Source organism: Saccostrea cucullata, unplaced genomic scaffold, assembly GCF_032062105.1.
Source record: "Saccostrea cucullata isolate Sc308-1 unplaced genomic scaffold, CSIRO_AGI_Scuc_v1 ctg83, whole genome shotgun sequence".
NCBI lineage: Eukaryota > Metazoa > Mollusca > Bivalvia > Ostreida > Ostreidae > Saccostrea > Saccostrea cuccullata.
The window spans coordinates 264,567-336,655 of record NW_026929751.1 but is presented as its reverse complement, the minus strand read 5'-3'; the positions used below and the strand labels follow the sequence as shown (position 1 = coordinate 336,655).

General features: G+C 30.3%; 5 protein-coding genes across 7 annotated transcripts in view; 4 read left to right on the top strand and 1 right to left on the bottom strand.

Annotated features, from left to right (window-relative positions):
* LOC134282138 (von Willebrand factor A domain-containing protein 5A-like) overlaps positions 1–3,627 on the top strand; it is a 10,741-nt gene extending 7,114 nt beyond the window's left edge. For all 3 annotated transcript variants that reach the window (XM_062764588.1, XM_062764589.1, XM_062764587.1), the window contains 6 exons: positions 236–403; positions 577–757; positions 1,299–1,529; positions 1,605–1,724; positions 2,118–2,245; positions 3,000–3,627. In XM_062764588.1, coding sequence (XP_062620572.1) covers positions 236–403; positions 577–757; positions 1,299–1,529; positions 1,605–1,724; positions 2,118–2,245; positions 3,000–3,170 — 999 coding nt within the window. In that variant the 3' untranslated portion in view covers positions 3,171–3,627. The remainder of the gene's footprint in view (positions 1–235; positions 404–576; positions 758–1,298; positions 1,530–1,604; positions 1,725–2,117; positions 2,246–2,999) is intronic.
* Positions 3,628–6,402: 2,775 nt separating this feature from the next.
* LOC134282125 (von Willebrand factor A domain-containing protein 5A-like) lies at positions 6,403–20,321 on the top strand. Its single transcript, XM_062764571.1, has 20 exons — positions 6,403–6,642; positions 7,594–7,682; positions 7,768–7,970; positions 8,305–8,530; positions 9,051–9,247; positions 9,435–9,546; positions 10,090–10,194; positions 10,411–10,537; positions 10,693–10,834; positions 11,514–11,590; positions 11,833–11,947; positions 12,234–12,401; positions 13,128–13,302; positions 14,252–14,497; positions 14,590–14,712; positions 15,974–16,060; positions 18,044–18,115; positions 18,434–18,496; positions 18,621–18,751; positions 19,113–20,321. The coding sequence occupies exons 2-20, from the start codon at positions 7,625–7,627 to the stop codon at positions 19,281–19,283; spliced, it is 2,598 nt and encodes an 865-aa protein (XP_062620555.1). The 5' UTR covers positions 6,403–6,642; positions 7,594–7,624; the 3' UTR covers positions 19,284–20,321.
* A 3,152-nt stretch (positions 20,322–23,473) lies between these two features.
* Positions 23,474–25,081, bottom strand: LOC134282122 (cornifelin homolog A-like). The gene is made up of 4 exons (XM_062764569.1): positions 25,008–25,081; positions 24,113–24,257; positions 23,852–23,991; positions 23,474–23,759 (listed from the first exon to the last, which is right to left on the bottom strand). Exons 2-4 carry the CDS (start codon positions 24,243–24,245, stop codon positions 23,658–23,660), a joined length of 375 nt encoding a protein of 124 aa, XP_062620553.1. The 5' UTR covers positions 24,246–24,257; positions 25,008–25,081; the 3' UTR covers positions 23,474–23,657.
* Positions 25,082–42,588: 17,507 nt separating this feature from the next.
* On the top strand, positions 42,589–43,976 carry LOC134282136 (barH-like 1 homeobox protein). Its single transcript, XM_062764586.1, has 3 exons — positions 42,589–42,944; positions 43,176–43,383; positions 43,688–43,976. The coding sequence occupies exons 1-3, from the start codon at positions 42,605–42,607 to the stop codon at positions 43,881–43,883; spliced, it is 744 nt and encodes a 247-aa protein (XP_062620570.1). The 5' UTR covers positions 42,589–42,604; the 3' UTR covers positions 43,884–43,976.
* Positions 43,977–55,230: 11,254 nt separating this feature from the next.
* On the top strand, positions 55,231–56,547 carry LOC134282135 (homeobox protein ceh-30-like). The gene is made up of 3 exons (XM_062764584.1): positions 55,231–55,604; positions 55,798–56,041; positions 56,216–56,547. Exons 1-3 carry the CDS (start codon positions 55,268–55,270, stop codon positions 56,409–56,411), a joined length of 777 nt encoding a protein of 258 aa, XP_062620568.1. The 5' UTR covers positions 55,231–55,267; the 3' UTR covers positions 56,412–56,547.
* The last annotated feature ends 15,542 nt before the right edge of the window (positions 56,548–72,089 follow it).

Here is a 72,089-nt window from a genome sequence, read left to right as displayed (position 1 = left end):
CATTGGTAGTTCAGAATGCGGCTTACTAGTATTAAGTTTGTCATAAATTGAAAATGCAATATTTTTTATCCGTGTTTACTCAAGGACATCGAGCAAACAGACTGTTTCTTGTCTATAATGCAATTGTATTTTTTTTTACTGAAACGTGAAATTCAGTGGTTCAGGTCAAAAGGATTTTTATCTGACACCTTATTTATATTGTTGAATATATACCTGGTATACTTAATATATGTAGATTATGTCTGTGATGAAGAGTAGCGTCCAGTGTGGAATTACGGACGTATCTTTGATGTGGAGCCTACCTGAAGGTTGTTCTGTCATCAATGCTTCAGAAGAAGTACCGCCAATATTTCAAGGAGACAAGCTTATTCTTTTTGGAATCATATCACGAGATATATCAAAGGTACCTCTTATAATTTAGAATCAGTAGTGACTCGCAACAGGAGACAGATAATTTCACTGATGTTGTATTGAAAAAATGTAACATTTTTAATTTATTGTTATGTCAAATACGATACATGTTGATGTAAATTTCAAAATTTTTATTAAAATTTTTTGATTTTGCTGTTTCAATAGCGATTTTCTGGCAAAAGTTCATTGAAACTAGCTGGTAGGGCAGGGGACAGGAATGTGGAATATAACATGGACTTTGTCTTAAAAGCCGCGGACAGGTCAGCCAACACAGACGAATCCTATCCACTTCATAGACTGGCCGCTAAAGCCAGATTATCAGAGATGGAAATGAAGGGCGCCAAAGGTAAGGCTACCTGTTATATTTTATGTAATTTTGAATAATATTAAACTTAAGCAAGAATAACCCCCCAAAAAGATAAATTGATGAACTATTTAAAATAATTTTTGAAACAACATATTTGGTTTAAAATAATCTCATTCTTTATGAAATAAATGGCATGTACTCAATATCATGTCTTTCTTAAACCTAGATTACTCGGAGCCCGCTATAAACACTTACATAACGTGATTTTTGCTTAATATCTACATTTGTATTGTATAGAAAAATGGTCGTATTAAAAATAATTTCGCCTAATGGACCTAGTAACGATTGTGTCCGAAACTTTCCAAAATCACTTTTCAGAGCTTTTTCAGCTTTGACAACCAAATTTTAATTATGTACTTTGTGATGATTTTGGAAATGCGTAACTCATATATCCTTTAATTGCTATATTGTTTTCAAAACATCTGAAGAAAGATATGATTTGTATTAATAAGTAATGACAGTCCTTATTCTGTACACGTACTCTATTATGATTTCCCCTTACTATTATATTTGACTTTAGAGCATGAGATAGTGGTACTAAGCACCGCTGCCAATATCACAAGCATACATACAGCATTTGTTGGTGTTGACAAAACGAGTGGTGACGTCATATCAAAATGTCAAGCTACAGAATATTTGATAGAGGAAACGGATTGCTACAAAATTTCACGGAAACGGAAATGTGGAGGAAGTATAAGAACCGTACCATCAGTCAAAAAGTCAAAAAAAGTCCAAACGTCCATGAAATTAGGTAAAATATTTGAATCTAGAGGCATGAAATTTATCTTAATTTCGTTTTTTATGAAAGTCTTTCCATGTTTTTCAGCTGTACTATCAAAAAGAAAAAACGCAGCATCAAAAGCCAAGCAGGCTTACGGAGCACACAGTGTAGCTACCACAAGTAGCCACAGCTTGCAAAAATCTGAAGAATCAGATTTAGGTTCAGGTAATTTAAGCACAACGTATATTTAATATGGAAAAAATAAACATTTTCTTATAAAGAAATTTAATATTACTTACGGAAAATATAGCATTATGTTGAAAAGGTAAAAAATGCATTTTTAGAAACTGTAATTTATCATATGCACTACTATCATGAAAACGTCGATTTTTTAATATGATGGATATTCGGTAAACTTTTTTTATTATTCCATTAGGTGAAATATTATTTTGCAAAGACTGATAATGTTTGAAAGAATCTAAATTGTCTTCAGAAATTTTTCTTTCATTCATTTGAGTTTATAGTTAAACATTTAATTTGTTAAAAATATTAACTGTCTTGTTTAACAATTGTCATGATCCATGATGTTTTCCTAAAACTATGGACTTTTATATTCAGAAGACTCTTCTAAAATGATAAAATTGATTGGGAACCAGAGATTTGATGGGTCCTGGCAGCTAAACAAATCTTTTTCTGAAATACTTGGCTTGTCTTTGAATAAAATAAAGTCAGCCTCTGTGGTGAAGGTAGGTATGAATTCAATATGTACAGTGTTTAATGATGCCAAACTTGAAGAGCTCTTTTTAATATTTGACCAGAAAACCTTCAATCTTGTCCATCTGGTTGTCTCTCTGAGGAACCATTGCTCCCTTTGAAATGATATAAGACATATTTTGTCCACTGTACCATGCTGAATTGTTCACGTGTTATTTGTCCATTGTACATGTATTATACTGAACTGTGCAAAGGTCTTGTCCACTGTACTATACTGAACTGTTCAAGGGTCTTTTGTCCATTGTATTATACTGAATGAAGGATATCGAGATAATGAAGAGTATTCAATATCAAAGTCCATAAAACAATACCAAATAGGAGCAGAGCAAACACGGACCTCTAAAACATCAGAGGTAGGATCAGGTGCCATGGAGGAGTGAGCATCCCCTGCCGACCGGTCACACCCGCCTTGTGCTCCTTGTCATGATCGAGAAATAATCGTTCACGGATCTTTTATCCACTGTACTATGCTGAATTATTCAAAATTAAGTCTTGTGCATTGTATTTTAATGAATCGTTCATTGGTCTTGTATCCACTGTTCTATGCTGAATTGTTTGAAAGTCCTGTTCATTGTATTACATGTTTAGACTAAATTGTTCACGGGTCTTTTGTCCACTGTACTGCTCTGAATTGTTCACGGGTCTTTTATCCAATGTACTGTACTAAATTGATTGGTCTATTGTCCATTGTACTCATAGATGCTTAATCTATTTTTCTTTTGACAGGATGTTAATGTCTGGGCCACAGCTCTCGCAGTAGCATTCTTAAGGAAAGATTGGAAGGAACAAAAAGAGGAATGGGAAATGATTGAGGAGAAGGCCTTAATATGGCTCAGGTCGAAAGATCTTGAGGGCAGAGATGTTATAAAGGATGCCATGGCATTCTTGACGGCATGAAATCGATCTTACTCTAGTTTTTTTTTCTAAAAAAACAAATTGTACTTAATATTACTTACCTGTATGGAAATCATTTAAAATGTACCAAGACAGAAATGACTGTAAAAAATAAACTGGTCAGATGATCCGTTTCTTAACCCCTTTTCACGATTGAATAAAATCTATATTACATGTATATGCCAAAGTTCTACTGGTACATGTATTTACATGCACTACACCCGGAAACTTTTTAATGCACAAAAATAAAACTTACATGTATTTTACGCACCACGATGATAAACCTATAGATTTTTCAAGGTGTTTAATTTTATAAATAAATTAATTACCTTTTTTACAGAGTAAACTGTCCAAAATTTTCTCATTGTCTAAATATTTTCTTTAATTTATTAAGGCATGCATATTTTTGCCTTTTATTTACTATTATTATTATAATTTGTATATGCATTGTACGGTGTAATTTATGAATAAATACATCGAATTGTTGGTGTTTATTCTTTGTGAACAGTTTATAAACTGTTATTTACTAAGAGCGCAGTATTTGTTTAAAAGTGAAAAATTCTCAGTGCCTTTTTATTAAGGTCGGCCATATAAAAAGTCCTACTACATGTACATGTACAAATGAAAAAAAATATTGAAATAAAGAGCGATGTATATACTTTAAAATAATGACTTATTGTATCCGGAATGTGGTCTGCTGCACTAAATAGAATTATACACTTATTTTTGACATTTTTGTTCAAACATTATAAAATGACGTATTACTTAATGTTCATAATTCAAAAAAAAAAATCTACTAACCTGTAAACAGGTTTCATTCATATTAATTTATAAATTATACATATTATCAATGCCGGTATTTTTTTTATGTAAACATAACAAATCTATGAATGAATATATTTTGCTGTTAATTATTTCCTTAGCTTTCATAATATATGAACATATGTTAACGCCTATATATAAAAATTTTTTTTTTCTTTTTTGTTAAAAATAGTTTAAAACATTTTAAGAACATCTTTTCCTAATTTATTGTATAAATTTATAATGCGCAACAAATTTATGACTTGCTCTTTTCATATTTCATCATAATCAAAAAATATACATTTATATTTATGGGGAAATTTGTTTATTGATTTATGTATTGTATCAGTTTTTATTTTTTTAAAAAAATAATTTTATTCATTGAAATGTTCAATAAAAACATAAATTAAAAGCAGTAAATGCTTTGTTTGCATTAAAAAGAGTTACGAAACTGAGGTCATGTCGTTTTAAGTACACACTTTTAGCAAAATATTTCTTTGAAATTACATGCAAAATCGATAAATAAATATTTTTTATGTCAATATATTCTTATTACCACAATTTTTTTATCTAATTTATAATGTTATTTTTGCTTAGTCAGATTCTTTTATATTTGATATTCAAGCCGTAATCTGCGAAGGAAGTATTAAAAAAAACAATATTTTTTTCAAAGTGTTTACTATTTAGATAAACAAATTAAATGTTAAAATTTTCAGAACCAGGTTTGTGAAAGTTTTTAAACATAATGGTACACTCACCTTTTTTTGCATATCATAACTGGTTTAAAGATTTCTTTTAATAACTTTTAAATACTGAAATTGCAATATCTTAAGTTTTTGTGTCATTTTAAATTTTTTGTGAACATGTTTGGCTTAGTATTCAATTGAATTTGTTCGAAATTCCTTTAAAACTTATGGCGTTACACCAATTGTATTTATTTACACTTAATCTTAATTGTTTCCAAAAGTTACAAAGTAGTATTAAATTGTTTGTTTTAAAACAAAAATAATTGTTCATTGCTAACGTCAGAGTTCTTAAAAACAACAAAATGGAAGTGTTTTTTTTCCATGGAAAAAGGCAGCAGTCTAAATAGGCCGATAATTGTTTGTGAACATTCAATGTCTCGCTATACACAGTTTTTAACTCTGATTTGTCAAAATAATGAAATTTAACTTGGTAATGTGACTCTGTACTTACTGATACTCGAATATTAAAAAATTGTTTCATTTACATTGACGTTATTTATCATATTGATCATTGTAATTGAAATTCATTTTTATAATAAATACAGAAATTTTTGGAAGTTTTCAAAAATTACTTAACTCCTTTTAGCAGATTTTGTTAATTTTCGAATATTCATATTTTTACAGTAACAATGTTTAAATACTGTATTAATTTATTTCCATTTTATGCATAAATGATATACAAAGATTATTTGATTACATATTATTCCATGGCGGAAAAATAATTTTTTCTTTGATTTTTTAAAACACTACTCCTTCAAAGGCATTGACATTTTTGCTATATTAATAAATCACTGAAGACTGTGAGTTAAAATTATAAACGATTTAATCCTTAAAAATAATAAAGGGTATACATACCTGTACAGTTATGATATTTTAGCTATTTCAATAATCCAAATTAACTTGGCATGGCCATTTTATGTACGTTATTTTTAGAAATGGGTCCATAACGTCAAGAACCAAGCGGCGTCAATAGTGTCAAAAAGATTTGCTTTTGACCTCGAAATTGCCAGAAAAATCTGGTAAATTTAAGGGCTAAATTTTTGATAAATTTCTTATAAAAGGAACAAACAAATCCAACAATACGGTTGTTAAATTCTTCTTTAATCAGAATAACGCTTTTCACCAAACTTACACACAAGGATCAGGTTATAAAAAAGCTTAATGAAATTTTACAGAATTTGATGGGCAAATGGCATTTTTTTGTTGCAAATTCATTGACCTACTAAATTAATGAAAAATATATTTTGCTTATATTGATTTTTAAAATACATATCTCTAATAGGATTATACTGTAAATTCTTCTATCTTTACAGTATGGTTGTCATTTTATAACATAAATCATCAAAATATTTTATATGGGTAAATATTTTTATTGATTTATGTATTTATAGTTTTTATTTCTATTATTTGGGTCAACTTTTCATTCATAATCTCCTTGTTCCATTTATTCTCCGTTATATCGTTCTTTCGGATTTTTATTCACCTGTAATAAACCTGGAGAATATGTTTAAAATACAACAAAAATAACACATTCTCATGAATAACGGTATGTTATCCCCATAAACATCCGTTTTTTTTTCTGCGTGGACATTGGTCTGTGAAATAATTTCCTTTAATTGTTTCGTGTCATTGAGCACATCCTACATGTATATGCATGATTTAACCTCGATCTCACAGCTAAGATCGATAAAGTTCTATGTTTAGCTATGATAGAGATTTAAAAGAAATATGGACTGAACCTGTGACGGATATCGATATTGCTGCAAAAAGAGTTTGTCTACAACAGAATAACGAAGTCTGAAAAAAGAAAGATTGTACGTTGCGATTTCTAAATGTCAATGTGGCGGATGTACTACATAAACATGTAGTTAAGTACCCGTGACATCATAGCATAGTTGTTTAAAGGAGGCGCGGATCAAACATTTACGGTATGTTTTGTATTAAATCAACATAAACTCAAATATATGCATTGTATAACGTATTATATATAAATGCCTGTAAAGACAGTGTAAACGTTCAGTAAATCTATGAATTCAGGAATTTCTATCTTTCATAAACCATATGCATGTATAAATTTAAATGCATTCATATTTATTACTTGCTGTTTTAAGAATAGACTTAATTACTGATAAAACAAAAAAAAATATACTTTGATATATTTAAGGGCTTACATTTAACATATTCTTTTGCCATAAACCATAATATTGCACGACTTTGTCAGATATGCATCTTATGAAAATTCAATAAATACATAAATTAAAAACAGTAAATGCATTTATTTTCTATTAGAAACAGTTAATAAAACTGTACAGTCATGCATTTCCTAAACAGACTAAGACTTTCACAAAAAATTACTAAAATGATATAACAAAATATTTACTGGGGCTTAGTGTAGATTGATTCTGTTTGCTTATTAATTATTACGTTATTAGTTGATTGATTTAATTTTGTTTTGTACATCAGATTCTTTTATATTTGATACTTCAGCTCTACATCGTTTTTTTTAAGGAAAAGAATTTAAAAAAAACAATATTTGTGTTCTGTGTGTTTACTTTTTTAGATTCTATAAACTTAGAAAAACAGAGAAAACACAGCAGGCAAACATTAAACAGGTTTGTTACTTATTACTAGTTTTTATAAAATTTGATATTAGTTTACACGATGTTGTGCATCAGATTCTTTTATATATTATATATTTGAAACCTCAGCTCTACGCAGTTTTTTTTTTTTTTTACTTTTATCTTTGTTAAGTTAGATAGTGTACACCAATTGTAACATACTAGTACATTCGTATCAAACATTTTTTTTTATCTTGTAATATTCTGTATCGATTATTTTTAATACATCAAATGGAATGATATCTCTAACATTTATTCCAGGGATCAGCTAATATAAAGTATTGTTGTCAGCATGTTTGGCTTAGTGTCCTTCAAGGAGAACCACGGCTATCGCAATTCGTCGCGAAGTGGTATGGCGTTATTTCACCATGATGACTTATTTACAATTAGCTTTTCTTCTTTTTTCAATAGTTATTTAAGTTTATTATTTTGTAGTTCCACTAAAAGCAATTGACATCCAAGTTTCGATCCATGGGTTCATTGCTAACGTTCAGTCTGTGCTTCATTACTTTAACGACGGCGACAATAACACGGAGACAGAGTTTGTTTTTCCATTGAACACAGACTCAGCAGTCTATAAGTTTGAGGCCGAGATAGACGGGAGGACTATAGTAGCAGATGTCTGCGACAAATCACAGGTAGTAACTCGAACTTGGCAAAATATTGAGTATTCTTAATGTGCCTAATGTGACAATCTCAAACAGTACTTACATGTTCTCGAACCTATGACAAACAATATTGTTTCATTTTACATTGATCATTTATTTATCATATTTTCATTGAATATACAGTTGAACTTCGGTATCTCAAACACTTATATCTCGAATATTATAGATATGTCGAAATGATATGGAAGTCAAAACTTTTACCCGTTATTCTTATAAATGTTTTACCCAATCTCTAATAATCGGATAATTATCCAATCAATTTTGAGATAACAAGGTTTGACTGTATTAATTTTTTCCATTAAAGGCTATAATGATATACAAAGATGCGGTCAGTTCGGGTCACACCGCCATGTATATGGCGGAAGATGACGAGGCTGGTGACGTCTTCCGTTTAAGACTTGGAAACCTTCCTGCAAAGGCAGCGGCCAAGCTGACGTTTGCTTATGTGCAAGAACTGGAGTTAAACGCTGATCAAACCGGAACCTTTACGCTTCCATCTGTCCTCAATCCTCGATATATACCTGACTGTAGTAAGATTTTAAGAATTTATCTTGTTCGTTGAAAATGCTTACATAAGGTCACTGTCAAAGTATTATTGCATATATATTTGGGAAAACGAACAAAATTCAAATTTTGGAGCTGAACTGAAACGGACCTCTAAAATATAAGAAATGGGATCAGGTGCCATGGAGGAGTGAACGTCCCCTGCAGACCTGTCAGGTCCGCTATGTGCTCCTTATCATGATCACGAAATTACGGGAAAATCCGTTGACCAATTCAGCGCGTAAATCATGGCCTAACAATTAGAATAAAAAAACGTCAGTCTGCATTAAGTCTTAATGAGAGATTGTTTATGCTGACAAGGTCAATGAATCGATTTTAGAACTTACGAAATGGTGACTTTAAACGACGCAGCTGATATTCTTTTTTCATCAACTTGTTTGTCAATAACTTAACTCGTTTTAGAAATTGTTCATAAAAAAGAGGAAGTGGATATTCATTAACTTGTTAGTTGATAATGATTTATTATTTGAGTGCATTTTATTCCAGCACCAGCAGAAGGATCAAATGGAGAGGAATCGCAGGAAGAAGACCAAGAGACGACTATATTTCAGTCTGATGTAGATGTAGCATATTTTTCCGATTTTTCAATTACATTAAATGCTGAAATTGCTGGAGGGGAAAATATGAAAGTGTTTGAAAACAAACTGGAATTCGACGTGTTCTCTGGAGCAATGGAGAAAGCGGTATCGTTTATGCTTATTTTTTAATGCTCCAAAATGTAAAGATATATAAATACTAATGGATAAGTTTACCTAAATTGATAAAATGATTATATTGAGATCAAAGATAAATGTGAATAAAAAGAAGAAAATGTTAAGGAAACTATTATCGAAAAAAAAAACCAATGCAATGAACACTTTTTATACACAGATGACATCAACAAAACAACTAAAGCATGGTTCTGACTTTTTATTACTCTTATACTACAAAGGATTTAACAGTCCAAGAGCAATTATTGAGAAGGGCAACAAAGATGAACAAAGTGAGAACTTCATTCATTTTTCCCCTTTGTTATATATTCATGTTATTTGTCCGTTGATCATATTTGAATACATGTATAATTTTATGAAACAAACTAAAATTTCTATACATTACAGTTAAATATATATGTGTTATCAAGTTCGAATTCAATGGTCAAAATATTATTTACACTATAATGGCATGTTATATGTATCATTTACCTTTGGCTGAAAAAAATAAATTCTACATTATATCTGTTGGGACTCTTAATTAAATTCAAAAGTGCAGAGTTAATTAAATCCTACAATAAAAGATTTTGAAAATAATTCGCATAGAAATATACAGTAAACATGTATCTGAAATAAACAGTAAACATGTACATAAGTTTAAAATATTAAATGCAGATCGTTAAAAATATTCAAGATAAAAATATGATTTTTCTAATAATAATTTTTCCGATTACGTTTGCATAAAAAGCAAATGAAAAAGATTTTTAAATATAACTTTGAAAAACTACTCCCTATGCTATTGATTAAATGTGTATTATAATCTTTATTATTCGCAGATGCATTTATGTCATCAGATGTTATGATGGTAAATTTCTCACCAGAATTCAAAGACATAGAAACAGAAATACCCTGTGAATTTGTCTTTATAATTGATCGATCAGGTGAGTGGACATGAAAACATTACAGAAAGCTGAAATTCATTGCAATTTCGGCATTGGAGAAAAATAATTTTGAATCTTCTTAGAAAAACACTGTCTTTATATAGTGTATAACAATATTAATGTATCCGTAAAACAAAATTTATGATAATTTCTATTGGCTACTTTAGCATGATTTAAAACTCTTGACTATGTTCTTGTCACTTTTTCTTTCGACAGGCTCAATGCACGGGGATCGTATAAATAAAGCAAAGGAAGCCTTATTGCTCCTCTTGAAGTCTCTCCCTGTTGACTGTTTGTTTAACGTCGTCAGTTTTGGTTCCGTTTTTTCATTTTTATTTCCAAAGTATGAAAATTTTAAATTAAAATTTATAGTTCTATAAAAGAGGAATTACGAATAACTAAAAATAGATATTTTAAGATTCATAAACCTTTTAATGAGATGCTTATGTAATAGTTTTAGCACAGTGCAGATAATTTGCTACATGTATGTGTTTTTAGGAGTCAGCAATACAATGAGGAGAACCTAGAGGAAGCCTTAAATCTGCAAAAGAAAATGGACGCAGATATGGGAGGAACAGAGATTTATAAGCCTCTCGAGGAGGTGTTCAGAACTAAACCAATAAATTCGTATGCAAGACAGGTATGCTAATTATCAAGTGATATCCTGAATATGTGTATATATGCTGTTTTAATTGATCAGCAAGACTGCTCCTTTTTTCTAAACACAACCTTTTCCTGTCTAAGAAACGCGGGTTCCCAACCTTTGTGTTGTAATTATTCAATAGTTGATGTTTATTTAAAAAGTACGCGTCTTTACGATGGATAAATCGTGTATGTTCATGTACAGTTATTAATCATAAAGGAGTTAAAATATATTATTAAGGGAAAGCCAAGGATTATTTCCCCAAGGCTTAGCCTAGGGAAAAAGTTGGTCCCGAGGGGAATTGGAATTTTGCTAACTCACTCAATGATATACTTTTTAATTGTTTTATTATACCGATACAAAAGTAAAAAAAAGTGGATTACGAATGACGGGGAATTAGCTTTCGGAACGGGGATTAGCTCACTTGAGTAACGCACGGGGATTAGTCCAATAACATATTATACCGATACAAAAGTAAAATCCAGAGTATTACGGATAACCAGGAATTAGCTTCCGAAGCAGGGATTAGCTTATTGACCGACACAAGGGGATTAGTTCATTCACAGTGATTTCTAGGAAATAAATCACATTTTACTACCAAATTTTTATACAGTGAAAATCAGCAGAGATACAAGAAAAAAAAAATTTAAAAATTAATCTTTCGATTTATTTTTAGATATTTTTGCTAACAGATGGAGAAGTTAGCAATGTTTCAAAAATTGTGGACCTGGTGAGAAGACAGAAGAATACAAGGTATTTTGATAATGAATATTTTACAAATGTTCATTTCTAAACATGCTTAGTGATGCAATCCATCAAACTTCAAGAAAATTGGGAATTCACTGACTTTGAAATTATATTTCTTGACAATACAATATTATAAGAATAACCTAAATTAACAAGACTATATTAAAATGGATTATATAAAAATTGATTTTATCTTTTCCAATGATTAAACAACTTTCACCTTTAAGAAATAATATGTAAATTGGCAGGGTGTTTACCTTTGGAATCGGATACGGTTGCTCGTCAGATCTTGTAACAAAGGTGGCAAGAGCAAGTCAGGGAAAGGCAACTTTTGTAAGAGATAATGAAAGACTGCAGTCTAAGGTAAGAGAGGCTTACAAGAGGCATTCAGCTTCAGCTAAATGTTGATGTAATTTACTGTTTAAAAATTAAAGCATAATATTAAGAGTTATCCTTCCTGACTGAGTATCAAATAACATCAAAAATGCCTCAAACCTATGCTGTTTTATACTTTGTATATTTTAGTGACCTAAAACATTGAAAAAACATACCTGAGACTCAATGAAATTCCATACATAAGCTATATTAAATACAATCACTTATCTATTATTGGGCAAATGTTTTTGAATATCTTTATTTCATGTTATAGATTATGTCTGCTCTGAAATGCAGCCTTCAAAGTGCACTTACCGATGTGTCGTTATCTTGGAGCCTTCCAAAATGTTGCACTGTCATCAACTCCCCAGAAGAAGTCTCCGGTGTTTTCCAAGGAGAAAAACTCATTTTGTATGCAATAATTTCAGGAGAGATACCAGAGGTAAATAAATGTGTACATTTAAGGACCAGAACTTTATGAAGAAGGGTATAAACACTGCTAAATGAAGAGTTCTATTCTTATGCTAGTTTTACACAGTTAGTGTGATCTGCCTTTTATATAAAATAGCATAAACAGAAAACAACTGTTAAATACACAATTTTTTTTTTTAGAGATTTGTAAAAGTATTCTTTTAAACATTATTTATGGATACATGTACCTGATATTGCGGTGCTGTTTGACACAAATGAAAACGCAAGGTTGGAATTTCAGTAGCCATTAATTTAAAAAAAAAAAGATATGGCGAAGCAACCAAAAAATGTCAAAACATAGCATTACTGACAAAAGTTCACAACATTATGCAACGAGGTACACATGGTGCAAAAATGTACAGTGAACAGAATGCGCATTTTAGACCTAAAGATTGTCAAAGATGCGTCGATATTCGCCACCGATCAAAGCCTTAAAGGGTTTTGATCCGCCAAGATAAAGCAATTGATGCATTACATGTATATGAGCATCTTTTCTCAATATATAAAATGAATTCTGTAAATTGCCTTTATTTTTAGAGAAAAATAGCAGGTACCTTATGTTGAAAATTAACTGGGTAAACTTTGTGTACACCTTAATTATAATACGATGCATTTTTTATTAAAGTTCTAAAACAACTTTTTGAATAGTGCTGTTGATTAAAAAAATTATTATAATATTTATATTCATTTATGACAGGATTACTCTTGTGGAACTTCTTTGAAAATGGTTGGGAAAGCTGGGAAGAAATCAGTTGAGTTTTCGGTAGACTTTGATCTTAGCAAATCAAGAGACACTACTGACAATTCATATCCTCTGCACAGACTCGCTGCTAAGACAAAATTATCAGAGATGGAGATTAACAGAAGTGACAGTAAGACATTTCTAATCAATAAAATGTTTATGATAAAAATTTGAGTATGATGCACAGTTATCAAGCTCTAAAGAATCGGTTGAAACAATGGAAATTCTGATCACAATAAGTTTTTATTCTCTTTTTTATCTGCCAACAGGAATAAATGTTAGAAATAAACCTACCGTATACGCTTTTTAATTAACCTTAAAAATTTGCATAGATTTTAAGAAAGACTTTTTATATATGTTTACAAAGACCTTAAATAGTTTCATTTTACAGAAATAACAAAAATTGATCATAGAAGATTTACATATATTTGTTTACATTAAAAGGATGAATCCATTTTTATGCATCCCACTTTCATCCTGATCATAAAAATTCAATCAATTACAATCTTCTAATGTTAATTACAAATTTTTGACGTTTTTCACAAGTCCATAATTTACACACTGAATTGTTGATGGATTTTTCCAACATTTTCCGGTCATGACAATGAGCACGTGGCGGACGTGACCGTTCGGCAAGGGATCTCACACCTGATCCCATCTCTTATGATTTAGACCGAAGTCCGTGTATTACTGCTCCTGGTTTGAATTGTTTTATGGACTTTTGACAATAATGACTGTTTGACATCTCCATATTTTTCACAATAAATTTTTTGGGGACTGCGTTGAGATACCGGGTAGTTTGTGGTTCCTGAATCAAGTGATGTACAATATACCTGTATGACCTGTGTATATAATTTTGAAAAATCTTTAAATGGAGAAGAAATTGTTAAATTTGAAAAGGAAGAATTGATTGTTAATCGTTAAACGGTTAAATTTCAAATAAGCTAATATGAAGTAATGTTCAAAATGATCTAGAATGACTGATGAGAAAATATCTTCTTACTTTTGCAGATGATAAATATAGAGTACTTTTTTTAAACATTATTTCTTTAAATATAAGATCTTGTGTTTTATTGCAGAGGGCATAATGGTAGCACTTAGCACAGCGCTTAATGTAACATGCAAATATACGGCATTTGTTGGCGTCGACAAAACTAAAAGAGAAACTCAATCAAGAGGTCAAGACAAGGACTCCTCATGCAAAACTGAGGTCTCTGAATCATTGGATGATGATTCCTCTCTTAAACTTAGTGACCTTGACCTATCAATGACAAAATCTAGCTCTTTGCCGGGATTAGGAAGACGATTTGCGAACTTTTGTGCAAGTAAGCATGTTTAATTGATATATTCTTTTCGATAAATGAACATTGTAATTTTTAAAAACAGGTCATGTCTTTCATATTAATGTCTTTTAAAGGTCTTTTACCATCGAGATCAAAGAAAACAAAAACCAGGAAATCTTCACACACCCGTAGCAAAGAGAGAAAGTTTTACTGTATTTCAGGTCGTCCATATGAAATGAAGTGTGCTGGATTTATTGGTGAGTTTGTATAATAAGCGAACAGTCAACAGTATTTTATCTTGAGAAAATTGAAGAAATAATTCACCTAATGAATAGAGCTTCAGTATCCCGCCATTAATTTATAAAATGATTGACATTGACATCTTTTTTAGACACATATATTATTATTTGCTATTGTTTTCTTTTTTTGTGCACCATGTATATAGAACTAAGAAGGGTCGAAGCTGGAGTGTTTAACATTTAAAGTTAATTAATTTACTTAAAAGATGTACATGATGGATAAGTATTATGAGAGACCCCTCCGTATCTTCAAGAAAATTCTAATTTGAAAGGAAATCTGATCAATTAATCTTGGATTCACTCCATTACATACATGTACATGATTAATTGATTGTGCTTATTTTAATGTCTTTATATCTTGCACAAACTGGATCTACTCATTTTTCTCTGTACAATATTTAGTGAAAATCAGATTCTTTATTAGTTTATTTGCTTCAAGAGTTTAAATGCTTTTACATCAAATGAAGGTAGAGCACTTTTTGTTTACTGATTGATTGTATATTGTTTGATCTTGAAATTTTTCAAATGGAGACGGTGAATCTACTTCAAATTTTTCTCGGAACTATTTAGTGAAAATGAGGTTCTTTATTGCCAGTTTGACACATTAATTTTAAGGTCATATAGAGTTTAAATTCTTTTACATTGGCAAATGAATCTCTACCTATTTTTGTGTAGTAGCACTATATGTTTATATTATACTTTCATGTAAATTAGGTGAATCTGATTGGTCGAGAAACATTTGTTAAAAAATACTATTACCCGCCGAATAATGAAGCCACGCCCTCCAGCGTAGCAACAGTCAACATTGCTTTACGGCGGGTGATATTCCAAAAATAGCGACTGGGCAGAATTTATGCGCGCACGGTTCACTGTTATATGTATTTTTGTAAAACATTCAGTATAATAAAATAAATATTGCATGTAGTTGAGTGTGCCATTGAAAATTTTCACCCCTCGAAAACCATTGTCAACCTCGGTTGCAACTCGATTGACAATGGTTTTCTTGGGGTGAAAATTTTCAATGGCACACTCAACTACATGCAATATTTATATAATATCAATAAGAGCATAAAAAGGAAATGTATCGTTAAAACCTGTAAATGAATAATACTTGAAAAAGTTATACTGAAACATATATATACTTTTAAAATGAAATATATTAAAAACAACGACGATTTGAAATATATGATTAGATTAAAAACACCTTTCTATCTTTCAGATGGTCGGTCTACTCTGTCTGCAGGACCCCAATCGTCATATGTTTCTTCATGTATGAATTCTGGAAGCATTTCAAATAATTTACATGGTATATTTATTTGCTGAGCATACTTATATATAAAACACCTTTTTAACTGTTTCTTGAGTATAAGATTATTAAAAAGATTGCAAGTACAATGAGAAATAATATTTAATTCCCCGTTCCAATACAGTGAGAAGCCTTATAGCTTATGCTAATTTTATAAGATAAAATTGATGAAAGATGTGCAAGTCTGAATGATTTATGAAGATTTCTAGACTAAAAAAAGATACAAAAATTAAGCATCAATCTTTGAAGATTATTTTCACTAGGAAAATTGAAAAGAGGCCCCCATGCCTTATAGGGTACCTGAAAAATTTCAAACAATTGAATTTGGTTCATGTTTTAAACCATAAGCCATGAAATTCACAATTTTGAAAGAGGCACCATTGCTCAACATAGCAGTACACTTTTAACATGTTCAGTTTGGTTACCTAATACCGGAGAAAAAACAATGCATTTCAATAGGACATGTGCAAAAAGTGCTGGCTTTTACAATCGATGGCTTTCTTTTACACTTTTAAAATATACGAAGCTTTTTTTGCGTTATTAATTTATATCTTAACAGTTGTAATTTCAAGGCCCATATAACAGTGTCTAGGAAGGGAACGGTTGCAATCCTAGCTTCAACTTGCTCCCTTCCTATGTTGACAACTACTACCAAGTTTTCCTTTCAGAATGGATTTTTTTCTTTATCAATTCCATTAGAAAATGAAAATAAAAGGAGACAATAATTTTCATGAAAAAGATATTTTAAGTCATTTTATATAATATCAAATTATGTTCTTGCGTTAAAACCTGTAAATGTCTAATACTTGATGAAGTTAACCACTGTTATATATATTTTCAAAATGAAATATATTAAAAACAACGGCGGTTTGAAATATATGATTAGATTAAAACATCTTTTTTTTTTCAGTATAAGATTTAAAGCATCCAAATTTTAATTTGTTTCTTCATGTATGCGCAAGTCTGTGTTCAAAGCATTTCAAATAATTTACCAGGTATATTTATTTGCTGAGCATACTTATATGTAAAACACCTTTTTAACTGTTTCTTGAGTATAAGATTATTAAAAAGATTGCAAGTACAATGAGAAATAATATTGAATTTCCTGTACAAATCAGCGAGAAGCCTTATACATGCAGCTCATGCTAATTTTATTTAAGATGAAATTGATGAAGACTGTGCAAGTCTTAGTGATTTATTAAGTTGTCTAGATTTTTAAAAAAAGATACAAAAAATCAAGCATAAATCTTTGACTATTATTTTTATTCCAAAATTTAAAAAGAGGCCCCCATGCCTTATAGCGTTCCTAAAGAATTTAAAACAATTGAATTTGTTTCATGTTTTAAACCACAAGCCATGAAATTCACAATTTTGAAAGAGGCACCATTGCTCAACATAACTATACACTTAACATGTTTAGTTTGGTTACCTAACACTCAAAGGCTGAGTAGGAGAAAAAAACAATGCATTTCAATAGGACTTTTGCGAAAAGCGCTGGATTTTACAATCGACGGCTTTCATTTACACCTTCAAAATATACGGAAGCTCTTTTGCGTTATAAATATTTATCTTAACCGTTGAAATTTCAGAGCCCATATAACGTTGTCTAGGAAGGGAACGGTTGCAATCGTACCCTCAACTCCCTCCCTTCCTACGTTGACAAACTACTGCCAAGTTTGCCTTTCAGAATGAATTTTTTCTTTATCAATTCCTTTAGAAAATGAAAATAAAAGGAGACATTATTTTTCATGAATAAGATATTTTAAGTCATTTTATTCTACCACCAATTATATCTTGTGTTGATAAATACTGTATGTGTCTTTAATACCCTAACCTTAACCACTGTTTATGTTTTGTTTTCTATCGTACATCCGAACCTCCGTACATTACGCAGGTTTAAATGACAAAGAAAGCCGTCAACCTGTAAAAATAAGTTTTTCAAAAGTAAACGATGAGATTTAAAGCATCCTTTTTATTTTTTAGGAGATCTTTCAATGCGAGCCGCGCAAGTGGACGCCACCATGTGTTCTGGAAGCTTTTCAGATGATTTTCAAGGTATATTTATTTGCTGAGCATATAAACCAAGCACAAAGACGCCTTCTTTTTATCAGCTCCTAGAGTAAGGACAATAATAAAGACTGCCAAATAGATCTTAAGAATTGACAACTGCTTTTTAAACAAACAACTTCAATATATCAACAATTTACCTGAAATGAAGTTAATCTTTCCATAGTAACTGCTATGCTGAAACAACGTTTAAGGCATGATATATATTTTATTTTGAGATCCAGGTTAATGATAAAAACAATATTTAAATTTCCTTTACCAATCCAGTGAGTAACCTTAGAAAAGCTCATGCTAATTTCATTTCAGATGAAAGTGAAGAAGACTGTGCAAGTCTTAGTGATTTAAGAAGAGATCTAGATTTAAGAAAAGGTACATTTAAATTTTATGTAACGGAACAAATCAAGCATCAATTTTCAACGATGATTTTCAATGCAAAAATTAAAAAAAAACAAAGTTAATAGAATAAAATAAAACCTGTACATGTCATGTTCAGATGAAGCTCCTTCACGAATGATACAGTTAATAGAAAGACAGAAATTCAATGGATCCTGGTCACTAGATGACTGTCTATCACAAATCCTTAATAAACCATTGGATGAAATGAAAAACTCAAGTGTGATCAAGGTAATTGTCTTTTCTAAAAAGATATTTTGATAAAGATTCTAAAAATAAATTGCGTTTATGTATCTCAAAGTCATTTTTCTTGATTTCTTGAATTTCCCGTATTCTAGATACTATTACTAACGCTTTTGGTTTGATTAAAATGTTTTTTTAGATATACGTAATAAACTTATGCATCTGAACAGGAAAAAAATTAAATAAACAGAAAACCTTATTGTGTATTATGTTTTTATCGTATTTTTGATAGTTGATAGAAAATTATCATTTCAGATTTCTAACGCTTCATATTAAAAATTGTATAACTTCCACTTAATAGTTTTTGTTAATTTTTTTAAACATTTAAAACATTGAATTTGTCTTTCAGGACACTGATGTTTGGGCCACAGCTCTTGCAATTGCATTTTTAAGAAAAGAGTTTTCAGCTCAAAAAAATGAGTGGGAAATGATAGAACAGAAAGCAATGAAATGGTTAAAAACTAAAGATATGGAGGGAAAAGATATTGTACAGGAAGCTGTGACATTTTTGTCTGCTTAACATTGCATTCATGTTGCATATTATTGTCAAAGAAACAACTACTTAGTTTAAAATGAAAATTGAATTCTATAATTTTTTATGTCGAAGTTATAAAAATGAACGTTCGGTTATGAGCAATTTAAATGTGCCTTAAAGTACAGTATTGATAGTATATTTAGATGTAAACTGATATGTTAACACCAGCAATGACATGAATGTCAGGGATAATTATCTAGTTCAATAAACAAAGGCATTTTTTTTATCATGTTTTTAGTCTCACAATCTCTTTCAACGTTTCACTTTTTAATTTTTTTTGCCAAGAACCACGCTTCGTGAGAAAAACATAAGATGCATACAAAACAGGCATATTTTACAATTTAAGGAATTCAAGTCTCCTGTTTACTGGTTGGTTGGAGTAAATAACACTATAGAAACGAATTTAAAAGGCTACAATTAGACCACCAAACTACTTTCATTTATCTTTAAAATTAAGAATTGAATTCTTCGAAATATGCCTATAGAGTAAAGGGTAACAAAAATGGTTTTAATCAGGCATCCTTTTTTTCCAGAAGGGAAAAGTTAAGGGTAAAGAAGTGTAATGGATTATAGACCGTCTGAAATACAGAAAAGAGAATATAATTTATAAGCATATAAACTTTTATCTTTTGAAAAAATTTGACAATTATTTCTCACAACAAAATAAATACCAGGTTTTTGACGTCATAAAAACTTTGGATTGCCTATCTTCACAGCCTCACAGAAAAAAATAAGATCCAGTAATTTTTCATTCGTTCTCTACAAATTTATTTCTTTAAAAATCATTCTGAAGTTGTTAATTGAAAAATATTGAGTTTTTGATTGACAATTAGTATGTTAGTAGTTTAATGAAATCTTCCATATCTTCTGGCATGCGCAATTTGTTGATTTTCCTCGATTACTCATTGTGTTTCTATATTAGAGGACATGTTTTTCTTATATCTGATGAAGCGGAATAGCTATGACCTTTTTTTCAACATTTAGATTAATTTTACCGATAGGTTTTATCCATAACAATATTATTTGAAATGATCTTTTATTGTTCTTACATTTTGTTTAATTTTTGTAATAAATTTTATAAAGAAATAAAAATATGTAGATAACTGATTTTACAATTGTATGCATGGAGTTTACAAAAATAAGAGCAGTCGTATAAGGTTTGTATATATAAATAAATTTCAATGAAATAATGTCATGGATATTAGGTCTGTCTCTTTGGAATTCCAGTTTTGGTTACAATACAAGTCACATTACTTGGAAGCCTTTTTGTACTGTCAAATTCTGGAAATATTTTTAACAAATTTGTGGTTTTGGTCGCAATGCGTATATATTTCTTTGTCGTTTTAACAAGGTATTTGGGGTGGGTTTTTCTGAAAGTATTGAGTTTATTTCTTCGAAAAGGCTAGGGAAGTAGATAAGCTTTCGCCTTGAAAAGATTCCAAATAATCTGTATTTAGTATTTAACTGAAGTTCTCCGAAAAATAAAATTAGAAGGCCATGTTAAACTGACTTGTATAAAAATAATTTTTTTGAAGCATTGAATTTATCGAAAACAATAAACTGTTTCAATTCGTCAACTAAAACAATCTATAAGACGTTGTCAATTCGTCAGCTGTGCAGAAAAAGAATTTCTTATGAAATTATTTTGTAATCACAGTTGTTTGTTACCTTAACTGTTGTTAACGATCCCGATTTTTCACAATGTACCCTAATAAAGTATACCATGCAACTGAAAGATTTTTTTTAATTTATCTTCTTTAAACTTCGAATTATTTGTTTTTTTCTTCGTTTTAAAATTTCACGATCCCACTCTTTTGGATTATGATATAATGAAGGATATGGAGATAACGTATATTCAATATCAAAGTTCATATAAAGTATCCAAAACGGTTTTTATAATAGATATTGTTTTTTAGAAACTCAAAATGCATCTTTTTAATGTCAACTTCTTTTTACTTAGAAATTATGTGAGTAATCATGAATTGAATTTAACAAAATAATTTTGCAAATGACCAATGACCATTTAGCAAGTTTCTAATATCGATTCCATTTTTATTAAAAAATAGCTATCAAAATATCAAAAGCTTCTATGACTTTTAAAATGTTCAATTATCGAAATAAAGGGAATGCATATGGTTGCGTAAAAAGTTTGAAAAGTATTGAATTTTAAAATAATTCAATCTGATTCACACCAGTTCTTGTTAAATATATTTATACCGCATAATCACGTATTTTCTTGAAGGTTTTTCTTCACTGCTGTCAATATTTTAGTAAGGAGTAAAGAAAAAGGCTAAGTTGAACATTTACTGGAACCCGCAATGTATCTTTGTTTGTAAGGATTCTTACGAAGTTTTGGAATCCAATTAGTTCAAATTCATTTTGGTTCTTCGGGATATTAAAAGTATTCAAAACTGACATTTGATTTTGAAGAATTAATTTTCTTAGAAAGGGAACTATAAGTATATTACGTTTTTAGTTGGAATTATTGCGAAAATGGCGATGTCGAATGGCGAATGAAATCAAAGTTCATATTAAAAATAAGAATTAATACTTTTTAATGCTTAATGTTATTTCCTAGAATACAAATTGTTTATAAATTTTTCTTTCAATTTTTTTTTTTTCAAAATAATGGGTCTTTTGAAACCGTTGGTACAAAACATACTAGTGAACATATTTTTGCGAATAAAGGTTATGCCTCCCCATTACATCATCACCTTTGTTGAATCAAATTTTGAAAGAACTGAAAGCCGGGCTTTAATCATGAAATAATCTCAATAGTAGATATGGAAAGATTTTTTTCCATTTGGCAATTGATTTTTAAACTTCGAATGTTTGTGTAACTTATGATTTAAAACATTATATACCAGTAGTATATTTATAACAACATTTTCTTCCTAGTAGCCTGATTGTGGTCTACTGAATAATATTTCCCTTCTCATATTTTCATCACTAATATTTATGCCATATAATTATGGCATTCAGTATAGTTAAAATAATGCAACAAACTTGTGTACATGTATTTATAACATTCTTTAGTTTCAAAGGTAATATTACATGTATAATGTAGAAACACCCCTTGTCATTGTCTCATTGACGCAAATTAATTCCAAATTCCAATTCATTATACTTTTAATATTGCTAAGAATCAAAACAGATTATAAGGTCTAAGATACCTGGGGAACAAAAATCATATGTAACTTTAGAACAATTTCAACAGGTAATTAAAAGCCTGCGCTTATTGAAAATAGTTCGCTTTCTGCATTCAAAAGATAAACAAATTGTTATATTTTATCCCAATAAAACAACTATCTAATTTCTTTTTAACTTTAATTCTCAAGCAAAAATATTAAAACCTAACTTTTCCAACGATTGGGACGTTAAAAATATTTGTTTGAACATCGTCTCGCAATGGGATTATTTTGTTTATCGGAAGTGTCTGCTTTGACGCTGTTTGGTTTTTGTATACAGTGCTATTTATAGTAAGACAGCTGATCAGGATGCCTATAGCCAGGACTTTGCTTTCAGCAAAGCCCAGCTTAAAATAGGGTAAGACCAGTAAAAAGTCATTTAATAAACCATTGTTTGAAAACTGAAATTTATATGGAAGCATCCTGAAGCATTGTTCATTCTAAATTGTTCAAATCATGATCCCCGGTTGTAACTTTTTTGTCAAAAACATCTGAGAACTAAAGATTTGGAATTTCCAAATATATTGGAAAAAATTGTGTGCTTCTAAAAAATATGTTCATTTTAAAAAGCTGAAACTTATATGAAAACAGAAACAATACAAAAATTAAATTGATTCATCAAACAAACCAAAGTTATCTTGCAATAGGTAAGGGTTTTGGTGCAAAATTTTTTACAACACCTTTTTTTTTTTTTACTTTTATTCATAAACAACTGACATTAAAAGATTTGGAGATTCCCAAATGATTATTACTTTGATTAAAAAAAATGAATTGTGTGCCTTCTAAATATATATTCAAATATAAAATGGTTTTGGCCCATTGTTTAACCACCATCCTTTTTTTTTTTTCCGCATAATTAACTATAATTTTCCTTAAAGAATCGAAAGTCTACTGAAGCAATACAAACAATACAAATCGGAAGAAGAAAACACATTTATGTCCTCCGTTTATTTTGCAATGAGGCCAACTATATAATTTTGAAGGCAACACTTTTGTAGACGTTTATTCATGAATACACAAAGCATATTTCGTTTAAAACAAAATTTACAATACCTTCATTTCCCAATATAGCATAATTAATTTCTTATGTTATTCCTTACAGTACAGATTTTCAAATGTCATTGCTTTTCAATGAAATCGTTTTCAAACTTCAAATAAATCTGGGTAGCAATCATTTTTTAGGCACACCCATTTTGTCAAGCTCTCTTTCCATCTGCCATATAGCACAAGGTCCACAAAAACACATCATTACGCAATCATCACAGGCAGTACCCTACAAGTTTGGGAAAAAATGCTTGTATTTCTTGGGAAAAATGTTTGATATAAAATATCAGAAAAAGAAATGACTGGAATAAAAAGCAATACCCGAATGCCTCCCATGGTTCTAATTCTTGTTCTCAAAACATTTCCTCCGCCTGGTACAAAAAATGGAAAGCAGATCCACTCCCCCGTTCTGCTGGCTATTTCACTCAGCATGCAGGGTATGCAGCAAAATCCTCTGCAACCTAAATATTCACATAATAAAACTACGTACTGTGCAACTTTATTCTAAAAAGTATTATTTCTCTGTAGAAAAATGTGCTTTTTTCTGAAATATCAGCTTTCAGTTTTGAATTGTAAACTCACAGGAACAAAAGTCAGGAAAACACCCATACAGGTCGCTACTCCAATCTCGTTTGCCTTCAACAGGTGAATATATCAGTTTTCTTTTCTTTTCATCCTTCGGTTGAGTGACAATGGCTTCATCATTAATTGACATCCTTGCGATTAACTAAATTTAGACAGTAAAGTTGTATCTTTTTTATTTCAAATAATTTCTCAATTATTAGCTCTCTGAGAAATTGAATAACATTGTTGAATTATTTATTTGATCAATGTTTACAAGTTTATAAAAATTACAAGTTTTCTACACGTGGAATGTTTTAGAATAAAATGAATCTAAGACGATAATTCCTAAGTCTAGAACAATAATGAGGATATCAAATGAATGGAACATTAAAAAATGTTCAGTCCTATTGATTTTTCCACAGCCCTTTTGAAAATTGATTTATCAATTAATAATGAAAATTAAATTAAAGGAGAAAAGAAATAGACATTTTTTTTTTGTTGAGTTTTGAAATATATAAATTTATATAATTCATATAAATCCTTGTCATTTCTTGATTCCGTGTGGTTTTATTTTTCTAGAAATATTTCAAAGTGCTAAATATATAAATTTGATCGATTATTTTGTATAAAAAGATAAAATTGTATCATAAAGAAAATATTTCAGTTATCTTAATTGGGCAGACAGATAAACTCGCAACATATAAATCAACGTTCATGATTATTTCACATATTGAATAAAAAATATGCATTTGTGAAACACCTATTTTTCACTGCATCCGTTCTTTTGAACTAATCTTTGCATTTTAAGCATTGATCAGATTATGTTATTCTAAGTTTACTGATTTAAATGTACCTACTTAGTTTACATATAAAATATAGTGAATTCAAATAAAACGTTCAAAAGGACACCTACCTACAATTCTTCTCAGTGCAACACTCTTTAGTGGTAATGTTAAAACAATCTCATGCCTGTTTTATATAAATGTTTGGTTCAATTAAACGCAGTCACGTGGTACGTTTCTAAAAATACCCTAAAACCAAAGAAATATTATAGTGGCATTGATATTGTTTTGTTATGTCCGATTTAAGTATTAAATAAAGAAAATGAAATGACTTTAACTATGTGTAAAAAATGACAGAAAAAATATGGACTAATGCAGGTGTCATACATGTTAAACATGCTTATTCATTACGACAAAATTCTTCCTGAAAAAAATGATCATTTACAACCTACCTGTAAAATGACTACGTAACCAGAACAAAGCACGGGTATGTTATATAATTTGAAGTGTTTCGAGGATAGTAAATCATGTCAATTTCAAAGACTTAGTATCATTTGGGTCCATCATTTTAATAGTTACTGTAGTCAAAACAGGACGAATTTATTTCAAGCTTGTTTTAACGGATAAATCATGTTATTAATCTCACCAATCTATTTGTGTACATGTATCTTCAGTTATTTCAATGTTTTTACGCAGCAAAAAGAATCTTCATATAAAAGATACATCATTTCTGTTGATCAGAATCTAATAAAATATGCAAACATGTGTTTTCCATGCAATCAATGACGATAAAGCTACACTTTGATAACAAAAATCTTTTTTTTTAAACCCTCCTTTTATTTTATTTTGCAACATACATATCTACATGTAAGTACTAGGGTAATTACTCAGGATGTTAGCTTAAATACATGAATATTATTAAAATGCATTATTTGCAATATTCTGTAACATTTAGCATCGTTTCTAAAAATACAAAAATGGAAACTGCATCACTCTAACTCTAGGCAAGCTCCTTCTTCTCCTCCTTCTACTCGTTCTTATTGACAAATTTTTTGACACATTATATAATTCAACACATTATATAATTCTTCAGACAGTGTACATTATGCACAAAAGGTATATAAAATATGACAAGTAAAAATAGGAAACAGGAGTCTGGCTTACTCTGGGCAATCTTCTACTCCTTCTTATTGACAAATTATTGTACAAATTTATATGATTCTTCAACATAAAGGTTGATATCAACAGGACTTTCTATGTAATGTTAAATAAGTATCGAATTTTCAGCAAAAACAATTCTTGGAAAAGTTAACTTCTATTGAAATACGACCCATCAAATAATTATAAAACACCCACTATTAAATAATTATTTCAGTAGTGCTCGTATATCAATAGTAGTTGAAACCTATGGTTATTATATTGAAATGCACTCTTACCCACTATTGAAATAAATATTTCAATAGTGGTCGTATTTCAATAGTGGTTATTATATTGAAATGCACTCTTACCCACTATTGAAATAAATATTTCAATAGTGGTCGTATTTCAATAGTGATTATTAACTACGTTTGCTATTGAAATGCACTCTCAACCACTATTGATATAATTATTTCAATAGTGGTCGTTATTTCAATAGTGGTTGCAACAGTTGCATTTAAAAAGCAAACTAAAGTCCAAATTTCAAAATTAAAAAAAATTTCCAAATTTGAATACATACGAGTATGTCTTTTTTTTTCTTTCAAGAATTCAAATTTAATGATTGTTCATGTATTCCTTCAGCTCCTTAATTAATAGAAAGTGTTTGTAATTTCTTCGGAATAATCTAGCTCTGTATCCTGCAAAATAAAGATTTTAAATTACTTTTCTACGGGGAAAAATCCTCAATGTGTGTTGCCTTAGGTCTTTAATAAGAAAAATCATTTTTTCTTTAAATTTTACTAAATGCTTACTTTTATTATAAAATGAAATACATGTAGTTGTCCTTACTTAAAAAAATGTATTATTACTATTTCTCCTGAAGAAAGCTAAATTTGCAAAATTCATAAGATTTAAAGCAAAAAAAATAGGGATTCAATTTTTACAATATTATTAAAGGAATTTTTTTTCCAGTTTTATACCGGTTATCTTGAGGAACCTATGACTCTATTTTTCATTTATTTGTCTTTTGATTTCATTTTATTGATTTCTAATGACTAAATCACATCCAGATGTGATTGTACTCTTCGTAAAGAGATTTAGTATAACTCAAATCTTTTTCTTTGAATCCGTACCAAACAAATGTTAAGAACTGTGGTCCCCTGCTTTCGGTGTCTTAGTGGATTGGATGGTATTATTATACCCCCCGCTTGAAAAGTGGGAGGTTATGTGGATAAACAGAATTTCCGTCTTTCACATCCGTCATAATTTGCCGATCTGTCCGTCCTCCGCTTTATCTCTTTCCGCAACTCCTCTTAAAACAACCTGAGTGAAATTTAATGAAACTTTCACAGAATCTTTATTACATATTGCCATTGTGCACCTCCAATTTTACTTTTTTTTATTCGACACGTATTTTAGATTTCCCATAGCAAAACATGAACATTGCCATTATATGTTTACCTATGACGTCACTTCTGGAAACATTTGATAGGACGAGTTATTCCTCTTTACACATTACCGTAAAACAATATATAGCAACACATGGACATTATGGGAGGCGGGGGGTATCATTTAGTGAGCTCATTGCTCACAGTACCTCTAGTTTATAAGATATTGTTTCAAATATGGACGCCCCATTATTTATCATATAAAATAATCACCAAAGTTAAAATTGTTTTTTTTTAAATGAGATCAAACATAAAAGTCAAGGTCAGGGGGTCAAAAATCATAAAAAAAAAGGCTCAAAAGAATCTTGTCACAGGTAATGCACATGTCAAATATAAAAGCCGTATTTCTTCTTAATCAGAAGTTTTAAGGAACGATTAAATGTTTGAAAAGTAGGTTAATCTTCATATCATAGGGTCAAAAGTCTTTCATAATAAATATGTGTCATATTAAAGTCATATCTTTTCTTTTTCAAAAGTTGCAAAAGCTGAAGACAAAAAAACAGATATAGCTGGCACTGTGTTTAATAGACTTATTTTATATTTCACATGCGTGTCAAATAATTGTAAAAAATTTAAAAGGTTCTTTAAATTTTTCTATGGTACTGATGGTTAAAGCATTGCTTTCAACGATTGTTGGTTACCGTCACCTCACTTATCAAGATATATTTCTTTTTCTTTGAATTTTCTAAGCTTAGCAAATACTTATGAGGAACAGTTTTAATGCCTTTCTTCCGAGAAAAAAGCGTCACAATCGCACATATAGGCCAAAGTAAATACCGTCATTGTTATGGTGAAGATTTGGTATTGTTTGAATTACTTCCTCCTTAGATAGAGTGTGTGAAACTTCACAAAGCTAAACTCTTGTGAGTTTTTTAAACTAAACATTATTTAATCAGGATCGGTCAGCAAGAAATATTTAACTTAAATGAAAAACAATTAATCCTTTAAATTTTGATATTTTTTTTAATTTCAATTTTTTAAATATTAATTAACAAAGGCATTATTCCTGTATTAAAGAATAGTATTGGATAAAAATCATCTCCAACTACAAATCATGAGAGATCCTTAATTTATATGACAATTTAATTTTTGTGAAATAAATAACCAAAGATGTTGTTATAATCATCAAATTCTACGAATGTTTCTCGTTAGTCTTCTTTCTTTTAGATCGAGGAATCGAGCAATTATAAACCACCGCTTTTACTGCATTGCATCTTTTTTATGATAACACCTTGCAAATTCTAAAATATTTTCGATGTTTCGATGTGCCATTTTTTTTTTTATTTCAGCGGGATATATTGAGTCGAAATATGTATGGAGATTTCTATTGTTGATAGTTAAAGCGTCTCGATATATCTGAATGTGGAGTTGTAGCCCATAGCTTGTGTTTTCTGCTTTTCTTGAAAAAAAATTCTAAATAATTTCTGCTTCATAAGAATATAAAAACATGTTGCTTTATAAAGGATCAGAATTAGAGCACACTGGAATTCCTACAGATTGTTGGAAGACATGATCTTCAATGAATTCATATACATAAATGCTGAAATGAAACCCTTGGTATCTTACAACCTCAAAGTACTTGAATGTAGAATCAATAATTCTTTACAAAGAAAGTCTTCATGTTTTGATAAATGCACTGTACATAAGTAGTTCCTTTCATTAAGAATATTATCAAACGAATTCAATATTCATTAAATTAACGAAATTGCTGTTCTCAATTAACGTTTTGTTCCAAAAAATCACATTTATTTAACGAGTTTTCAATGGGACTATAATTTTTTCATGCGAAAAAGGTCATATACTAGTAGTTCACTATAACGCTTACTAAAATATCAAAATTGAAACTTAACGTAAATTTTCAGAAATTTTAAATTTTTAGTGTCTAGAAATACTTTATCCAAAATTTACATTTGCTTTATTCGACCACAACTTGAGTATGCATCTGAAGTTTGGTCAGGCTGTACGTTTGCAAATATTGAAAAACTTGAAAAAGTTTATCCGACTGCTGCAAGAATTGTGACAGATCTGTCAGTATTAACACCAAGAAGCTCGTTATATGTTGAAACAGGATGGGAACCTCTCATAATAAGAAGGGATAAAGCTAAACTTTGAACAACGTTTAAAATCTACAATAACCTAGCTCCTGATTATCTAAAAATATTGTTCCAGTAGTTAGAAACACTGTTTCAAATTATAATACTCGTAATTCAAGTAATTATTTCTTGCCAAAATGTAGGCTTGAATCATTTAATAAGTCACTTGTCCCTAATACTATTCAAAAATGGAATTCATTTCGTAATGAAATAAGGGAAATAACCTCAATAGGAATTTTCAAAAGAAAACTGAATAATAATAATGACAAGCCTCTCAGGTATCTATCATATGGATAATGTATCTTAAAATTTTACATACAAAATTAAAGCACAGTTGTTTTTTTAAATTATGACTTATATAGATGCAAGGTTATAACGAATCCAAACTGTTCGTGTGGATATAAGGAGGATAGTCATCATTTTTTCTTTGTATGTATTTGTGTGTAGAAAATATCTAGTCTCTACACCTTTAATGTTGAATTCTTTACTTGTAGTCAAAAATGTAAAAATGTTATATATACACTGTACATACACTATTTTGGGGAGATGAATCATTATCTTTGCAAGAAAATGAAAGAATATTTGGTATTGTTCAAAAATTTGTTCAGGATACTGGTCGTTTCAATTAAAAATTATTTGTATTTACCTCTTTTGAAACTATTTTTCTTATAGTTATTGTCTCATTATAATTTACAGAAAATTATTTGATATTTTTTGCAATAATAGCTATTGTTTTTGTGCTTCAATGTTCATGTGTATTATTGTAAAACTGTACAACTTTATAAATATTGTATGGCTTTTGAGATTTTATGTATTGGAGTGGACTATCTAGGTTTTTGGAACTTGTGTCCAATCCTTTGACAAGTTGTCAATAAAATATGTTCAAAACAACAAAATTGATCTAAATTTTAATTCCTTCAAATCCTTCTTCCTTTTAAGAATTATAGGGATGGCCAATTTTTAAAATTTGCATCAAGTATGTTACATAGTAACAGAAGATTTGTTTGTTTTAAAATATTCAAAAGCATGATGTATAACCTAAGTTCTTTTATTTTTTTTTTATATCTATTAAGCGCAAACGTGCAAAGATATAATGTCTTTGAATAAACAGATACATAACTTCAATCAGGCAGTTTATTCAGAAGCCTGTAAATGAAAATATTTAACGCAATCACGCAAGAGTTATATATCTTTGAATACCCAGACATACATGGGTTAACTACTTTATAATGATAAGGCAGTTAATTAAAATATCTAATTTTACAAAATCTGCTTGCAATATCGATTAAGTTAATTTTCATATGTTTGGAAATAGATTAAAGCTGTGCTTTAAATAGATATGAGCATTTTGTAACAAATCAAAAAAGAATAAAAATGTTCCTCTTTTGTTTAATTTATCCCATAATGTGCCTTTTTCGCATCTTATGATACGTATTGCATGTTCATGTATTATTTAAAGCTTTGTATGGTGAATCTGAGCTAAAAATAAAAATACGAGATTACGTGTATTTGGTATTTGTTATTTACGTTCAAATACAAATTTTCGCCGATTTTGAACTTGGATATCCTCACGTCTCTATAGTTAAATTGACTTGAAACTCTGTCTGTTAGTTTAATTCTGAGTCGGAAATAACTGGGTTATTGTTTTAAATCTGTTATTTCTATGAAACACGATTGATTTAAATCGTGTGTAATTTACAGGAAAGTCTGATCTTTATTTAGAATAACAAAACAAACTGAAAGATCTTTTTAATGTTAGTTAGTCTGAACTTATCAAAAACACGCAATATAACTTTAAGCAAATTATGCCAAAGCAGACTGACTTTTTGTGAGGGACAAAGAAATTATTTTTCTCTTTTTAGATCCAACAAGCAAAAAGCTGAATAAAAGACTATCAAAACAAATTAGAAAAGTATTTGTTGTTTTTCATTTTACAAAAAAAAACAAACAAAAACAAAGTATATTTTTTTGATTTTTCAACAAACAACAAATTACACAAGGAATGTGTATCATCAATTAAATAGTACACTGAAAAGAAAAGCAAACTACTGTGAAAACCTTTGTACTATTAAGAAGAGATATATATAGAAGAGCGACAACCTCTATACCATTTAGTAGAGATAACACATTGTGAAAATAAGAGCCAATTTTATGCTTATATAAGTATAAGATGAAAAATAGTCTTACTGCAAAATGATTTTAAATGAATTTTAATTTTGTATTAATGTCATATCATATATATTCTTTAAATAACACAGAACAACATGTAGGCATGTAAGAGTGATTCCAAAAATGGAAGAATCAGAACAATATATCAAGTCCACAATTTATTACAGTTTGCGAGATTTGAAAAATGCAACTTTTACGAACAACAACCAAATTAGAGATTCTGAATTTTGTCAATGCTGCATTAGATATCAAATTGTAAAAAATATATCACAGAGTTACATGTACAAGGGTGATTAAAAAGGATGAAATCTGAACAACAAAAGACACTCTATAATTTATTAGCTTTTGAGGGATTTGTAGTATGCATCTTTTACAACCAAAACAGAGATCCTTAATTTAGCCAATAATGTCATATGCCAAAAAATATGGACATTCCATCACATAATTATTTTTTATTTCATAAATTAGTCCATCTACCAGCTTGGATTGGTTCCAAGTTCTAAATTTTAATTTGTAAAATTCAATTCTTAAACCTTTTGGGAATTTACTAAATTGATTTTAATAATCCTGTAATTTAAATATTAAGATGAATTTTCTATGTTCATATGCCAGACTTGAGAAAATTTGACTTCATGTTTCTTTCACAATAGATTTTAACCATGTATTACTAATTTAAAATTTCATCCACACATGAGACAAGACCACACGAATCCCTTATACATTTCACCCATGGGTGCATACATAAACCATTAGAAGAGCGTTTATGCAGAAAACAATACATTATGTATGTCAACTTATTCTCAGGTGACATCAAAAGTTTAGCCCAGTAGGTAATCATTCGTACCTTTATGTGATTTATTAAAGTTTTTCCCCATACACTATACAATTTGAAATACTAGGTGAAACAAATTTCAAAAATTTCTTTTCTAAGATATCTATGTTTTCGTACCCTCATACTTAACTCCCGTACAATCACACAGATGGGTGAACCAGAATTTCTTTGAAGTGGTCATTTAGGAAAATTTACCAAATATTCTTAGATTTTCTCAACTGATGACAAAACAAGATGCTATATCACTTAAAAAGCTCTGTATGTTTATATTAAAAATATATGATTAAGTCTGTCTTCCATAATTTTTTCTCCTCATTTATTTCATTATTACATGTATAATAGGCGTTATTTCCTCTCTTTTTTTAATTTTCTTTTTTTTTTCTTTTTCTCCCATTTCATTTTCTGATTATGTATTTCAAATAGTACTTCTACCTCTGACCTGAATATATATATGCTATAAATATTTTTCATTGTCCTCATGTACCATGTATTTTAAATGGTTTTGAGTGAATAAATGAATTTGAACTTGAACTTGGAAACACTGTTTTATTATCTTGCACCTTCATACGGTTTCAATGAAATATGAAGACAACGAAGATTAATTAAGCTCAGAAAGCAACTGAAACAATACAAATCAGGAACAGGAAAGACACGGGCCTATCAATCGTCAGAATTGGAATCAGGAGCTATTGAGGAGTAAGCATCCCATAATTATCGGTCACACCACCATGTGCTCCTTGTCATTTTTGGTCAATCAGAAAAAAAAAATCTACACACAATTCAGTGTCCTAGGAATTAATATGAAAAATTTCAGTCAACTATCGTCTTTATGACAAATTATATTCACAGAATTATTTCATAAACAATCGAATTTGTGAGATTCGAAAACTGAACATAAAAGGAGTTTGATGATGTTCTTGATTTGTTCGTTTACATGCAGTTCAGGCTCATATATATTGGATCAGCTCAGAAACATAAACTCCATATGCAGGTGTTAATGGCATAACATCTGCAAAAATAAATTAATAAATAATAACGATAGACACTTTATAGTCATCATGCTTGTCATAAAATGTTTGTTGATTTGTATACCATTAACGCCTTTTCTAGTAAAATATCAAAATACAAAACAGATGGTCGCCCGCGTTGGGTAGTAATAAGGCGTCTGATCTAGAGCTGCGGACTAAAGAGTTGATCCTTACGGGTGTTCGAATCTCACTGAGGGATTATTCGGGTGAGACCGTATAAAACAAGGTCCAGTTGATGCTGAAACATAAAAGAATCTTCGCTGCTCAATGGCCTTTATTGGCAAATAAAGGTCAAAATTTGCAGATCTCCATCAGCAAGTGGTGGAGTCTCCATATAAGTGAAAATATTGTGACCGATTAGATTTGGACGGCACTAAGCTTTCGTCTGGAACTGCATCCGTTGTTTGCAGAACGAACGGGGTGAGGGAATGTTGGCGTAGAGGGTACGAGGTATGAGGTAGAGGCGCTGTGTGGCCGTGAGGTAAAAAAAAAAAGTATAGGTGTGCCGTATTCCCAAAGGTCCACCAATATACAATTCCAGAGATAAAACAAATGATGAAGGATTCCGCATTTATTAGATGAGTCTCAACGATGACAACAGTTTATATAAATCAACAAACAGACATTAAAATAATCGAGTCGGATATGACCGAAGTGGCTCCGGACTCAGAGTCCTAACGAGTCGGATGTGGCCGAAGCTGGCCTCCGTTTATTCCAGAATAAAGATTGAAACTATACATGACTATTTATAAGAATGTACATAATGAGTAAATAATTGACAGGTGTTGGCATGAAGTAAAATGAGTTAAAGATTCACAGGTATGGACTAATTAAATAAACTTAATGACTCTTTGATGTTTGGACATGAAAACAGATAATTACACAATGTTGTTATAAGAGATTAGCATGAGACAAAACACTCTGTCTCTCTGTAATTATAACATATCAATAGTCCAAAAAGTGTCACTGGTCAATTAAACAATTAGATTCATGAAACAGATCGTGAGAAATAAAATATGCTAAAAATTAGAAATTATAAAAAGTTAAGTGCACAGTAAAGTTTTTTTTGTTTTTCTTGAACAGTGAAATTTTCACTTTGATAATATCCTCGAAAGGGACTTTAACAACAAACAAACAAATCAGATATGTTAGACTCCGTGATATTGTGATATCGTTTTTTGAGTTCAAAGGGATTTATCGAGTCAACAAAGTAAAAGGAAAGAATATTGTGAATTGATAAAATGTCCTTGATGTATTTACTTCACCTCCTCTTAGCATATGTTTCTGAATAATTCAAAAAAGATTATGAAACAGGCAAAGCCTATGCAACCCCCTCCTTGATCTACAGACCTGGTTAGTACAGGGTGCACATGAAACCATAAGAATTCCAACAGATTATTGGAAGACTTGGTCTTCCATGTCACTCAATTTGATCTGCTTATAATTGTATGTTCTTTTCTAAGTTAATTTTTAAATCGCCTATTAAAAATTTTGAATTATAAATTTGGTTACAAAAACATTATTCAAAGATTACTGAAATGAATCTTGTGAATTGTAATCCACATATCTAAAAACGATACAAAACTTCATAGAATTGAATCACCAACGATTACCCATTACTCAAATGCAATGTATTGAATAGAATTCAACTATTGTTAAAGTAATTATCATTTTAAGGAATGAAATGAATAAAATCATTGAACTGTTTGATTCTCAATTAATATAAAACATTGTACGTAGGCAGGTGCAACTTGGCATACACAATATACATTTGATAAAATTGCACAACTAGTAAGGTCATCGCAATAAAGACAAAGGTCGTAATCATACATTACATATCTATACAGTACATATCACGCTCTTTTCTTTGATCGACTTAGAAACAGATTATAAACTCGTAGGAGATAAACATAATTATATAATACCACCCATGACGGCATTTACTGATTACTTGATATTGAATCTTTCCGATAACCCCTTATTCGTGAGGAAAAAGGACAATTTCACTTGCACTCGAATGTGTAATTTTACAAATGATATTCATCTAACTACACGTTTTGAGTTCAATTTTATTGCACGTCTTAAATTCTACTAAAATTTTACCAAATTTAGGTGTAATTTTACAATCGATATCACAGGCATACTTTGAGTTCATATTTTGTCTTAAGTTCTAAATACATTTTCAATTTTTTCTTAATTTTTTTTCCTTTTCCCCTTTGAAATAAAATGGGTATCCATGTATCCTTAAATAATCTTTCTATCTTTAACGTTTGCTGTATTCTTTCATTAGCATCCCAGCTGATCCCAGACAGATAATTTGATGAATATTATCTATCACTGTTAACAGTGATGAGGCTTCAAAAATTTGAAGGCCATTCAGGTTAAGCTTGTCCATAGTAACATCCTTTGTTAGCTAGACAACAGTGTTTAAACGTTGCCAAAAGCAATTTTAGATCGAACGATTAGTTATTATTTCCAGAACATGATGTAAAAAGAAAGTTGCGTTATGTTTCATTGATGCGTATGAAGATATGTTAACAGCTTAGTGATCTAAAGAGAAACATTTACCAGTTGTAAAACGTATTTTTCAAAAAGTAATTCTTTTTTTTTGAAATGCTTTTTTAAATGTATTTCAAAAAACAATCACTGTGGAAATGTTAATAATATGATACTTATCGAGAAACCCGTCGGTTTGAAAACTAGGATCGCATGAAATTTTTTGGCCTGTTAGAAAATTGAAATAATTTTAAAAAGTTTAGCACGTTCACCATAAAAATCGAAGGAATAAATGTTCAATAAATGTGTTTAATATGTTGATGGAAATAAAATAATAGACTACTCAGTACTTCACATCGTTTGGATACTTAGTAATAAAAATCTATGTGTATTGAATGATGAAAATGTTATCATTTGTACTTGAACACTTATTAATGTTTCTTGATTTCAAAGTAAATTTCTTCATCATTTTTCGCAGTGATTAGAGCGTCTGGTCTTAAATTGCGAAGTAAGGAGTTGGTCCTTACGTCGCGGGTTCGAATCCCACTGAGGAACGTGGTGACCTGTCGTTCAGGATGAAACCGTATAAACCGAGGTCCCGTGTCGTAGTAGGTGCTGGCACAAAAAATATCCCACCCTGCTCAATGGCCCTAAGTGTCAAAATTTGTCAAAATTTGTAGCTCTCCACCGGCAAGTGGAGGCGTCTCCATATGAGTGAAATATTCTCGAAAGATACGTTAAACAATATACAATCAATATATCAATCTTTATCATTGTTGACTTATGGTATTTTTTTTTTACATTAAATGAAACCGATCACTTATTAATAGATCCATCATTATCTTATAACATTTATTACCATCGTTGCTCTTTTCTTTAGAAACTGTTTTTCAGCTATGTTTTTCATTGTTACATCGTTAATCTATGGCTAGATATCTCCAACTAAAATTCTTGATCTGATATTGCAGTGATAGTAAAACAAAGAATAGTTATTATACAAACACTTCCTTTTTACGATGTTTTGCTAACGGCGTCTTTAAAGTGAAAAGGGTAAAAAGAAATGAAATACAAAATATTATTGATGTAAAAATGAATGCGTTAAAAATAACTTAATTCAATTCAAATCTACTTTAATATGCATTGTTTATGAGGAATTTTAATAATATAGCACTTTCCTAACCAGGTGGTGAAGGAATAGGAAATCAACTTGACTAAAATTGCGGAACATGCTTTATTTTTATTCTTGGTCGCATTTTGGGTGAATTCTTCCTACAATATGATTTTTTCTTAAGTTGGTAACTGGACTGTACAAAATACTTCTTATACATGTAATAAACAAATAACCTTTATTACTTCAGCAAACGGTTGCATTGTTGTATCTCATTCCCGAATTTTTCAACAGAAAATTAGAACAATTGTATCACAAATTGCATCAGTATTCTGAGCAGGGGGTAAAGAAGATGACCTCTGATACAGTGGGAAGAGAAATAAACAGCTTCCATCGCAGTATTTGTCTCCTTTGGTCCATTTTGCAAGCAACAGAGGAACAAAGCATCGGTTTGTATTTTGACAATCTATCATATCTTCGTCTCCGTATAACCATTTTATAGAAATCGTTAGGGTAGTTGAATTGTCAATTTACTGGTCTTTTCTGAAAGGTTTATTTGTACGTAATGTTTCAGCTTACACAAGTTATCGATAGACATTGCGATAAATTTCAAAGATGCCATTTATCTTCATTTAATCTCCTTTTGGGGGTTGCTTCTTGCTAAAAACGACACTTTAATGACAATCTGGAGATCGATTGTTGAGTCTTAACTTGTAGTTACACAGATTTGATAACATATCACTTACATAGGTTTGTTTAAAATGTTTTGCAATTCTAACCAAATACATAAGACATGTCATAAATAATTTGGTTAGTTACTGTTATGAATTCAGAAGTGGAGAAGGGTTTTTTGAAAATAAATTTGTCATAAATATGCTATAGATAAAGATATTTTATTTTTCTTTCAATCTTCATAAACACAAAATCATAATTGAAAATAACTAGGAATTAAAATCAACAAAAAGATAATCTATATCTTAGGAAAGAAGAACAATCCAAAGCTATGACTAAACCAAGAATAATAACAAAATATGATGGTTATTTTAATTGATTCTATTCGTTATGTCAGATTTTGAGTCTGGAATTTCACCGAAGTTTCAAAGCTTGTTAAGAAAATTATCCCAGTTCCCAGCCCATTAACATATCTCGTGCATTCAGCGAAAATTGTCACTTTTATGGAGATTTAGCTACCTGAAACGATTAGCTGGCCTTAAACGTTGTCATTTCTAAACCGAACTACAATGGAAACGTTTTTTGACTATTACTTTTAGCCTCTTTGACTTTTTGAACATTACCAATTGTGTTTGCCATTATAGGGTTTAATTGTTATTTGCGTGATTCATATTTATCTGTAAGTTTAACACTAAAATCGTTAATATTTACCAACAATTAGCAGAGGGCTAATTTACAGATATCAGTGCCAGCCAGTCGTCCACAAATCAAAAGTTTAATTTGATACTCATGTGAAAAATGCGCTTCGGATTTCTTATTTTAATTAATGTGTTTCATTATATCGTTAAATTTCAAAACGAATAGTGATTATGAATCCTAATTGCATATTTTTGTCTACTTTGATAAGTAGAAAGTATCGAATTTAATATTTTTCCCAACCCGTGGTTCTTCTATTGAATATATTCAATTGGGAAGATTTTAATGGACATATAAGTAATCATTAATTATTCTACGTTAGCAAATTGGAAAATAACAACACCAAGAGGACCTCCTCTGAAGTTTTTTTTTAAACTGGACCTATGATTATCTCTCAAGAAACCGTCGAAAGATCCGAAGTAAAGAAAAGAAGTGCTATAATAGTGACTAATTTTGTTTTGATTTGATTTTTTTAAAAAGAAGAGTAAAATACCATATTGTTTACCAAGACTGAACTCACATCAAGCTGTCTTTATCTGTATTAAACAAAAAGTGATTTGATTAAAACTAAGGATACAAAGCGGGTTCTGCTTTTTTTTTTACTCCTCAGAAACTTTGGGAGTACTGTGCAAAAATATATTAGAGAATTTGTGTAAATGAGATGTGGATTTTTCATTTCAAGGAACTTTTATTTAATTAGAATTCACAAAATATTAACAAAATCAACAAAATAAATCTTACTACTTATCAACCTTACACTATATATACAATCTTTCCCAACGATAAATTCAACTCCGAGCTTTTTGACATCATTAACAGCTCTGATTGTACACACAAGTACTTTGAAGTCGATATAAGTCGGGATTATAAAAGATCTTAAGCTTAAGTCAAAATCTTAATGTTGTACTAAATGTTGTAGAAGTCAAACAAATCAAAAGTAAGATATTTTACCACTGCTTCGCAAAAGGGATATTTTCTGCAAAATTAGACATAAATTCAATATAAACAAATATTTTTAGGCCATCAAAAATTTTACGTAAATCTAAGCCTGTTTTCTGATCCTGAGCCCTGTCTTCCATCAATCTATTGGAATTCCCATGGTTACCAATTGTGCCCCGTTGTTAGCAATTCTAGTTTTTTATTCATATAAAGCAGAATTTGTTTAAATTTTATACATGAAAAAGACAAATTACTTGCTGTGGCCTTACACTCAACAATAAGATAAATGGACCACAAATTGTCAATTTACAATTGTTATTTCCATTCTCATGTCGATACGATATATCTTTGTGAGTTTGAAATGAAAGATACCACAGAGTCTGACACATCTGCTTCATATTTAGATAATTTACTTGAAAATGACTTAATGCTTATCTAACTACCAAGCTTTATGATAAATGTGATGACTATAACTTTTCAATAGTTATCTTCTCTTACTTATTCAGCAATATATCTTCAACACCTGCATACTAATTTTATATCTCTCAGTTGATTCGATACACAAAAGCACTACGTGTGAACAATTTCTAAAACGACGCATATATTTGAAAGACAAATAGCTGAATCAAGAACATCAGCAGTTGCATTTAAAATCATCATTTCATACGTTGTATGGTCGTCAGGAAATGCAATTTATCATTAAATTAAATGCTGACTGATGTTTTTCTAACTAATTATTCGGCCATTATATACACAGTGAATTGCCGACGGACTTTTGCATATTTACTGATCATGACAAACAGCATACGGCAGTTGGATGCTCCTCCATTGCACCTGATCCAACCTCAGTTTTTTTTTTTGGAGGTCTGTGTTTGCTCCGCTCCTTTGCTGGCAGTTTAAATATACTTTTGCACTTGAATACTGTTCATTATTTCCACATATTTCATCAAAGAGTATCTCTTTTCGAGTATCAAACGATTTAATATTTGAAAATTTTATTTAAAAAACGCAGACCAAGAAAGATGTATATGTAGAAATAAATTTTTACCGGAAAAATAAAGTCATGCACACGGTAACTGCAAGCAGGACTAGGCAAAAATAGTCGATTTCTAAAAGATATTTTTCTATAATTGTAGTGTAAGTGGTTTCACACATCGATAATATCATCTGCGGCGACATTTGCCAAATTTTAAAGACACACAATTGACATCCGGCGAGTATGAATCATTAGCGGAACGTGTCACTGTGATAAATGGTAATTTTACTAATCCTATTGGTTTAAAATAATTGCTGGATAGCTTGCATTATTGTCCTTGCACATTTCTTTGATTAAGGTAAAATCTATTGTGTAGGAGAAATTAGCGTTATTGTGTTACTTATAACAATTATTTGTTGTTGTACTCAAAAATCAATTGAGTTAGTATTTAAGAAATTAACTCAAGGTTCTTAACGTCTTAGAAGAAAATATCCAATACAAGAAACAAAGCAATCCACAAATACAAAGATAGTTCTGTAAGATTTCAATTAATTAACATTCTGACTTCTATCTTATTTCTTTATTGGTTCCAGGTCAGTTGAGTTATTAAGATTTTCGAAAAGAAAATTTTTCCTGACATTATGTAATGCGTCAGACTTTTAATGACGAAAAAAATAAAGAAATAAAAACAAAGAGTTTTTACATTAATGACAATTTCATAAATGACGCCATGTTCAACTTGTTTCATATGTTAAAGTTTATTTATACTCAAGATGAAAAAACGTATTAAGGACATTTGCAATACACCTACATGGAATAGCGCAACTCCTGTTATTGATAGAACAAAATAGTGAGTTGAATCTTATGATAGCATACACAACGATCAAAACTACTAAATCTTCAGCTATAACGATATACTGAGTTATATATAAATTATTTTCTTTGAAAATTAGAATTTATCTTTTAAAAAAAAATGGTATACTGTATTTTTCTCTATAGATTTAAAAAATCTTTCCTGAAAGATTAGGAATGGGTACAGAGGACTGTGTACATGTATTATCTTAAATAATATCTGTTTTTGAATTTAAACACGTTGCAATTGGAGCATTTAAGGAAACTGCTATAAAGTGCTTTTTTCTACATAAATTTATTTTTTCTTGTAGAGTGAAAATAATAAAAACAATTCTCTTGGAAAAAGCACAAAATTAAATGAAATTTCTATATCATGTTTTAAGTACTAGAAAAAATATCTTTTAAACATCGTTTAGCTTGTGACATTCGTATTGTTTTCCCTCGGAAGCCTGCGAGCCACACGCCACTCCTTAAAAACGATAACCTCAGAACCGATAAGAAATAAACAAAAGGACATTTGAAGGCAGGTGAAGGGTACAAAAAAACTTTCTCTCAGTTGTTTAATCAGGTATACAAATGACACGCATGATCTAAAAATCAAATCAGTCTAATCTATTGACGGTTCTTGAATTTAAACAAAATGGGTATTAAAAAGTGTCTTGATATCTAAACTTTAGCTATATCAATTAGTCAAGCAAGTTATTAAGATAAAATAATATTTTCTACACACAGGAAAGAGGTACAGTTTATTGGGTTGAAGCAAGTGTGGGGCTATATTATTTCAATAGCACACTTTGCCTTTTGTATAGTTTGTCCATCTGAAAAATTGCGAAAAAAATTAGAATCTAATATAAATTTCGTTTCGATTATTTATCAGAAGAATGGTAGAAATGGTGATATTTCTTTTTGGTGCATAACATTACAATGAAAGAAATCAATTAAATGAAATCAGAATTTAAAAGAAAACATTTATTTTAAAAAAAAAAAAAGGGTTCGTGAATTTCTCCGAGAGATAAGTGATGTATAAGAAGAGAACATTCAGACATTTGCAAAGCAATTTGCCCACAAAAGCCCAGAATGTTTATCTGTTGTAAAATGTATTTCAAATAAATCAAAAAGCAGGAAGGCCCGCCCTCTAGAAGAAGTAACCGGACACCAGTATGGTGTGGAACAGAACAGCCTGCCATTGGTTCTGTAGGCTTTCTTTTGTTGACACCAATATAAAAAATTTAAACTTCCTCACCAAAGTGCAGACTTTGCAGTGATTCGGATCCTCAACATAATGGAATTTATGAGGAGTTATCCTATTTGTCCAAATCAACAAATAAGACCAGGGTTTTCCATCATCCATTCGGCACAAGGAGCAATGTGGAACAGAAACATTGAAGAATTCACTGGAACTTGCAAATCTCCATCCTCGAGTGAGACAATGAAAAGACCACATTTTTCACCAAGAGATACTGACTGCAAACCATCCACGAAAAAGACTTCTTTTATGATAAGTGACATTCTATCGAACAAGGAAAAGGATGGGGAAAGTGATAATCTGTCTAAGACTGCTTCAAATGGAGAAAGAGATGAGGACTTACACTCCCCAGTATCAGAAACTTGCTGCTCACCAGGTATGTCAAAAAAGCCTTTTAAATTTCGATAACAGAATTGTTTGTTAAACTTTTTTGTATGTTACTAAAATAAAAAATAGATATAACATGATTTTACAGTATATGTTTAAAATTGTTTTTTAAAAGAGGGGTTTTCTTTTAGTTAATATAATATTAGAAAAAAATATTATTTTCAAAACAATCGTTTTATAATTTAATGCAGTTTGAGAGAGTTCATTTTCCATTTTACAGATTCTTCTCTAAGATATCCAGGCCTAGAGACAATGTCTAAAATAAAGAAACCACGAAAAGCCAGAACTGCCTTCACCGACCACCAGCTCAACAGCTTGGAGAAACAGTTTGCCAGACAGAAGTACCTCAGTGTTCAAGACAGAATGGAACTGGCTACAAAGTTAGGACTATCTGACACACAAGTCAAGACCTGGTACCAAAATAGAAGGTGTGTTATAATAGCATTCATAATTTTATGATTATTTTTATATTAATGAAGTATTATGATAGCACAAATACCCATCAAATTGCTTCCTTCTTTCCATTATCCTCTAATACTAGAACACCTTATCTTATCCTCCTTCTATGAATAAAAAGTCTGTAAAATAGTTCTTCGTGAGTTGCCACTTTTGTCACGTTAAATAATTTGTGAACAACTACCAAATTTTATTCTTAATAATTAGAATACATTCAAATTAAGAGGAATATATTTACTTAAAATTTTCATTGAATATTTTTCGTCTAATTTTCAGAACAAAATGGAAGCGACAGACCTCCGTAAGTTTGGAACTCCTGGCTGAAGCAAACCTGGCAAACGCCCACAGAATGATGGGACCATATTTCGGTGTATATTCAGACCAAACGTCTTCATTTGCCGACCTGTTTCATAAACAATCACCAGCTGCTATAGTGCCGAGGCCTCTTCTTCCATCAATGTATAGCTATTAGGGGATGAAACCCTTATACGGACATTATGTGTTTTATCATTATTGTAACTGAAACATGTTAATAACAATTTGATTTGAATATTTATTAAAGCTAAAATAGTACTTTAAAATGATATTTGTTTCTCTTTTCTTTGTATGATGTTGAGCAAAATCAGAAGAGGTTCAACTTTGACATAATCTGGTTGCAATTTGCTAGTGTTTGTGATCAGAGTAAATAACTTTTTAATGTTTAACCTTAAGCAATCGTGGTAAATACCTTTTCATTTATCAATTACATTTTGTTTTGTTTTTTTTTTTTGGTAAAGTCTCGATGTCTTTTATAAACTAAAGGTATCGAAAATCGCTTGAAAATCGTAAAATTATAAGCAATGATATGAAAAAAAAATGAATATCATCGTTGATTTAAAGGTTCCTTAAACTTTGCACATGAATCCTGGCAATCGATATTATATCAGATTAATTTATAAGTAATAAAGAATTATTATCTTCATATCATTTACTAATTTTAAATACACAAACTTTTAACACAAAAATGGAGATCATGCTTGTATGATTGATTGATTGTATTTTGTTTAACGTCCCATTCGAGAGTTTTTCACTCATACAGAGACCTCAACGTATGCCGGTGAAGGGCTTCAAATTTAGTCCTATACTCGGCCATTGAGTACTGAGGGTTCTTTATCGTGCCAACGCCTTTATGACACAGGACTTATGCTTTTAAGGTCATAACCGGAAGACCCGTGACTTTCACTTCTAGTGCCGAACGCTTGGCTAAGGAACAGTCACTACCTATGTTTACGTCTTAGGTTTGACGCGGCGCCGCGAACGAGAATAGAACCCGAACTTCCCGATCACGTATCGAACACTCTACCACTAGGCTTCCGTGACCACTAAGAGAGCATGCTTGTAAATGGCAAAATAAAATAGAAGGATACGGGAAAAAAACTCAGTTTATTGGAAGTTTGCAATGTTAAAAACTTTTTTATTCTTAAATTCAAATTACTGAAAATACAATTCTTAAAACTTGAGATTTTCTAAATATAAATAAAAGGGTCTTTGTCTTGTACAGTTTTTAATTATTAAAATAAAAGTTACACTGAATTGGACATTACAAGATCAAAAGCAGTCCGTTTTTTTTTTTATAGTTGATTACCTTTAAATTGTGAAAAAAGTGAAGAGAACGAACATTAAACCATCTCATATGAACAACATACAATTCAAATCTGCGAACAGGGCATAAACACAGACCTTCGGAAATTCCAGAGGTGGGATCAGGTGCCCAGGAAGAGAATGCATCCCCTCTAAACCGGTCACACCCCCGTGATTTCAATGTATTAATGGAGTAGACGGAATATTTCATTGTCACATTTCGTAAAAAAAAAAAAAAGGCCTAGCAATATATTCGCCAACGCTTGTGTTGTGCAACATTGATTTCGAGGTATATCTAATTAAAAAAACATCGTCCTCTTATGTATTCAGGAGATTTTCATATTCAGGTAAACTGAATTGATATACAATTAATATCCTTTCCAAAACGACAATGCTGTTATTATAACTTACTCGTAGAAGTAAAATTCTTTTGCAAATGTCATGAAATATTTTTGTTATTAAGATCAAAGGGTAATCTTTTGTTTAATATAAAAAGTTTTCTATTTGAGGAAGTATTAATTTTGACTTTGTAAATAGATTCCACCTCTTTTGCAAACTAAGTATACTCGTTTACGTTTTTTAGATACTATGAATAATAATATGACAATTTTTGACTAGAGAGGAAGAAATGTTTTAGAGCTTCTTTTCTTATTCCTTTCCATACTTATGGTCTCTGTCACTTTTGTGGAATATTGTTTAGAGTGTTCTCTTTATTCTTAAGTCGACGGTTTGTATCACTGTGCAGGATTTGTCCTTCGACTGAGACCATGTAAACCGATGTGTCTGTATCGCAGTAGGTGCTGGCACTAAAAGAGATCTGTTGGTGCCCTATCTCCCTTAGAGTCACCTATGTGAATTAATTTGCAGTCCTCCACCAGCGAGTGGTAACATCTAAATATGAATGTAAAAATTCTCTAAAGTGATGTTAAACAAGCAAACAAACAAACAATTGACAAACTTACAGAACTTGATTTCACAAATGCGTTTAAAGCTGAGAATGAAACTGTCAACATTGGTTGTTTAGGAAGAAGGGAAATTGCTGCTTTCTTGATTGCTAAAAATGCCAATGTTTTGTTTTTTATCTTTAAAATCTTTTTAAAGTTTTCTGTAAAATCAAAAGTGAACCGCAATTTTTCAGACGATCTGATTTCTCTTCAGAAAAAAGCAAACAACAAATAAATTAACAGATGGTATTTAGAATTCTGCATCCATGTTTTGGCGTCGAATAGGCTCGAGCCTAGACTTCTAATTATAGGGGCATTTCGGTAAAATTTCCAGATAACATCGATGGTTTTCATTTTTAATCACTTGTCGATGACAAAAACGATATCGTTTAGAAAACTGAATTCTTTTACAAAAGTTTAGATACAAACAATTAGGTAACTGACGACTAAATGCCACTTAGCTGGTGATTTTCTAGCGCAGTGCTCATGGACACATGAACACTGTTAACACCTAGCATAAACGTACAAGTCTGCATACCCTTCTAATATCCTTTTAATATGTTGTGCGTATATTTCACGGCCATTTGAAAATATAATTGCGCTATGGCATGCATGACCTTTGACCAACGATTTGCACCTCAAAACATAAAATGTCAGATTTTTAAAATACATTATTGACATTAAAATCAAAAACATCTTTGTAAATGTATGCATATATAAATATGAATTTTAAAAATAATAAGCATATTTCTAAATCAATTATTTCGTAATATTAATTTTGACTTTAGTTTAAGATATTTGAGCTATTATTATTTATTTCATTTTTATCTTTATTTATTAAGTTGTTTTCCTATTAATTTATATTTATTTTACTTTTTGAAGAGATATACCGGTACGGTGAGATTTAAAATAAAAAAATGTTCAATCTCTGTCTTTCTTTTTACATGGATTTAATGCTGGTATCATTGTTACCTTTGAAGCGCAATATTTAGTGTTCCTTTTACTCCCCTTTTATGATGCTCGATTAAATGTTTAGAGAGCAAATGCGGTGGTTAAATACCATATCATGTTTTACAGTTATTTAATATGCAGGATTTGAACATGTTTAACATCACTCGTGTATAGCAATAAAGTGTAAGTGAATTTAATAGCCACAGTAATAATGTGAACTTTAAAGGTGTTATTCAGTAATATCCGTATTTCTTCACCGTTTTATTTGATTTTCATTGTGTTGAATTTAATGTGATACTGCTAATGCACATAAGATGAACAATATTATCTGTTGAAGCTAATGTCTTGTTTGCATACCATCACATCTTGGATCATTGTAACCTTATTCTACAATAATAACATGCGTGAAAAATTGACGACGTGTAATTTTTGTTTCATTGGAATATAAAGATATATTAAACCAAGGTTGACAGGTGTCTGTCTGTGGTCCAAAGCTGACTTTCTTAACCAACATAAATCCTTAAAGTCTGTCATTAGGAGTTTGAAAACGTAAACTTAAAAAACTTGATTTTATACATGTACATAAAAATATAAATTTATTTTCGCTTTCTTTATGATCATTTTCAAGAGTATTTTGTTTGAAACATGTACGTATAAACATTTAAATTAAAATATTAAATTATTTGCAAATAAGCCACAATAGAGAAAATAAAATATGACCTAAAAAAAAGCAAATACTGTCAATAAAGTAATTTCCTTACAATAAACATTGTATATTTTGAAAAGGACGCCTTTTGAAATCCTTATAAAACTATTATTTGAATAATTGATAATTTACCAACATTTTATGTAATGACCTTTCATATTAAAATTAAGATTTCAACAACAGTGCAAACTGTAATATTTTACTGATAAATCTCTTTATAAAAGAAAAAAAAAACATGCCTTGCTTTTGATCTTGTATTGAATAGATAATTTAATTATACAATTATACTACACCAACTTTGATACAGCAACATGGAAAACTTTGACATCATGTATACTGCTAGTTCACATTGCGAACCAATAACTTTGAGACAGTAACATGGAAAACTTTGACATCATGTATACTGCTAGTTCACATAGCGAACTAATAACTTTGATACAGCAACATGGAAAACTTTGACATCATGTATGCTGCTAGTTTACATTGCGAACCAATAACTTTGAAACAGTAACATGGAAAACTTTGACATCATGTATACTGCTAGTTCACATTGCAAACCAATAACTTTGAGACATAACATTTTGACATCATGATACTGTTAGGTAACTTTGATACAGCAACATGGAAAACTTTGACATCATGTATGCTGCTAAATTGCAACTAATAACTTTGAACAATGAAAACTACATCATGTATACTGCTATTGATAACTTACATGGAAAACTTTGACATCATATTTAACTTTAATACAGCATTTAACATGGAAAATTTTGACATATGTATATTGTAAGTTTACCCTGCGAACAATAACTTTGAGACATTAGCATGGAAAATTTTGACATTATGTTCTGCAGGTTTTCATGAAGTTATATATATCTTAAAGAAAGACTTGAATGTTTAGAACAGACATCTTTCTAAATATCTTACTAGATATTTGGCTCTTGTCCTATACATATGCATCTATTCATTTCCATGATTTATGCTCATATATCATGTATATCATAATATAAAACTTCAAATTAATTTATACTGGCCTTAGCCTCCTGCAAGTGTTGGCCACCGCAACTTTGATTGACCATTGACCATAGGTACTGGATGGGTACTGCATGATTTTGAACGTAGGTGAACTCCCTCAGGTACTGTAGGTAAGTCCCAAAACCCCGGTTTTCCAAAATGACACATACAGTGTATGGTAAGGATATTTCTAAGCTGATTATCTCAATAACAACATTGTTGCATCCCGGTGGTAAGTTGTGAGGGTCCCTCGGAGAAGTTGTATAAAATTACATGTTTCACACTCGTACCATGAATATTCGCAAAAGAAATATACCTTACAATCTTTGTGGGGGGTCAAAGAAAGTTCGTTACCTCCGAGTTGAAAAAGGCTAATGTCAGGGGCTGTGGAGAAAGTACATAGTGTTCACGATGTCGCCAAACCCTTAACGTTTAACCCACCTTGGCCACGGATCAACAGTGAGAATCTATTTATAATTTAGGTCAAAACAAAGATTTTTTTTTTTTTTTTTTTTTTTTACATCTTTTCTTTCATATACTTGTCCATCCTTCTAATGTACGAATGGCCGATTAGCACAATCCTCGTCATGACCGCCATTTTGAAACACCCCGCATGTACCCAGGCTCCGATGGAGTCGAAAAACAGTCACAAACTGAAAGTGAATCCGAAATATCACCACTTACATACTGTGCATAAAGTCGTATGCACTGCTAATCCACTGATTATTAAGCATTGATCAAGATGAAAATCCGAAATCGTTATGTTTTTCTACAAAAAATGGTGTGTCCAAACACTTGCAGCATCCACCAGCGATAACAATCACGTGATATCTCCGACGTTAGCTCACGACTAATCAACGCAAAGCCCCAAAACCTGAGACTATGCATTACATAACGTCCTAGCTCTGAAACCTGATATATACATGAAATATACTACAATCACTACATTCTAACCACAGAAAATGGTAAATTACATGTGTATGCATAAAACATATTATTGTCAATAATATTACAAAATTTATTTTCGCTTTCTTTATGATCATTTTCAAGAGTATTTTGTTTGAAACATGTACGTATAAACATTTAAATTAAAATATTAAATTATTTGCAAATAAGCCACAATAGAGAAAATAAAATATGACCTAAAAAAAAGCAAATACTGTCAATAAAGTAATTTCCTTACAATAAACATTGTATATGAAAAGGACGCCATTTGAAATCCTTAAAAACTCTTTTTGAATAATTGATAATTTACGATATTTTAATTATGCAATTATGCTTTTTATCTATGATTAGCAATTCAATATACTACACCCGCTTGAGACTCAATTATTCTACTTTGGGAAACCTTTAAAAGTACATTTAAGCTTGACAATTACAAGAATTTTACAGAGTTGGTGGCAAGAACGACGAGTCAAACAAACAAAATGAAAATATGCCATTGATATTACTAGTATATTTTGATAGAAAAAACATATTTTCTTAATTTGTTTGTTAATTTTTTCTGTCTTATGTATGTGTAATATGTTCCTGTCTATGTTTTCTTTTGAATTCGATATTGTTTGTAGTTGTATTTATTTATCTAGATATATGTTCAACTTTTATTTCTTTGCAAACCACTGGCTGTTTCAGGAACTTATGAGTCCTGTCATTTTTGACATTTTATTTATAATTTAAACACTAATTGACATAGTCGATTCACTAGATATTATTTTGAAAATGCTTACGTTAATATTATTAAGCTGTCAAAACAATCTTAAAGGAATAAAATGGATATACATTTTTTCTTATCTATCTGTGATCTTTTCATGGCATCAATACGTCTGTAAATGAGAGTAAGTAAGGAATCTAGGTCAATCAAAGTACCGGTACGTGTACTTCAAAACCAGGTACACTTACATGTACGTTGTCATTGGTCATTTGCAAAATTATTTGGTAAAAAAATCTGATGGTACACACATGTACTCTGAAGTTGACATCAATGAGATTCTTGAATATCTGATTGTAATTATCTGTTAATTTTGAAGACCCAGGTCTTCCAAAAATCTTTTGGAATCCCATGGGTTCCAATAGTGTCCCGTTATTAGCAGAATTATTTTTGTAGTCATATGAAGCAGAATTTGTCCAACATTTTTTACGTGAAAATAAAATAAAACTTGTCGTAACCTTCTACTCGACATTTAGATATATCGATGACGTATTATCAATTAACAATGCCCATTTCCATTCGTATGTCGATACGATATATCTGAAGAGCTTGAGATCAAAGATACCACAGAGTCTGACACATCTGTCATATTGGATATTTAAATTGAAAAAGACGTTCATGGTAATCTAACAACCAAGTTCTATGATAAACGTGATAGCTTTAACTTTTCAATCGTAACTTCCCTTACTTATGCAGCAATATACCTTCATCACCTACATATGGGGTTAATATCTCTCAATTAATTCGATACACAAGATCATGCTCTACGTATGGACAATTTCTAAAAAAAAAACAGAAAATAATTGAAAAACAAGTTAATGAAACAAGAATATCAGCAGTCCCGTTTAAAGTCATCATTTCGGAAGTTCTATTGTCGATACATTGACCTTCTCCAGTGTTGTCAGCAAATAATACAATTTGTCATTGAGTCAAATGCTGACTGACGTTTTTCATACTTATTGTAAGGCCATTATTTACACACTGAATTGACGATGGATTTTCCCGTTATTTTCAGATCATGACAAGGTGCACATGGCGGGTGTGACCGATGTGCAGGGGTTGTCCACTTTTCCATTGCACCTGATCCCACCTCTAATGTTTGGAGGTCCGTGCTTGCTCTGCTCATATTTTGTAGTGTTTTATGGATTTAGAACTTGAATACTATTTGTTGTCTCCATATATTTCATCACACCTTTGTGTTGAATCCTACGATACTCAGTGAGCTAAGGATGCTTGTTTATTTTAAGTTAACCAAATTTTGTTTTCTTGAATTTCATTTTTTATTCCTTAGAAAGGTATTTGCGCAAGAAGCAATATAAGTTCTCCAATGATTGATTACCAATGAACAGTTATTCAAGTTGTTTTAATTTTTCTTCGAGAGAGAGAGATTAACCGTTTAGGTCTGTTGTCCTGTTGACTGGCGTACTGTTATAAACTTTAGATAGTGCAATGAACCCGAAAATATGCACATAATACAGTGCACGGTTTGATATACATTTGTTGACAGAATTTAATAAAATCTCAATATTTCAAAAGTCAGTTTATCTTTTAATCTTAACTCTGCAAATCGCCAAAATTATTTGACGCGTTACCTCAACAATTTATTCAGTCCACTGCAGATAAATAATTGTTAATCGTTTTAAATCATTTTAGACTGACGGTTATAGATTCCATTTATAGATTTATATTAACTAGTACTAGCGTAACCTAGAATCACTATCAACACATTTATTTTTATCATTTAAAACATGAATTCAATCAACCTTTTATTTAAAAAGGTGCTGTTGCTTTTTTTTCTTTTTTGAATGCTAAAAATACATGTTCCTTTAAAATCCAATTATTATGTGCAACAAAATTATTTTCTTATCTATTAATTATTAATTACTCCAGTACAGAAACGAAATTTTCTGAAAGATGAAATAATAAAGTCTTAAAGGTGCATTGACACAGATTTGAAGTTAATATTTTCTATATGATATTAGGACTTATATATATTTTAATAGCATTTCACACAAAAATATATTAAAAATCTTATTTCATCTAAAAATTATTAAAACTTTAAATTTTTAGACGGGTTTGATTGACACATCCTTGCACTTTCACAAATTTTAATTTTATTCTTAATACTTAGGAAAAGTGGCAATTTTGTTATGTATAAATGAAAACTATTAAAACTATAACCCAGAAAATTCAGAGTAGAAATGTTCAAAAGCAAAACATACACACAGTATTTTGTCAGTCCGTGCAGTTGTGGTGAGCAGACTTTAACAATTGAACGCTCACGATGAATCGTAAACATCGACAATAACAGCTGAGCTCGTGTCTGTCCTGTTTACCAAAACTGTTTATGTTTCACGGGTTTGATCAATTTGCTAAACTCTGTACACAACACTTAACGCGGAATGACGATACTGTGAAGGGGTTTTGCTTTCTAACATTTCTACTCTGAATATAATTATTTTTCTGGATTAAAGTTAATATTTTTCATTTATACACAACAAGAATGCAACTTCTCCTAAGTATTAAGAATAAAAGTAAAATTTGTGAAAGTGCAAGGATGTGTCAATCAAACCCATCCAAAAATTTGAAGTTTCAATAACTTTAAGATGAAATAAGATTTTTATTACATTTTTGTGTGAAATGCTATCAAAATATATAAGTCGTGATATTATACAGAAAATATTATTTTTTGATGATTTTTTTAGCAAAACCGTAGCTTTAATTTCAAGTTCCGAACAATTACACCAACTCTTAACAACTTTGGTGGTAGAAACTCATTAAAATTATCTCTTAATTTTAGATATTTAACGCTATAATCACAGGATATAATAAGTATGTTTGAGAAAACTCAACTGTTCAAAAAGATAAAGACTATCAACAGAGGTCTTAATCACAAGGGGAGTTCTGTAACGTTATACCCAGACATATCACTTTATCGGATGCCTTCATGTCAAAACATGATGATAGTAAAGATATGTTTCAAAGTTCCCTTTTAAAGTCATTTTAGGAAAAATGATCAGGTGAAATTAAACTTCCTTCCATAATGCTAATTTATATGTATGTTCTTAGATTTTCTACGAATATAAAAAAAACTGCGATATCTTGATAATATTTTTTTCTAACAACCCGATTAGGAATTGTCTTCAGACTTAACCTGGTAAAATTTGACTATGGAAATAAATGTATTCTTAGAGGACCAAATCACATTTTGGAAACAAAGGCTTCACTTGATGTTTTAGCAACCATTTCAACATATCGACTTGATTTTACTGGAATAGACGGAATTGGTTTCCTTACAAAATATAAACCTGTTAAGGAATAAAAAGTAATATTCATTAAAGGCACTTAAGACTATTCTTTAAAAAAAATGTCATACGGCGAATAGAACTATGAAAAACATTTCCTCGACCACATACCTTTCTATAGGAGCGCAATAGTTATTAAACAACTTTATGTTTTTTTTTAATCTTCAAAGAACTTTACGTCTTTGCAATCAATTATTTCTAGTCTGAATAAAAAACAATCCTTAAAAAATATCTGGATGAATACCGAAAAATAATTTACAGGTAATTGATATGTTCAAAAATAATTATGAAGCATTTAAATGAAACCTGATAAACAATTGTAGATTTCATCTTACTTTGGCTAAGTCTTACACAACCGGAAGTGTTTAATTATATATTTAAGGAAAAATAAATCAATATTAACCCAAGTTTAAATAAATATTAATGAAAGTTAAACGATTATCTATGTAATAAAATATCTCTACTATACTATTAAAAGTACAAAAATAGTAATTCTAATTGCCATATTGCATGTTGTTAATTTCAAATGAACAAACTTTGGGCCAATCTTATCTCTCTTTATTAGTAGTTTCTTAAATATCCTAAGAATAGGAAAATTTCTTTGATCAAAGATATTTCACACCGTGATCATAGATACAAATATGTGAATATAACAAACAATATACAAACATTGGACTTTAAATCAAGGAAAATTTAGGTCTGGAATATTTATCCAGCGTAAGCTATAAAAAAAAAAAGGAAAAGTTCATCAATAATGGAAAGTATTTCATTGAAATATTCCTTTTTATTTAATCAAATTAAGAAATGCTATGCCAAGAGAAAAAAAAGCCCATTTGGCATGTTTTCCTCCAGACATAACTGGAAAGTAGTATAAATGTAAGTAGCCTTTGGTCACCCTAAGAGAATTCTTCTGTAGTTTACTAAAGCAAAATTCTAAATACGTTGATTACCTTTGCTGCTTACAAACTCTACAAAAATACTATGATTTCTTTTAATCTTTACTTTATTTTTTAAATTCAGAGTCTTCATAAAGATTAGATTACACGTGTGGTGTAGATATTTGAAAAACTTGTAATAAGTGAATGTACAAGAAAGTTTTTCTTTTCATTTAAAAAGAATCGAATGGAAAGATTGCCGGATAAAAGTAAGCTTATTAATTATATACATAAAATCAAAAATGGCACAATGAATTTGATTGAACCTTAAGATCTTTAAATATAGAATTAAAATGATATTTGGATTTAAATTAAGAAATCATGATAAAATTATAACATTCAAATCCAAAATATGCATGTTGTGAAACAAAAGAGAGTCCATATAAAGCAATTAAATTCAGAAATTTATATCTCATTTCTTCGGAAGGGAGGTTAGATAGGACTATTTTAAAAATTTCAAAGCTGGCCGCTATGTTTTCCTGATATTTAACAAAACACTCAAAGAACCGCCCCAAATGGTAATGCAACACCCATGTCATCCAGCTGCGAGGCAGTCATTGGTTAATACACACAGCTCAAAAATCAACCTTTGCAATTATTGATATATAACTGAGAAAAAAAATTGGAGTTGTGTAAACACTGTCTTCTAGAAACTGGATTATAATTTGATAATATGCTAGAAATGCATCACACTGATGTGAATCAGTCGGGACTTATGGCTTTTCCTATGTGTAATGGAGCAATATGGAACAGAAATATCGAGGAATATAGGGGAACAGGAGATTCTGGGCGCAGCGAAACTAGAGACTTTCAAATTGCAATCCCTTCTCCTAAGGAAAATGTAACCAAACCACCGTCCAAAAAGTCGTCTTTTATGATAAGTGACATTTTATCTAAAGATGATAAAGATATCAAAAGAAGTCCTTCAGGATCTGAGCCATTGTACAGACACGACAATGAGGATTCGATCCATTCACCTTGTTCAGATCGGAGCTGTTCACCTCAGCTTGGTAAGTTTTCTTTGTAAAAACTAATAGATATGTATTTTTTCGGGATTGTAAAAGATAAATGTTTATATCAACTATGAAGTAATAATTACTTTATTTTGTTTGATGATTTCTTTCGATGAAATAACATATTTCGTTACGTTAGTGTAAAAACTATTAATCAAATATATTGGGGTTTTTTTGTTTTGAAAAATAGATAAAGAATCAAAACCCGAAGTGTTTGAAGAATCTGGGCCACATTATAGCACTTATGGGAATATCAATTCATGCAAGATAAAGAAACAACGAAAGGCACGAACTGCTTTTACAGACCAACAGCTCCACAGCTTAGAGAAACATTTTTCCAGACAAAAATATCTCAGTGTTCAGGATAGGATGGAACTCGCTACAAAACTGGGTCTTTCAGATACTCAAGTTAAAACCTGGTATCAGAATAGAAGGTAAGCACATTTAATATTTATTTGAACCAATTCAGAAATCTGTATTTAACATTTTTAATTTTGTTGAATAAAATTAACACTTCAATAGTAATTCCTATGTTAATTTATGTTATACTTCTAACACGATACATATCGTAAAAGCAATGAGTAAATTAATTTCTTTCTTTTTCTCAGAACAAAATGGAAGCGACAAACATCAGTTAGTCTAGAACTTCTAGCGGAAGCAGGAAGCATTGCAAGTGCTCACAGGCTGATGGGGTCCTATATACATCCCTACCCCGAACCTGCCGTGCAGCTGACTGAATTCTACAGACAGAACACACATTTAGTGATACCTAGACCCGTGATTCCTCCCCTGTATAGCTACTGAGACACGATTACTTTGCTTCATAGCTACTAAAACATAATAATAAACTTAATTCATGTATCATATATAATGCATTCATGTATAATTCATTTGAGAAATTTTTGTTTTACATCTAATTACAGACTATTAAAAATACTATTCAAAGGACTTTTGTCTTTCATTTTTATTTAAAGAAAGATACGAATTTTTTCTTTGAAACCAGTGCTTGTTCATAATTAATATGTGCATTTGAAACAGCTCCAGTTAAAGCATGTTTGTATAGATACATATGTATTTCTTACCAAATTGCAAATCACATGGTGCAAGTATCGATGAGAAACTTTTTTTTCCAAATATATTCTCTTATCAAACATCTAGAGAGTCGTCTGCCAGAGAAACTAGGCGTCAGAGTAAATGAGGATGGCTCTAAAGATTTCAGATACACCTAAAATTCGGCGAACCATCTAAACGAAGCCATTCTCCAGCTAGCGACAAGGTATCAGTATTTAGCTTAGAACAAAAGTGCTATAAAAGATAAAGATCTATCACCTGCAATCTAATACACTGGGTGTACCTTTTGGGTCACATATTTTAAAAAGGTGTAAACTTGTTGCTTTAGCGGATATGTATTATATCGAGGAAGGCGTTTAAAGGCATCTAAAACCCGCCAACGATAAGATATCATGCGTATAAACATCTTCATTGCTTTAATGCTATGTTTATTTGTTTGGCTATCAATAGCTTAAAATCCAATCTTTGCGTTGTTGTTGTTGTGATGGTATACAAATGCCAGATAATTTTGCCTTTTTGAATAAAAACAAAAGAGAACTAAGCTCCCTTGGATTTAATTGTTTTGTTTTAGCTGCATCATAGTTGTTGAAAAAATACTTATAACACCAAATTTACCTTAAACTTGCTTAGTGAAAAAAAACTATATAATTTTTCACAGTTCAAAATCGGTCATCATTTTCTGCATGTAGCATCATATGAATCTTGTTGTATTCTTCAACATAAATTTGATACAATGATGTCTTTAAGACTTAATTAACACCGTTTATTCCTACCAATGTCGTTTTAGTCCAATTGACGCAGTGGTAAGATTGTTTGCTTTTGAGTCTTGGAGTAGGAAGTTGATCCTTATATCGCAGGTTGTGAACCTGCGCGAAGAAGACAATAGTCCTTCTTATGAGATCGTATTTACCTAGATCCTCTAAAGACACCAAAAACAACCTTTACTGCTTAAAGGCTCTACGCATTGAAAACAAGTCTAAAGTTGTAGCCCTCCAACGGCACAAAGTGGTATATCAGTATGAGTGAAACATTCTCAAAGGAATATACCTTGAAGATTTTTTTCTTAGATTTTCAAAAGCCGTATTTAGTTTTTAAAGCAAAATGACGATCATGGAGAAGATGTAGAAAAAATCACGAAGACTTAAGATTCACTTGAATTCAATGTTTGATTGACTAACTAGGTACCATATACTTACAAAAAAAATTATATAATTAACTGGGATAGATGACATGTCGACCTTTTCAGTAATTTGTGTTGAAAATAGATTGAAGCATTTGAAAAGATAAGTGCATCTCACATTGCTGACAACCTTTTTGTTTGTTAATATTATCTGAGGAAGAACTGCATAGTTATCTAATTGGAAAACTAAATGCTGTGATTTTTTTCTATTAGAAGGTCGGTTATAATGGGGACAATGCATTGAATCACAGTTTTAAAAGATTACACGATAATATCTTGACATCTTAACTTGAAAAAGTAATTATCTGAACCACACAAAGCATTGTCTCTGTAAAGGTTGATTATTGAAACAAACATGTTCCATTTTAATCATATAATTGCTGCCATGAGTAATGAGTAAACGAAAATTTGAACTATTGGTAGCAATTAATATAACAATCAGCAAAAATGCCGAAAGTTAAATTGCTGAAAATATCAAGAAAGATGATCACCTAGTTTTTAACACAACAGAGAGATCATTAAGTGCACAACGCAATCAACGATACTAACAAGATACCCTACATTTTCAGACGTCATCTCTCTTTTATTCAATATGTATACAGCCTTTACTATCACGTTCTTCATACTTTTCCCCTTATTTTTTGGCAGATTTTGTCCTGAACTTTGAATGCTAAGTTCTCTTTTCATTGCTATTTTAAGCAAGTGGGTTGTTCGTCATTTATTGAAATAATGTAGAATTTTTTCGTTGTCATTGTGCTTAATATCTAATGACACTTTGAAAAAAGATCTAATAAAGCAAATGATCATAGGACGGTTGGTGAACGATTTAACATATTTACTTATCTATTGTATACAATAAGAAGTCGTTTTGAATTTCACACAAGAAAAATAATTCATCCATGAGCTAATTATCTACGGACTTTCTTTGCATAAATGTAAGAGAATAGGGGTAATTTTCTGTTAAGTTTGTTCCTCAATTTTTCGCCTGTCGAATCTTTTTAATTAATTACTTTTTACATGATATCCTTTTGTTCGATAATAAGTTTTAAATAAGTAAACTTAAGGTCATCATGGTTTTGAATTAAAAAAAAAAGATTTTAATATCATTCTCGTCTACACTATCTTTGGCTTAGGCTAATGTTTCAAGAAAAACATCAAAGGTTTGGTCATTTTTGATTGAATATTTGACCATATCAAATTTGCTTTTGGCAATATTTAAACAGATAAAATAAAACACAAAATAGCATTTTCTGTATTATCGGAATAAGAAATACGAGAGTTGTACGGTAAAATCGCGGACAAAGCGTTTTTATCAGAAAATAAAAATAATGAACGCATTGAGCTGACATTTTCAACACATTTATTATTTATTATTTTAAGTACATCTTAATTTTTTGGATAAAGTATAGACAAAAGTAAAGATTGATTGTTTTTTTTTAAATAAGCACAGGGTTTTTAGGTCCTAATGAACGCATTGAGCAATTTTCAAACATTTATTATTTTTTACATTTAATTTTTTTATTTTTTTTGTTTTTTTTAAGCACAGGGTTTTTTTTTTTTTTTTTTTAGAGAATATACTAGTATATAATTTAGAAATTAAGATTGGGATAAAAATTATATTTTTAATCCACTTTGTATTGTGCCGACTTTGAAAATATCAAGACATTTGCTTATTTTTTTTAAATTTTTTTGCATTTTCTCAAGCAGTCGAAATTGGAAAGTGTTGGAAACAAAACACACGAAAAATGGCTACGTTTGATGGCGTTACGCTGCAAAGGAGAGCAGTTCAGTTTGTTCTAAATGACTTTTTAAAAATACAGAACAAAATATAAAAATATCACGAGATACTTAGTATACAAGTGAAATGGGAGTTTTCTCAGCGGTAACATTTTGATCGAGACCCCGGGTAAAACAAAACAAACGGACAAACAGCTATCATGGTAATAGCGAAAGACCCTCTCACTGTAAACTGTCGATATAAAATTGTCTATTTAGTTGAACGATAGTAAGGAAACTGTCCATAACTTACAAAAGAATCTTCAGAAGGTTCCATGTGTGTGCGTGATCTTTTACTCGTCTGTTTATGGAGGAATAAAAAGGAAACTCATGTAGTTGCATCAATGAAATTCCTAAATTTAAGAGAGACTTACTAGTATCCAACTTATTTTTAAGCAGAGACACTTGGACGTTATCATCCGTGGGCCGAGAGGTTATACAACACATAACATAAAATTTCATTATTTATTTATTTATTCATGCATATATATATATTTTGAAATTTGCAATGTTATTGATGAATAATGTACTTAAAAGTAGTGAAAATGTTGAACGCAGTGATGATTATCTTTCACCCTATACAAATTGACCACGATTATACCGGACAATCCTTGTGCATGTATATAGACCATTTTATATAGCTTTAATTCCATATTCTTTGATAGAATGTTTATCTTTTCAAGGAAATCTAAGGAAGTGATAATTGATATGCCAAAAAAATATTTTATAACGAAGAAAAAAATTAAGTTCTTCCTAATTCAAGATTAGATAATTCATTGTCTGCATACACGAATAAAAGAAGTATCTGTTGATGTCTGTTGAGATTGAAAAATGTTAATGTCAAATTTTAATTAAAATTTATACATATTTATATAAATCAGTGTCGAAACGTTTTAACATAGTTATTTCAAATCAAACGTATCGATTGTTATTTAACATTTGTGCAAAGTTCTTCCACCGTAGTTTTCTGCTCTTTTACTTCAAAATAACAAAACAGATTGTTTTTTATCCTTAAATGGAAGGATAAGTGTTTGAATATCTACGAACCTTATAAAAGGAGTGTTTTCTTTTGATTACTATCTAGGTTCTTAGTTGTTTCTCTTTTAAAAGGGATGAACCTTTCTTAAATGTTAAAACAATGGTTGTCTGTCAAACAAAATCATTTTTTACTAGAACTATCGAGCGTATAATCGGTATGTGAGTTAACATTGTCTTTATCTAATCAATATTGATTTTTTTACATTGATTACAGTGTCACAGTTCAGGTAATTAAAATCCACTTAAAATGTCTCTATTAGGACTTTTTCTTTTTAGCTCTCCCCAGGAGTCTTTCATATCAGTTTATACCCCCGTGCAACGAAATTCCAACGTCGAACGTTTTAAAACAGAAAACACAAAACCTAAGATTGACTTTAACTTTCACTTTTTATTTCTTATATGTATTGTTTTAACCATTTAGAAAGTTATGTTACTTTTTTGCTGTGTCACACAAAGGGTATATTTTTGAAAAACTTAAAAAGCATCAATCACAGGTATGAATTAATAAACAAAATTAGGCATTGTTGTTTCTTTTTTATTCGATATAACTGTGCAACAATATATTTGAGAAGTTGTGTAAATCAGATGTGGATACTTGAAAATTCTAAGGAACTTTTGGAAAATATGAAATCACAAAATTTTACCGGAATTAACATCATTAAAACCTACGACTTTTAAACGTTATATACAAACATTCACCATGATAAGTCCAAGCTTTTTGACATCATTAATAGCTACTTTTTCAATAAAAATAGATCTTGTGAATTTATTTACCTTGTCATTGGACATTTCAAAATTATTTTGTTTTCAAACATTCTGATTGCTCGCACAAATACTCTGAAGTTGATATTAAAAAGATTCTTGAGTTTCTAATTGACTATTTCTATGTGGTTTTTGGAGACCAGGTCTTACATTAATCTACTGGAATTCCCATTGGTACCAGCTAGGCCTCATTATTGGCAGACATGTTACTTTTTGCTGTGTCACACAATGGGTATATTTTTGAAAAACTTAAAAAGCATCAATCACAGGTATGAATTAATAAACAAAATTAGGCATTGTTGTTTCTTTTTTTATTCGATATAACTGTGCAACAATATATTCGAGAAGTTGTGTAAATCAGATGTTGATAAAAACCATCAATCACAGGTATGAATTAATAAACAAAATTAGGCATTGTTGTTTCTTTTTTATTCGATATAATTTATATTCGATTGTGTAAATCAGATGTAAAAAATTCTACGAAACATTTGTCCAAAATTTTATGCGTGAAAAGATAATAACACTTGCTGTGGCCTTTAACTCGACATTTAGATGTATTGAAGACGTTATGTCAGTTAATAATGGTTCTTTCCATTCTTATGTCGATATGATATAGATACCGATGAACTTGAAATAGAAGACACTACAGAGTCCGACATATCTGTTTCATATTTGGATATTTAATTGGAAAAAGTTGTTAATGGTCATCTAATAATCAAGCTTTTAGATTAACAGGATTATTATAACTTTTCAATTGTCAACTTCCCATATTTATGCAACGGCATAAATTTATCACTTGCATACGTCGTTTATATCTCTCAGTTGATTCGATACGCAAGAGCATGCTCTTCGAATGAATTATTTTTAAACGAGGTAAATTATTGACAACGAGTTGATGAAACAAGAATATAAGCAGTCTCGTTTAAAGTCATCATTTCCTAAGTTCTATGGTCGATGCAATGATATTTTCAGCAAATACCAGTCACCATTAGTAGAGTAAAGTGTTGACTGCGTTTTTCAAGCTTATTGTTAGGGTCATTATCTTCACACTGAATTGTAGATTGTAGATTTTTTTTCTGTTATTTCCCGATCTGACAAGGAGCACACGGCGGATGTGACCGGTCGACAGGGGATGCTCACTCCTTCAATCATATGGCACCTAATCCCTCCTCTGGTATTTTCGAGGTCCGTGTTTGCTCTACTTCAATTTTGTCTTGTTTTATATGGACATTTGAATATTTTTCGTTTTTTTTTTCAAATGTTTCATTTATAAGTTTTAATTTTTACTTACAAAACATAATATGATGCCTTTATGTATCATTCTGTCTTTTGAACCACAAATGTTTTTGCAAAGTCTTGCAAATTTAAAGTTGTTTTTATTTGAATCAAAGTAAAAGGGTGAATATACTAAATACTAGTATTATCATGATGTATCTTTTGTAAAATAAATTTTATATATTTCTATATAAATGTATTAATTTACAGTTTAATGGAACTTTAAATTGCCTTTATTCCCAGATGTTTAACATCTTTAGCCCATTCAGGCAAATACGAACAAAATATTTTTTTAATCTTTACTAATATGAAATTTGATACAGGTAGTCAAATACTTCCTAAAAAATACTTTACGAAGATAATTCTTTAATTGTCACATTACTGAAATTTATGAAAACGAACCCCCCAAAAAAGAAATTTCCGATTATATCAAGCTCTTTCAAGTGAAAGATTTATAACCCAAGATTAAAAATAATAACGTACAAATTTAAAGTTATTACATGTTAATAGAAGTATTAACGGCATTAAATTTAGTCTATAAATTATCCATTAATATACATTTAATTTATTGTTAAATCATCTGATATAATATATTTTAAATCATAATGATAAAAACAAATTCAAAGGATTTCCAAATTTCCTATTTATCATTTAATCAAATAATGTAAAAAAAATTTCATTTTTCTATCAGTAAGAGGAGTCAAATTCCAAAAATTTAAAATCTTTTAATATCAGTTTCCTTAGAAGTTTTTAGCGTGGATTGTTGTTTTTGTTTGTTTAGCATCCTTTCATATTTAGGGGCTACTAATGGTAGTTAGTTAGAGGGCTGTAGATTTAGACGTGTACCCCATCTTCTTCTAGTGTTCACCTAGAGACCTCGGTCTCAAACTACCCACAGTGGAATTCCAACCCCCGAGATCAACTAAATAAGGATCAATTCCTTTCTTGGCCTCTCTAAGGCAAACACTTTGACTGGTGTGTCACGCGGGGAACTTGTGGTTTGGTAAGAGAGAAGATAATCATGAGATCACAATAAAAGTAAAATAAGTTACATTTATGAATTAAGAAGACAAAGTTAAACGGGAGTAACTTATAAATAAAGTAGACAAAATAAAATAAGAAATCATAGGGGAAGGGGGAGGTAGAATATGTGAACACAGATAAATTAGTAAAACATTTGTTTAAATATATGTCATTTGTCAAGTAAATGCCCTTTAAAAAATGTAAGGAGTGGTGGTTAAGGTTTGAGAAATATCATATTTCTAAGACAAAATATATTTATTAAAAGTCATACACGTGTAATTTGCAATAAAGTGTTAACGCTATCTTAATAATAAAGTAAATAACGTATACAGTGATAAAAGAAAGTTATGTAAAAGGGCCATATTGCTTCCTCTACAAGGAGTTAAAAACATTGCATGTCATCTCTTGTGGAATCTTTTTAGTCATCATTACCTGGGCATCAAAGGTAATTTGAGGGTCAATCTGTAAACATACACCTTAATTATAAGTTAATGTGCAAAGAGTACACTAGAATCTGATGCCTTTAGAATGCATAATAAGGGTTAAATAGTTTCAAAGATTTAACGGGCTTAAAAAGTCTAAGGCAGGTGAAACACAATTTAACCTTCTAACTAACTGCTTGCATGATTCAGACATGAAAGAAAAAAAGTCAAACATTTTTAACAGTTCAGTTAATACCTTGGATATGCTGACATATTTTTAGAGAACACATTCAATTTATTGCATTGAAAGATATTGTAGAGTTTTGATTTTCGTAAGTTCATTTTAAAAGTTATAAATTATTAATTGAGTCAACACAAAATACTTAAAAGACAGTGGTGGGAACTTTTAGATTGTTGATATCCAAAATTCATTTTCCTAGACAATTGGGAAAAATTAATACATACAAATTCAGTGATTTAAAGAAAAAGAAGAATCTTGGTTTTCAAAGTACACATAAACAATGAAAATTGCGAGCAGAGTCAAACTAAACTTAAAAAAACAAATTATGGAACATTTTACTGATTTTACTGATAATTGCTTTTCTTTTTTTAAAATTTTAATTATCAACTGAATTGTCAATAGCCTGTTATTGAGAAATTGTTATGTAGAAATTGTTTTCTGTTTTGAATCAACTGGCAGACCTAAGATCTTTTTCAGCTAAAAATGGTATATTGCTACCAAAAAGGAAAGTTTATTATACATGTAGGAGTATTGAGGTCATCCCTAATCATAACGTTAAATTGTCAATTTGCCATGTATAATATATAGTATTCAACAAAAAGGCTTATGACAACTGCATCGAGAAGCATACTGGGTTTTACAAATGATTACATTCCGAATGCATTTAACAAATGAAAATGAATACAACATCTGTAAAATTAAGGCAAGATCAACTCATTCCGAAAAAAATGTATCAAAAAGAAAGCCAGTCATTCGGACAGAATTTAAAATATTTTGGATGAATATGGTTTACATGTACACTGTGGTCTGTAGTTTTTCAAACACAAATGTTAGCTAATTTGTTTATTAAGGAGGAACATTTACAATAAAATTGTATGTCATCAAATAACCACAAATTTAAAACTTTTTAAGTTTTCGCGACTCTCTAGGTCATTTTCTGAATGAAATATTACCAATTTTGATGTAGACCAATGTAAACATTATTCAACAATGCACAAAGCTTATGACAATCAACTTTCCCTTAAAAATGAATATAAATACTATTTTTGCGCTTATCGATATGATATAATCACTTTTTGACTTATTTTGAATAAGAACTAAAATAAAATTAATTGAAATACGGTTCAGTAAACTCATCGAGGGACAATAATTTAATGCATTCGTGGGAACCTTACACCGACTTAATTCTCCTGTTATGATAGGCTTATTAAGATATCAAAATGTGAGCGTTTCTTTTATTGTTTCTTAAGGGTACTTACCACAAACAAAAAATGGATGTGCGGGTTGATATATATTTTTTGACTGATTTTGATTTGAAATGACATAAATAATAAATCCCTGAAATATAAAGACATCGTTTCTATGTAATTCCATACAAAATTTTGTACAATTTTTTAACCTTATGACAAAATCTTATATAATTCTCCCACTCTATTTCGTAAACATTATTCAGGTTGTCAATTTAAATGTAAATCCATGAAAAATAATGCTGATTTCTGAAAAAAGTTTGTTTGTGTTATTTATCCTTAAATAGGAGAAAATGTATGTCTTCAGAATGTTATAGAGATCAAAGGCAAAATGTTCTTTAAAGAAGTTTTTAAAACATGCTACAACACAATTTACTAAAATGTTTTAATTTAAACAGAAAACAAAATTACTGCATGTAAATTTTGAGATTATTTTGTAAAGAAACAGATTGCAATGCACAATATGTTAAGGCAGTGATAAAAAAAAAAACGATAAGGAAAATTGCGGGGTTTTTTTATCATGTATAAAGATAATAAATTGATTAGCTGTTCAAAAACTTGATTTCATTCACCATATAAGTTACTTTGTTTTAGTACAAAAGAGAAATCATCCTTTACTGACAGGTGACAATGTTGACGTAAAATGAGATAAAACACATGGTAGTGCATTTGAACAAAGTGGACCACCTCAGATTCTAGTTCTGAACATGTCTTTGTGGCATTTATAGAAGTTGTGAAAGAAAGTATATAATGACGTAAAAGGGATTTCCGATCTCACTTAAATAAAGAGTAAAAAATTTTGTCTCAATTTTACTGATTGAAATACCATTTCTCTAATATTTGGCCCATGCGTAAAGCGACAGTTTGAAAAAAAAATTATTTTATCATGTCAAGATATTCAATTTCATTCAAATTAACTTTTTTTTTATTTTAATTTTTTTTTTGTTCGGGTTCATTAGTTTGTATTGTTTTGATAAACAGTGTATGTATTTGTTTATTTTGTTTGTGAGATTTCTCATTAGTTTGTCCATACATGTATCTGTATCACTGGGAGAAATGTGACTGAATGTTAATTTTGTTATCCCCATTTTTTTTGTAAGCAAGTGACACAATTTAAAACCTCTTTTTAAAATAAACCAAGACTTTGCCAATTTTTAACAAAATGTTGGTTGACTTTTGTTTCGTTAACATCCCTGCAAGATATTTTATTTGTTAACACGATTTATCGCGGTGAGCTTAAAATAAAAGATTCCATAGAGTCTGACATATCTGTCTTATATTTGAATATTTTACTAGAAAAAAAATTGATTGTAATTTAACAACAAAGCTTTAAGATAAACATGATACCTTTAACTTTTGAAAGTCAACTTCCCTTACATATGGATCAATATACCCTTATCACATGCTTACGTGGTTCCTGGCTCTCGATTCGATACGCAAGAGCATGCTCTACGTATGAACATTTACGAGGTAAGTTGTTGACATACAAGGTGATGAAACAAAAAATATCTGCAATCTCGTTTTATGTCATTATCCTGTAAGTTCTATGGTCGATACAATGACCTTGTTATCAAATAAATGCTGATTTACTGTTTTCATACTTATTGTTAGGCCATAATTTACATACTGAATTGTTGACAGCCTCTCCCTTTTCTTCCACATCATAACAAGGAGCACAAGGCGGGTGAGACCGGTTGTCAGTGGATGCTCCGATGTTTTAGAGATCCGTGCTTTCTCTGTCGCTGATTAACATTGCTTTATGGACTTTTGAGCTTGAATACTGTTCGTCATTTTTATATATTTCATTGGGAAGGAACTAATTACGGAAGGCTGCAAACTTTGAATCTGTGCTTTTTTCCTGCCATGACTACTCTTACTGTCTCGTGGGATCATAAGAATCGGTTTCTTCGCCCTGTAGTGAAACTGGATACTGCGAATTAAAGATAGTTTCAAATTGTGTGTCTCCGAGAAGAAATTGATAAATACTGTGTACATGAATACATTTTTAAGATATGGCCTTAAAGCACTTGAACGAAAGCTAGTGGTTTTGAAATCTACTTAAATAGTGTCTTAATTATTAACAAATAAAGTAAAAAAGTTTATTGAGTTCTGGGAAGTCCACATACATGTTTATAATTACGGTGCTTGAACTTCCATTGATTGTTATTTAAAAAGTTATCGTTAATGGTACAAACTAACATTATTTTTTTTCTCGTAGCAGCAATTAAGTTATTTAATGGATAGTCCCTTTTACCCATTTGACACTAATACAGACAAGAATTAAATGCGGAAACAGATAATTACAATCCAGGGTCCAGTGTCAAGATTGTATCAAGAAGTCATGCCGAACACGATGTTGATGAAGGCTTTGTTTCCATTGTTCATATTTATTGCCAATCATTTGATACTTCAACTCGTTTAGATAGTTCTTCATGAAAATAGTAAAGGCTAAAATGTTATTTCAATGATATGTTTACACTGTATTATCCGGGCCATTACCAATAAACGTTCGTATTGAAACTGAACAAATACGCTGTCAGCGATATAAGCGCTCTAATCGTATAATTTCAATTAGACCTTTGTCTATGGGGAACTCGATGTCTTTCATGGTCAGTCAAGCTAGAAAAAATCTGCTTCTCTCGGATAGATTGTATCAAAATCTTTTGTGTGTCAAATGTGGAGTTCATTCGTCTCCAAAATTAAAACATTTATTGGACTATTAAAATTTTATTTCTCATTACAACTATCAGTGTCCGCTTGGGAAATAGCTTAATAACACATAAATAATTCTGAATGGACGGTGTTCGAAGTGGAACTCTCGTAAAGTGTTGCATCGATTATATATCATATTGGGTTTGTTTCATTTCTAAAACGTGTAATTTCTTTCAATTTAATGTTTCTTAATAAATAAAGTTTTTATTAAATAAAAATATTTATTCTTTTTTGTTGTTTAATAAAAGGGCATGGCTTCAAATTTTTTATTAAATTCTTTTGTTTAAAAAATATTTTGTGCAGAATATTTTTTTTCTGATATGACGCATTTAAATGTGTAATATAAAATCAACTGAAGTAGTTTATTGTTAATGCTAGAAGAAATTTGTATTTATTGCATTTCAGAAACGTAGTTTTAGCTCAAGGTCTTTTTTTCGCGTGTATGCAAGTAACTATACCTAATAAAAATTAAGAATATAAGCCTGAAACATGTGAGGTAAAGTAAGTATAATTCTTTTAATTTACCTGCAAGCATTTTTCTGCAAATTACCCGACAACATGAAAATTGAAATTGACCAAAAAATTTCACTGCCCAAACATGGAGCAGTACAATCATATTTACTTATGGAAGAAATGAAATCCTTATAATGACCATACCTAAAACGCAATGACGGCATCAAACGAGGTTGTTGATATCCGTGTAATATCAAATTGTTTGTCAGTGGCTTGCCTTGGTTTAAAAATTTAATCGTCTTCAGAGTTTTTTCTTGAGAATCGAAAGAAAGTTTACAAATGTTATTATCTATTTCAGCTGATAGCGGGATATTACTACATATATAAGGAAAGTTGACTTTGGAAAAATTGAACTCGTTTCGTTTGTCATACAATTAACGAGGCCGAGTCTAATTCGAGTGCGCATGACTTTTGCGCATGCAGCCTTTTAAATTCTCGAAGACATAAGTGCGACAGTACACCTTTTCAAAAATATTATGATTTTAATATAAAATCAACATTATCTTAAACGCTTACTGATCTGAAAATGTGATTTTACGACAATAATTAGAGAAAAAACGCTGAAATGACTCTAACAATGTCAACATTTTCGGATTTTGTAAGCAATGTATGACGCTGAAGAAACATAGCAGCAATATTTTACTAAAAACTGATGACAGAACATCAGAAGAAACATAGCAGCAATTTAGATATTGCTATTTTGTAACAAAAAAGATTATCTGCGCCAATAATTCATCTGCACCAATATGTATTTATACCACAGTATGGCAATTTTAGAGGTATTGGGCATCGAAAAAATAAACTTTGTAATTAAGACCCAGACCAATCTAGATGGTCAACTTTTATGAAATTTCACAATTTGGTGACTCTTTACAATAACTTTCATCTCCTTAACTGAGGAAGAAATCTCTAGGGCAGAAATACAAAAAATATGTGAAAAATGTGATAATTTGGCGCTTTTCCAACAAATTCCCATAGGGTCCAATAGTAAAATATGACAACTTTTGAGATGACCCCTAAAGAAATCGGGGTGGTAAGCATTCGATTTTTTAATCTTAAAAAAATAAATATAACAGTAAAAATTAATTAACGAAAAATTATCAAAATCCCTAGGGCAGAAATAATTAGATTCGGTCTCGTTAAGTTATAGTTGGTCCTTTCTGTCTATTTTATTCTTATGAAATTAAACAGACCACAAATGTTATAAGCCCTCAATAAGATTTTTAAAAACATTTAACACATATAGAATTTTTTTATGTGTTTAATATAATATAGATTGGAGATATTAGATTTAGCATGATTGTGCGTCATTGCTGAAGAAATAGTGTGGTATATTCGTTTCTTCAAGAAAAACTTATCGATTACGTGTTTGAAAATACTAAATTTTGAAATGGCATACATACACATACATACCTTAATCGAACAAATTGCTAAATGAAGTAAATTATCTCTGAAATAAGCATAATTTTGCAATTTTTATTATGATTATTTTTTATATTCATCTTTTTTACAACACAAATAATATCAAAACTGAGTAAAATATTTGAGAGATTATATATTTCTTTTTGCATGTGCTTATATAGAGGATTTTATACTTAGACAAGACAAAGATACAGATCGTTTGCAGATTAAGCTTCTCTGTCGGACTATTGTTTTGAATACTCGTCGAGAAGATTGCATCTAAGTTGTCGCTCTAACACAATTTTGTTCTGAAGCTTGAGGGATAGATTATCGAAGCAGATTGATTGTTTCTCTTGATTTGATAACACTTGATATTACGATAAACTTGTGCAGGAAATAAGACTTCAACAATTATTGGTTTTATTTAAAATGTCGACTTATAGAAATAAGTTAAAGGGATTTTGAATGTGTTACACTGAAAAGGAGCATTGGTTTTTTAAATTTTGCAAAGAATATATAGCTGGAACAAGGAAAAATACAAGTAAATCAATCTAGGTCATGATGCTACTTTCGTTTAAATACATGTACAATCCAATTAAATTCGATTAAATTTACAAAAATGTAACTGTGATATCAGGCAAATCCCAGAAAGAACTTAATATAGCTAAATATTTTAAAATTTGGATTTTTGTTTATCATTTATGATGTACTAGATTGCGCGCAAACGAGTATTTTTTCTTTACAAAAATCTCTTCGTAAAGGAATAATTAATGAATCAAATTAAAAAAAATAAAAAAAGTATGGAAAAAAATTTGAATGTAATTTCCCTCTTTTCATCCATGTTTTAACAAAATTACAGTAAGGTTATGATGAACGTATCTGTTTCAAATAAATCTCACTTCTGAGACTTATCTACTGCTTCTGTTTCGAAACCTTCAAATTCAGTTCAATGAAAAAAATATTGTCGAATTTTTTAATTCAGCATAGGGATTATGTTTTGGAACAGAATTTTTTTTATATAAATTTTATTTCTTGCTGTTGTTAGATAATATATATAGATAAAATTGAAATTGAGCTGATATTGTTGATAAATTCGGATAAAATAAAAGAATAAACATACAATTCTGTTTCAGCCATTGGTTTATTACAGTTTATATGTTTTAACTTTAAGGATGCCTCTAAAAGTGATGCATATTAAACGAGTACAGAATAAAAGATAACTTTGCTAAATATATATTGCATATTCTTTCAACGTCTAAAATTTTTTGGTGGTACCAGTTTTTTTTTAATCTTTCAAAGGCGGCACCTGCGTAATAGAGCCCAATCGGACCTAACATTCGGTTGACGAGATAAAAATCTCAACTTGGCTCACGAGTTTCAGGGTAATCAATCAAGAGAAAGAGAAAGTATTGTGTAGTTTTTGTTTGACTTCAAGTGTCAAAATCCAGACTCTTTCTTATCGTGATAAATTATTTTTGCCTTTTTGATGAAAATGTAGTTTTTTCGCCTTGCCTCTGGCGCGTGTATGGTTTTTCTTGCCACCAAGCGACTAACTTCTGTCAATAGCCGAATTTGTCATATCAGATTATTTCATCAAGTGTAAACTCCTTAAGGAACAAGTAAAGGTCACTTTTGCTCAACTCAACCACACTTTGATAATCTGGAACGGATAAGACATACTTGTTTAATTATTCGAAAAATAGCTATAACCTTAAATGGTCAGACAACATTTTGCAAATTGAACTTTTGTTCTCTACTTAGGTCGGTGCCAAGAGAAAGGAATTTTTATGAGTTTCAATGACTTAACATCAAGACTTTTCA

Bases quoted from the DNA above. Each gene is read 5' to 3' on its own strand.
- LOC134282135 (XM_062764584.1), top strand. From the start codon at position 55,268: ATGCTAGAAATGCATCACACTGATGTGAATCAGTCGGGACTTATGGCT. The intron at 55,605-55,797 runs GTAAGTTTTCTT...TTTGAAAAATAG, and splicing joins GAGCTGTTCACCTCAGCTTG to ATAAAGAATCAAAACCCGAA. The intron at 56,042-56,215 runs GTAAGCACATTT...TCTTTTTCTCAG, and splicing joins ACCTGGTATCAGAATAGAAG to AACAAAATGGAAGCGACAAA.
- LOC134282125 (XM_062764571.1), top strand. From the start codon at position 7,625: ATGTTTGGCTTAGTGTCCTTCAAGGAGAACCACGGCTATCGCAATTCG. The intron at 13,303-14,251 runs GTAAGACATTTC...GTTTTATTGCAG, and splicing joins GGAGATTAACAGAAGTGACA to AGGGCATAATGGTAGCACTT. The intron at 18,116-18,433 runs GTATATTTATTT...ATTTCATTTCAG, and splicing joins CTTTTCAGATGATTTTCAAG to ATGAAAGTGAAGAAGACTGT.
- LOC134282122 (XM_062764569.1), bottom strand. From the start codon at position 24,245: ATGTCAATTAATGATGAAGCCATTGTCACTCAACCGAAGGATGAAAAG. The intron at 23,992-24,112 runs GTGAGTTTACAA...GTGAATATTTAG, and splicing joins TTTTCCTGACTTTTGTTCCT to GTTGCAGAGGATTTTGCTGC. The intron at 23,760-23,851 runs GTATTGCTTTTT...CCAAACTTGTAG, and splicing joins GAACCATGGGAGGCATTCGG to GGTACTGCCTGTGATGATTG.
- LOC134282136 (XM_062764586.1), top strand. From the start codon at position 42,605: ATGGAATTTATGAGGAGTTATCCTATTTGTCCAAATCAACAAATAAGA. The intron at 42,945-43,175 runs GTATGTCAAAAA...TCCATTTTACAG, and splicing joins AGAAACTTGCTGCTCACCAG to ATTCTTCTCTAAGATATCCA. The intron at 43,384-43,687 runs GTGTGTTATAAT...TCTAATTTTCAG, and splicing joins ACCTGGTACCAAAATAGAAG to AACAAAATGGAAGCGACAGA.